The sequence below is a fragment of the Tachyglossus aculeatus genome, chromosome X4, assembly GCF_015852505.1.
Source record: "Tachyglossus aculeatus isolate mTacAcu1 chromosome X4, mTacAcu1.pri, whole genome shotgun sequence".
Lineage (NCBI taxonomy): Eukaryota > Metazoa > Chordata > Mammalia > Monotremata > Tachyglossidae > Tachyglossus > Tachyglossus aculeatus.
In genome coordinates, this window is record NC_052098.1 from 50,819,442 (window position 1) to 50,891,530 (window position 72,089).

The 72,089-nt window shown below is 45.1% G+C and overlaps 1 protein-coding gene across 1 annotated transcript; it reads left to right on the plus strand.

The window, feature by feature from the left end:
* Positions 1-1,936: 1,936 nt before the first annotated feature.
* FKTN (fukutin) lies at positions 1,937-46,193 on the plus strand. The gene is made up of 10 exons (XM_038770032.1): positions 1,937-1,977; positions 7,075-7,262; positions 13,840-13,899; positions 18,372-18,575; positions 20,900-21,177; positions 23,549-23,681; positions 27,409-27,538; positions 32,015-32,148; positions 33,405-33,532; positions 44,233-46,193. Exons 2-10 carry the CDS (start codon positions 7,158-7,160, stop codon positions 44,444-44,446), a joined length of 1,386 nt encoding a protein of 461 aa, XP_038625960.1. The 5' UTR covers positions 1,937-1,977; positions 7,075-7,157; the 3' UTR covers positions 44,447-46,193.
* The last annotated feature ends 25,896 nt before the right edge of the window (positions 46,194-72,089 follow it).

The window sequence follows — 72,089 nt, forward strand, 5'->3', positions numbered from 1 at the left end:
ACTGAGCCCATTTCTTCCAACACTGGGTTACACTGAATCTGATGGGTTGGCATTACTGGAGGAACATTTCCTAATTCTGCTTGGGTTCTCTCCAGGGCATGAAGTAAAAACCCATTCTGGCAGAACTTAGTGTACATCTTATTCAGCAGTGTTTACTGAATAAACACCCACCATGCACAGCAAGGTAAACTGTCTCTGCCAAGTTGAGTGGCTCTTCATCCTTCAAATCTTTCCATTGGCCTGGCCTCAGAAAAGAGGCACTTCTGGGAAGTGAGTTTCTTTTATCCCTGGTCTCCTGGATTATTTGACCAAAAAACTGTGGGTTTGCGTGCATGCACATTGCTGACATTTTTCTATTTTCCCCATTATCTCATCTTCGTATTCACAACTGTGATTTTCATATTTCAACCTTTCTCATATCCAACCACCTCACTCTCAGTGAAAAACCTATCCACTGTTTTGTGCAGTGGTTATGAAACAATCTGGTATTTATTGAACACTTACTATATTTAGAGCACTGTACTAGGCGCTTGTGAGAGTATGGTACAGTTGAGATGGTAGTCATGTTCCCTGCCCACAAGGAGCATTTTGCTCAATAACAACACATAACCCCAATGAGATCATAACAGTGCCTGCAGCTGAAGAGGAGCAAAGAAATGCTGGAGGCTGTAAGTGTGTTGTGGGCCAGAAGCAGGGTGGCCAAGTGGATAAAGCCCGGGGCCTGCGAATCAGAAGGACCTGGGTTCTAATCCCAGCCCCACCAAGTGTCTGCTGAGTGACCTTGGACAAGTCACTTCAATTCTCTGTGTCTTGGTTCCCCCATCTGTAAAATGGGAATGAAGAGTGTGAGCTCCATGTGGAACAGGGCTTGTGCCCAACCTGATAAGATCGTATCTACTGCTGTGCTTAGTACAGTGCCTACTAAAGGGGCATTAAGGTAGTAATAATAATGATGGTATTTGTCAAGTGCTTACTAGGTGCCAAGCACTGTTCTAAACACTGAGGTAAATACAAGGTAATCAGGTTGTCCTACGTGGGACTCTTGTTTTTACCCCCGTTTTACAGGTGAGGTTACTGAGGCACAGAGAAGTGAAACGACTTGCCCAAGGTCACACAGCGACGAGGCGGAGCCGGGATTAGAACCCATGTCCTCTGACTCCCAAGCCCGGGCTCTGTGGGGATTAAGAGTGTGAGCTCCATTTTACAGGTGAGGCCACTGAGGCACAGAGAGGTGAAGCAACTTGCCTAAATTCTCACAGTTTACAAGTGGTGGAGCTGGAATTAGAACCTACGTCCTCTGACTCCCAAGCCCGGGCTTTTGGGGGATTGAGTGAGCCCCACGTGGTACAACCTGATGACTTTGTATCTACCCCAGTGCTTAGAACAGTGCTTGGCACATAGTAAGAGCTGAACAAATACCACGGGGTAGGGAGCAATGTGGGTAGGGATTGTCTCTGTTGCTGAATTGTACTTTGAAGTGCTCAATAATACTAATGATGGTATTTGTTAAGCGCTTACTATGTGCAAAGCACTGTTCTAAACGTTGGGGAGGATACAAGGTGATCAGGTTGTCCAACGGGGGGCTCACAGTCTTCATCCCCATTTTACAGATGAGGTAACTGAGGTCCAGAGAAGTGAAGTGACTTGCCCAAAGTCACACAGCTGACAAGTGGCGGAGGCGGGATTTAAACCCACGACCTCTGACTCCAAAGCCCGGGCTCTTTCCACTGAGCCACGCTGCTTCTTATATACAGCGCTCTGCACGCAGTAAGCGCTCAATAAATACGATCGAACGAACGACCGCTTTGCCGCCGCTCAGGGACGGTGCCGCCTGGTGGGAACGCGCATGCGTGCCCGGACATTGGGGGGGGGGGGGGGGGAAGGGAGTGACCCGACCCGTTTGCTTTACGGTCGCGTCTGCTTTTGCAGCCTTCGCCGCGACTGCCGTCAAGCGAGCCGCTTCCCGCCGCGCTGCAGGTAAGGGGTCGCTCTGCTTCGCCTCGTCTCCAGCTCCCCTTAAGCGACCAAGCCCTGCTATTTACTGAGCGCTTCTTAGGCGCTCGGGAGAGTCCGATACATTCATCTAATTTATTGTGAGCCCCACGTAGGACAGCCTGGTTACCCGGTATCTACTCCAGTGCTTGGCACATAGCAAGTGCTTCACAAATAACATTATTATGATTCTTGAGTGCTGACTGTGCGGAGCACTGTATTGTGCGCTTGGGAGAATACAGAGTTGGCAGATATGTTTCCTTTCATGCATTCATTCAATTGTATGTACTGAGCGCTTACTGTGTGCAGAGCACTGGACTAAGCGCTTGGGAAGTACAAGGCAACATATGGAGACGGTCGCTACCCACCGACGGGCACACAGTCTAGAAGGGGGAGACAGAAAACAAAACAAAACATGGAGACAGGTGTAAAAATCGTCAGAATAAATAGAATTATAGCTTTATGCACATCATTAATAAAATAGAGTAGTAAATATGTACAAGTAAGATAGAGTAATAACTCTGTACATATATATATATAAGTGCTGTGGGGAGGGGAAGGAGGGAGGGCAGAGGGGGCGATGGGGAGTAGGAGAGGAGGGCTCGTTCCCTGCCCCCAACGAGCTTGCATTAATAATAATAAATAATAATGATGGTATTTGTTAAGTGCTTACTATGTGCTAAGCACTGTTTTAAGCGCTGGGATGAATACAAGGTGATCAGGTTGTCCCATGTGGGGCTCACAGGCTTCATCCCCATTTGACAGGTGAGGGAACTGAGGCACAGAGAAGTTAAGTGCCTTGCCCAAAGTCACACTGCTGCTAAGTGGCAGAGCCTCCAGCTTCTTGCAATAATACTAGATGATAATACTACTGTTAACAGTAGTAGTAATAATACTAATAATGCTGGTGCTTGTTAAATGCTTACTATGCACCGGGCACTGTACTAAGCACTGGGGGTATACAAGCAAATCGAATTGGACCCAGATCCTGTCCCACGTGTCCCACAGTCTCACAGTCTCAATTCCCATTTTACAGATGAGGGACTTGAGGCACAGAGAAGTGAAGTAACAATAATAATTATGGAATTTAAGTGCTTACTATGTGCCAGGCACTGTATTAAGCGCTGGGGTGGATATAAGCAAATCGGGTTAAACACAGTCTCTGTCATTCATTCAATCGTATTTATTGAGCGCTTACTGTGTGAAGGGCACTGTACTAAGCACTTGGAAAGTACAATTTGGCAACAGAAATAATCCCTGCCCACAACCGGCTCACAGTCTAGAAGCCATTGGCTCAGTTTCAATCCCCATTTTACAGATGAGGTAACTGAGGCACAGTGAAAGGAAGTGACTTGCCCAAGGTCACCCATAAGACAAGGGGCAGGGTCGGGATTAGAACCCATGATCTCTGACTCCCAGGCCCGGGCTCTAGTCACTATGCCATTCCTTCTCTCCCCTGGGCAAGACGAGAGCCAGAGGAGCTACCTGAGAGAGAGGGTGGCATTTGGATTCGGAAGCCACCCATATGGCTTGGGCTTTCAGCCTGTCGAACTTGCCTGATCGGGGTCCCAGTCCCCGGAAATAAAAGGGGTGCTGATGGCCCTGGGTCCGAGGCAAAAGCTCGTTAAAATCGCCCTCTGCCCAAGTCGGATGCAGTGAGCAGGAGCCCAGCATCCAGAGCTGTGTGGATAATGAACTATAAAGTCCTGCTGTGGAAGGAAATCAGAGTAAAATACATATTACGATATTCACAAAGACTTTGGCTCTGGTGACCAACATATAACCATGTTTTGGGGGGTGTTTTGGTTACATCTGAATGTGAAGTGTCTGGGTTTCAGATCACTAAGGCCCACAATCTTTTATTGTGAGTGTGAACATACTCATACTCTACTCATACTCATCCTCTGTCATACTCACACTCTATCATACTCTGTCCTAATCCTCCTCGACCTCTCAGCTGCCTTCAACACTGTGGACCACCCCCTTCTCCTCAACACGCTATCTGACCTTGGCTTCACAGACTCCATCCTCTCCTGGTTCTCCTCTTATCTCTCCGGTCGTTCATTCTCAATCTCTTTTGCAGGCTCCTCCTCCCCCTCCCATCCCCTTACTGTGGGGGTTCCCCAAGGTTCAGTGCTTGGTCCCCTTCTGTTCTCGATCTACACTCACTCCCTTGGTGACCTCATTCGCTCCCACGGCTTCAACTATCATCTCTACGCTGATGACACCCAGATCTACATCTCTGCCCCTGCTCTCTCCAGGCTCGCATCTCCTCCTGCCTTCAGGACATCTCCATCTGGATGTCTGCCCGCCACCTAAAACTCAACATGTCCAAGACTGAACTCCTTGTCTTCCCTCCCAAACCCTGCCCTCTCCCTGACTTTCCCATCTCTGTTGACGGCACTGCCGTCCTTCCCGTCTCACAAGCCCGCAACCTTGGTGTCATCCTCGACTCCACTCTCTCATTCACCCCTCCCATCCAAGCCGTCACCAAAACCTGCCGGTCTCAGCTCCGCAACATTGCCAAGATCCGCCCTTTCCTCTCCATCCAAACCTCTACCCTGCTCGTTCAAGCTCTCATCCTATCCCGTCTGGACTACTGCACCAGCCTTCTCTCTGATCTCCCATCCTCGTGTCTCGCCCCACTTCAATCCATACTTCATGCGGCTGCCCGGATTGTCTTTGTCCAGAAATGCTCTGGGCATGTTACTCCCCTCCTTAAAAATCTCCAGTGGCTACCAATCAATCTGCGCATCAAGCAGAAACTCCTCACCCTCGGCTTCAAGGCTCTCCATCACCTCGCCCCCTCCTACCTCACCTCCCTTCTCTCCTTCTACAGCCCACCCCGCACCCTCTGCTCCTCTGCCGCTAATCTCCTCACCGTGCCTCGTTCTCGCCTGTCCCGCCATCGACCCCCGGCCCACGTCATCCCCCAGGCCTGGAATGCCCTCCACCTGCCCATCCGCCAAGCTAGCTCTCTTCCTCCCTTCAAGACCCTACTGAGAGCTCACATCCTCCAGGAGGCCTTCCCAGACTGAGCCCCTTCCTTCCTCTCCCCCTCGTCCCCCTCTCCACCCCCCTCATCTTACCTCCTTCCCTTCCCCACAGCACCTGTATATATGTATATATGTTTGTACATATTTATTACTCTATTTTACTTGTACATATCTATTTATTTTATTTTGTTAGTATGTTTGGTTTTGTTCTCTGTCTCCCCCTTTTACACTGTGAGCCCACTGTTGGGTAGGGACTGTCTCTATATGTTGCCAACTTGTACTTCCCAAGCGCTTAGTACAGTGCTCTGCACACAGTAAGCGCTCAATAAATACGATTGATTGATTGATTGTTTGAACACCAAAGTTCAAGATAGATTAGTGAAGTGGAAACATGAAGCCCCCATTAGTCTCACCACCAAATATCATTGAGTCATATCCATTGAGCACTTACTGTGTGCAGAGCGCTGTACTAAGCACTTGGGAGAGTACAATCCAGCACATAATATAGTCTCTGGCACATAGTAAGTGCTTAACACATGCCATTATTATTACAATGCAATAGTTGGTAGACATGATTTCTGCCCTAAGCTCCTCTCTAGACTGGAAGCTTGTTACGGGCAGGGAACGTATCTGCTAATTCTGTGGATTGTACTGTCCCAAGAACTTAGTATAGTGCTCTGCACATAGTAAGCACTCAATAAACATTATCGATCGATTAAAGGAACTTACAAGTTAGGGGGGAGACAGGTATTAAAATAAATTATGGATAGGGGAAGCAGCAGAGTATAAAGATATGTATGTGCATAAGGGCTGGGGTGAATAATTTAGAATATATAATTTAAAGATCTATACAGAAGTGCTGTGGAGTTGAGGGTGGGGTGAATACCAAATGCCCAAAGGTCACAGATTCGTGTCGTCCCCCCAAAATCACTTTGAAACTCACCTTGCCCCCACAGCACTTAGGTACATATATGTACACTCCATTGGTTTCCTTAACTGTAATTTATTTTAATGTCTGTCCATTCCATAAAATGGAAAATCCTCGAGGGCAGGGATTGTGTCTACCAACTGTATTGTACTCTCTCAAGTTCTTAATATGGTGTTCTGTACAAAGTAAGTGCACAATCCATCGAAGGGATTTGGACGCTTACTGTGTGCAGAGCACTGTACTAAGTGCTTGGGAGAATACAACGCAACAGAGTCAGTAAGACGTGATCGAAATACCATTGATTAGGCTTCCCTGAACTGCTAAACCTTTGGCATTTCATCCAGATTCTTGGCTACTCTGCTCATCAGAAGGGTTTGTCATCCCATTTTTTCTATTTGTTTTTTTTTCCTATTCCTTGCAGTCTCTTACAATTCTCCTTATGCTGTAAATACATTCCACTCCTCCAAAGGACTAAAATCCTACAAATATCCACTTGCCCAATCGTAGGTGTGGATTCCCCGAGTGACCATTGTCCACACTGACCTTCCTTACAGTATCACATGGAAAATGCCCAGGGAAACCTCTGATGTCCAAGGTTTGTGTGAGTTGGGGAGGGCAACTACCAGTAAGGAAGGTGGCAGTGAGACAGTGGGTGAGGGAGAAAAGGAATAGCCGTACCTCCTGGGGAAGGTATCACCTTGTCCTCCTCAGCTCTTCAAGTTTTAGAAGCCAAGATGATGATGATTATGGTATTTGTTAAGCACTTAACTATGTACCAAGCACTGGAGTAGATACAAGATAGGCAAACATAATCCCTTTCCTACATGAGGTTCACAGTCTAAGAAGGAGGGAGAATGGATTTAATCTCCATTTTACAGATGGGGGGAAAAAAACTGAGGCAGGGAGATAAGTGACTTGCCCACACGGCAGGTTGAGGGCAGGGAATGTGTCTGTTGTATTCTCCCAAATGCTTAGTCCAGGGCTCTGCACACAGTAAGCGCTCAATAAATACGATCGACGGATTGATTGAGTGGTAGAGCTGAAGTTAGATCACAGGTGGTCCGACTCCCAGGCCTGTGCTGTATCCACTAGGCCATGCTGTTAAAGATGAAAGCCCTCAAGTTGGTTTTCTGTTTCGAAATTTTGCTTTATTCACAGAAAGCAGGAACTACCAATCACCCCAAAAAGATGAAAAGGGTTGAGCTACTTTCAAATGACAATCGAGTGAGCCCCGAAGACTAATGAATAGAATCAACAAGAACGTGGTTTTGGCTCTTCTAACTCTAACAAGTTCAGTGTTTCTGCTGTTTCAGTTATACTACTACAAGCACTATTTATCATCAAAGGTAATTTTTTCCCTCTTGCCCTCTTAATATCAAAATTCAACTCAGTAGTATGTTTTTATCATCTCAGAGTATAAAAGCTATGTGTCGTAAATGTTTCAGGTACACAAAATAAACTTCCAGTGCAGTAGTTGTCATAGTAATAATAATTGTGGTTTGTGTTAAGTGCTTACTATGTGCCGAGCACTGTGTTGAGTGCTGGGGTAGATCAAGATAATCAGGTCGGACACAGCCCCCGTTCCACATGTGGCTCCCAATCTAAGTGGGAGGGAGGCCGGATTTTGAGTTCCCGTTTTACAGGTGAGCAAACTGAGGTACAGAGAAGTGAGGTGGCTTGCCCAAAGGTCACACAGCAGCCAAGTGGCAGAGCCAGGATTAGAACCCCATCCTCTGATTCCCAGGCCTGGGATCTCTGCACTGGGCCGTTCTGCTTCTTAGCATATGTGTTTTTTATAGCGGTATGTGTTTGGGCTTGTGGGTGAAAGCAGAAGGGAAGAAAGTAGAAAAATCAAGGGAAGACCTGAGTGGGTAGGGGACGAAAACAGACTGAAATAAGAAAAAAAAAGATCACATTTGCTGCCATTAAGAAGGTAATAGTTTTAACTTTTAAATGTTAACCCTTAAATTTCATGGGGGGCAATGATTTCTGTCCATTATTAGCAACGCACATATGTATTGTGCCCCTTTTGGGAACCCTATCAAAAGCGGCTTGTAGGAGCAGTAATTTTGGTTATAATAATAATAATGGCATTTATAAAGCGCTTACTACGTGCAAAGCACTGTTCTAAGCACTGGGAAGGTTACATGGTGATCAGGTTGTCCCACGGGGGCTCACAGTCTTAAATCCCTATTTTACAGATGAGGTAACTGAGGCACAGATAAGTGAAGTGACTTGCCCAAAGTCACACAGCTGACAATTGGCAGAGCCGGGATTTGAACCCCTGACCTCTGACTCCAAAGTCCGTGCTCTTTCCACTGAGCCTCCCTGTCCTATACTCTTTTCCGGTCAGTAATAGCTGGGAAACATCGCTGAAGTTAATTTGGTGAAGCAAAACTGTTTTGAATATTAGAAAAGAAATGGTTAGTAGAATTTAGTAAGCCAAACAGTTCACGACTCCAGACTCTTAATTCTATTGGCAAATTAGCATCCCGAAGCAAAGAATGGTTGTGCGTCGTATTGGCCGAGTCACCCAGCAGTCGTCTCCTCCCAGCCTCTTAGTGCAATGCTCAGGAGGCTCTCTGTAAATATGACCAATTGATGATTGACAAAGGAATTACATGAGAGAGGGACATAAATGCCGAAGTCCAACATGAAGACATGTTATAGCAGTGGCAGTAGTTGGAAGCCAACAAAAATATGGACACTACAGTTGTTTGGGGTGATTTTTTATTTTTTTGAACAAAGCATCTCGTCCTCAAGGCCATCGGTCAACCAGTGGGATTTAGTGAGCGCTTACTACATGCAGAACATTGTAGTAAGCACTTCAGTTCAACAGAATTAGCAGACACGGTCCCTGCCCATAACGAGCTTACACATGGAGCAGGAGACTGAGCCCCTTGTTGGATAGGGACCGTCTCTATGTGTTGCCGACTTGTACTTCCCAAGTGCTTAGTACAGTGCTCTGCACACAGTAAGCGCTCAATAAATACAATTGAATGAATGAATGAATGAGACAGCTGTGAAGCTGCCTTGGGGCTGACACTACCGTTACCCTCACCTGTTTCATGTGCTATGGTACTTTTGAGAAGATGATGAGGGAAGAGGAAGAAGGAAAAAAAAAACAGGTGGAGGTCAGAGGCTTGGTTTCTAATACCAGGGTCCTAATGCCCACAGCAGCAACTTATAGCCAGGGGAGGGACTGAGGTTGCCCCCCTCCTGTGACTTTCAGATTTCGTACCCCCTAGAGGCATGGAAAGGATTTGGGGTTCAGCCAGCTCGTCCCGCCGTAAGAGGGTCGGCTGCTCAGATTTGGAGGAATGCCAAACACTCCACCCCCTCGGGAAGATATGAAATCTCTCCAAATTAGCAGTTCTATATACACAGATCATTCAAGCAATCTCTTGGGGTATAAACGGGTAACCAGTATTTGTGTAATTAAAGGTGTCAACAGCAGTAGTAATAATAAAAATAATAATTATGGTATTTGTTAAGCACTTACTCTGTGCCAAGTACGGTACTAAGCACCAGGGTGGATACAAGCAGATTGGTTTGGACACAGTCCCTGTCTAACATGGGGCTCACAGTTTCGCTCCCCATTTTACAGATGAAGTAACTGAGGCACAGAGAAGTGAAGTGACTTGCCCATGGTCACACAGAAGATAAGTGGCAGAGCTGGGATTAGAACCCATGACCTTCTGACTCCCAGGCCCAAACCCAGGCTTGGGAGTCAAAGGACCGGTGTTCTAAACCCAGCTCTGCCAATTGCTTGCTATGTGACTTTGAGCAAGTCACTTCACTTCTTTGTCAGTTAAGTGGGGATTTGGTAGCCGTTCTCCCTCCTACTCAGACTGTGAGCCCCATCTGGGACAAGGAGTATCTTGCATCTATCCCAATGCTTGGCAGATAGTAAGTGCTTGGGAAATACCACAATTATCATCATTTTTTTTGTTATTACCGGATCCAGGAAACACCTCCAATTCCTATGCTGTGCTTGGGCCCCACTTAAACCCAGGAGTCACTGTCCCCCAGAACCCCCCGCTATTTCCTCCCGTAGCACACCATCCACAGGTCCTTCCCTGCTTGCCCCTCAGCCCTCCTTCCCTATCAGAAACTTAGCGGGGACTCTGGCTCCACACGAGAAGCACCATGGCCTAGTGGATAGAGCCCTGGCCTGGGAGTCAGAAGGACCTGGGTTCTTACCCCGGCTGTGCCACTTGTTTGCTGTGGGACGTTGGGCAAGTTACTTCACCTCTCTGGACCTCGGTTCCCTCATCTGTAAAGTGGGAATTAAGATTGTGAGCCCCACTTGGGACATGGACTGTGTCCAACTTGATTAGCTCATATCTACGCCAGCGCTCAGTACAGTACCTGGTACATATTAAGCACTTAACAAATACCATTAAAAAAAGCGACTCTGGGGTCCGTCCCTCCCCCCCCTTCCTAGACCCCACCTCCTCATCTCCTCCCCCATAACTGTCTGTGGCGTAGCTGACTTCACCAGGTACGTGATTTATGGTCTGTTTCAAATATCTTCCCCTCTGGGAGGGGCCCTGAAGGAGGAGCTTCTCCATTCTCAAAACCTCTTTTTGTCCCATGAGGAGCTGGCCTGCCTGACTGTCTCCAGGTTACCTCGCTGAAAACTCATTCTCTTACAGTCCCAGGCCCAACAGAAGCTCTCGGGCAGACGGAAACGGTTATTTCCTTGCCAAGTGCAAGCTCTTCATAACACAGTGAAACCTCTGTCTTCTCAGGGGGAAAAGGAGCATGATGAAATTTCAGATAATCTGCAATGGGATAAGGAAAGGGACTTTGTAATAGGAAAGGTGTTCACTAGAAGACCAAAAGAAATTTCAAATACAGAGGTTCAACTGAGCTATTTCCTTTTTTTCTTTCCCCTTTGGCTTAAGCGGCATTAGAAAAGGAGATGCTGTTTGATCTAGACTGTAAGCTCATTGTGGGCAGGGAATGTGTCTGTTATAGTATTGTGTCGTAGTCTCCCACGCGCTCAGTACAGTGCTCTGCACAGAGTAAGTGCTCAATAAATATGATTGATCGATTTTCTGAAAATGAAAGGTCAGGGAGTAAGACAAGTTTTGACAAATCAAAGAACTGCTTTGTGAGTGTTGTCCTGAGGGAATGGAATTGAGGAAGGAAATGAGGACCTCATTTTTCCTTACCTATATGTAACCTTGCAAAGTGTTCCAAAGAAATTTACCTGCTCCTAAAACAGTTCCATAGCCCCACTCCAACTGGAACCAAATTCAACTTAATTATGCAGGCTTTTTACCTAGTAGAAGTAATAGTAATAATTACGGTGTTTGTTAAGCGCTTACTGTGTGCCAGGCTCTATACTAAGTGCTGGGGTGGATACAAGCAAATCGGGTTGGACACAGTCCCTGTCCCATGAGGGGCTCACAGTCTCAATCCCCATTTTCCAGATGAGGTAACTGAGGCCCAGAGAAGTGAAGTGACTTGCCCAAAGTCACACAGCAGACAAGTGGTGGAACAGGGATTAGAACCCGGGACCTTTTGACTCCCAGGCTCTATCCACTACGCCATGCTCAGTAGTGGTAGCAGCAGCGGTTGTGGTGGTAGGACAGGAATCGTGTCTACCAACTTAATCGTTTTATACATTCCCAAGTACACAGTACAATGCTCTTCACAGAGTCAGCACTCGCTAAAAACCACTGATTGATTGGTATGAGTAATAGTGTTTTTTAAGCACCTGCTATGTGCAAAACTTGATATTAAGAGCTGGGAAAGATATATATATATATATGGGTGAGAATGAGACATGGTCTTTGACTCCCAAGGGACTCGCAATCTAAAAGCATGGGGGAAGGATTGACTAAGGAAAGATGAAACAATAAAAAACATGACAAGGACAATGGGAAGCAGCATGGCCTAGTGGAAGGAGCCCGGGCCTGGGAGTTGGAGGACCCGAGTTCTAATCCTGACTCCTCCACTTGCCTGCTGTTTGATCTAGGGCAAGTCACTTCACTTCTCTGGGCCTCAGTTACCTTATCTGGAAAATACGGATTCAGTGCCTGTTTTCCCTCCAGCTTAGACTGTGAGCCTTGTGGGACAAGGACTGTGTCTGACCTGATTGGTTTGTATCTACCCCAATGCCAGATCTGCCACTTGTCTGCTTTGTGACCTTGGGCAAGTCACTTAACTTCTCTGTGCCTCAGTTCCCTCATCTGTAAAATGGGGATTAAGACTGTGAGCCCTATGTGGGACAGGGACTATGCCCAACCCAATTATCTTGTACCTACCCCAGCACTTAGAACAGTGCCTGGCACGTAGTAAGCACTTAACAAATACCATTCAAAATGGCCTAGAAGAAGAGCGTGAGACTGGGAGTCAGGAGATCTAGGTTCTAGTTCTGGTACTGCCAATAGCCTGCTGTGTGACTTTGGGAAAGTCATTTCACTTCTTTAGGCCTCAGTTTTCACATCTATAAACTGTAGCACTTGGGACATGCTAAGTGCTTCATAAATACTATTCTCATTACTTTTAATGAAAATAATACTACTGAAATGAGAGCAATGGGGTACTGTGGCTAGAGGAGCAGAGTTTCAGGCCCCTCATGGTTCAGAGTCCTAGTGTGTTAAAACATTTCAAAAGATTTATAGCTGTAGTTTTTCTTTATATGACTCCTTAAAGCACTTAGAACATCCCCCCATCCCCTCCCCATCCCCCCTGCCTTACCTTCTTCCCCTCCCCACAACACCTGTATATATGTATATATGTTTGTACGTATTTATTACTTTATTTTATTTGTACATATTTATTCTATTTATTTTATTTGGTTAATATGTTTTGTTTTGTTGTCTGTCTCCCCCTTCTAGACTGTGAGCCCGCTGTTGGGTAGGGACCGTCTCTATATGTTGCCAACTTGTACTTCCCAAGCACTTAGTACAGTGCTCTGCACACAGTAAATGCTCAATAAATACGATTGAATGAATGTTAAAGCAATTTGGGATAACTACTTAGATTCACTTGTGGGAGATTTTTTTTTATGGTGTTTGTTAAGCACTTACTATGTGTCAAACACTGTTCTGAGTTCTGGGGTAGATGCAAGTGAATTAGGTTGGACACAGTCCCTGTCCCGCATGGGGCTCCTAGTTGGAGGGAGAACAGGAGAACCGAGGCACCGAGAAGTTGTGACTTGTCCAAGGTGACACGACAAGTATTTGGCAGAGCTGGGATTAGAAGCCAGGTCACCAGACTCCCAGGCCTGGGCTCTTCCTAGGTAGGTGGTTATGTACTGAGCAGATCGGACAGGTGGCAATGCCACATGAAGCTGAGGTGAGGCCTCCCCGTGCTGTGCTGCCCTACTCACTGAGCCAGACAGTTTAGCCCAGCCCTATTATCTCCACTGTGACAATGGCAGAGGCCAAGTCCAGCTGATTTCTTTGGTTCTGAGCAGGCCTCTTTGGTAATAATAATGATGGTATTTGTTAAGCGCTTACTAGGTGCCAAGCACTGTTCTAAGCACTGGGGGAGATACAAGGTTATCAGATTGGCCCAGGTGGGGTTCACAGTCTTAATCCCCATTTTCCAGATGAGGTAACTGAAGCACAGAGAAGTCAAGTGACTTGCCAACGGTAAGATACTCTGTTCAGTGGTACTCTCCCAAGTGCTTAGTACAGTGCTCTGAATATAGTAAGAGCTCAAATACCATTGATTCAGTGATGCAGGGCCTCTGAGTGGCTCTAGACCTTCTTTGTAAGAGTTAAGGGATTCATCCCCTTCACCACTGCTCTCCCCACCCTGCACTTTGAATAAAGAGCAAATGGGATCTGACGGGTTTGTGTGGAATGTTGGTTTGGGTTTATTTGGGTTTACAGATTTCCTTAAAGATCATTCAATTTCTTTCTGTCTTTTTTTTTCTTTTCATATTTTGGTTCTTGTTAGAATGGAGCTGGTTTCTCAAAAATCAGAGGCAGTCACGTGGGACAAGATAGCGCACAATGGGTATGTACGATTTACAGTTCATTACTTTTAATGCTAAGGGCAGAGTTGAAAAGTGGTTAAAAGGAAATGCCAAAAAAGAAACTGGAAATTTGTCAGAACTTTGGGAGACTTGCAGTGGTTGAAAGAAAACAGGAGGCTTAGTGAATATATTTCATCAGTTCTCAAATTTAGAGCTTACAGGGGACTTTTCTGATTTTTTTTTTTCCAGGTTAATTTAGTCTTGGTGAAAGGGGTGAGGTTGACAGCTCTTAAGATTGCATTTATTCTACTAGTGTAGTGTGTAGTGTAGCATTAGTTTGCCTCACTGGAGAGAAGAGGAATTTCCATCTTCATGGCCCTATGCAATCTTCCGCTGTCAGGGAGGTAGAAGGCTGTCCAATTGGGAATGGGCTCAAGTCACCAAGCAGCCATCAGATGGTAATAATCCGAGGTCACTGCTGGTTCCAGGTGGATTTGAACTGTTGATGAAAGGCCGCCCATCCGATTCCCTGCCCCCTGAGCCACCCAACCCAATGGTAGAGATGCACACTTTCAGTTACGTCTTTTTTTTTTTTTTTTTTGTCTGCTCATGGGTACGTCTAGAAGAGAAACGTGAAGTGCTAGAAATTTCCCATGGGGCTGTGGAGTTACGTCCGGATTTAGGGATAGAAAAGCTTAACTATTACTTGTTAGACGGCTATAAAGACTCCATCAGAGGGCATTTTCTGCCGAATTTCTCCTCCTCTCTCTCTGACCCAGTTTGTTCATTGTTGGAACGTGGAGTTGAGATAGGCGACATGACATTTAACTGAGAAATACACTGATCTAACATTCATTCATTCATTCAGTCATATTTATTGAGCACTTACTGTGTGCAGAGCACTGTACTAAGTGCTTGGGAAGTACAAGTTGGCAACATATAGAGATGGTCCCTACCCAACAGTGGGCTCACAGTCTAGAAGGGGAAGACAGGGAACAAAACCAAACATATTAACAAAATAAAATAAATAGAATAAATATGTACAAATTAAATAAATAGAGTAATAAATGCGTACAAACATATATACATATATACAGGTGCTGTGGGGAGGGGAAGGAGGTAAGGCGGGGGGGGAGGGGGAGGAGGGGGATTAGTACTTTGGACTCCAGAGGGCCGTATACCAGCTTCCCAAGTGTATGGAGGGCCATTCATTCACTCATATTTATTGGGCGCTTACTGTGTGCAGAGCACTGTACTAAGTGCTTGGGAGAGTACAATATAACAACAGACAGACACATTCCCTGCCCACAACGAGCTTACGGTCTAGAGGGCCGCACACCAACTCCTCTCTTCCCACTCATCCTCCTGCCCCAAATGCTCCATTCAAGGTCTTGAGGAATTCTTATGTGACCCTGGCTTGGACAGATGCTTGCTCATCCTCGCTATTATCAGCAGTGTTCACGGTGCACTTTATTTTGTGCAGAGTGCTGTATCAGGGGCTATGGGAAATGACACAAGCAAAATAAGACCGGGCCCCTGCCCTGAATCAATCGATCAGAGGCATTCAGTGAGCGCTTCCTGTGTGCAGAGCACTGGATTAAGCGCTTGGGAGAGGACAATACCACAAGAGTCAATAGGCACATCCCCTGCCCCCGAACAGGAGCTTAAAACAGTAGAAAACAAAATGATCTCTGTCTCTCTGAAGAACGACAGTAAGCTCCTCCATTAGATTGTGAGCTCATCAAGGGCCAGTATATGTCTTTGACTTTTATCGTTCTCTCCTAAACAACTAGTACAGTGCTCTGCACACAGTAAATACTGCACTCACTAAATTATTATTGATTGAAATGAACGTGCGTTTGGAAAGGTCACATCCTCCTAATCAAAGGCATTGACAGCTCACTGAGTTGAAAAAGGAAAAAGCAGACCAAATTATGGATATAGTTCTCAGAGGATATGGTTTGCAGTTGACTTGCAGTTAAATCAGTCAGTCAAGAAATGATTTGTTTATTGAGTGCTTACCGTATGCAGAGTGCTGTACTAAAGATGAACAAAACTGGCCCTGTGATACTTTTGAGAGTTTGATTATTCAACCTGCGGATTTAAAATCGTTCAGAGATGGGCATCTTCTCACCATCAAAGAGTACCAATATAGCACCATGTCGCCACCATCATCACCCGTGGTACTTATCAAGCGCTTACTGTGGGCAGAGGACAGTCCAACAGAGTCGGTAGACACGCTCCCTGCCCACGACGAGCTTACGATCTAGAGCTTACGGTCCTGGTTCTTCTGTGGCAGTTGACCTCCTCACTGACCATCGTAAAAAGGAAGACATGTTTTCCCTATTCTCAAAGCACGCCCAGCCACGGATATTTGGCTGTTTACTCTGCTAGTCAGTTAAGTACAGCAATGTAGGAGCTTGTCAGTTTAAATTATTCGAAACAATGACAGCGTGATAGTTCTGAACCAGGAGCTTCTGACCTCCCAGTAAGTAAGTCTCTTAGCTTCATTCGCTTGCCCGGTGTTATTTTCTTTGCTCACTCGGCTTTTATTCGGTGGCTTTTTGAACTCTCCTCTTTTGATTGGCAGTTATCTCTGTGCTAGCCTTATTTAAGTGCAAGTTTCAGAGCTCTCACCTTTTAAGTTATTCTAAGACCTTTAACCCCATTTAGGCGTGCACTGACATTTAATGGCTGGCTCCAACTTGCAACAAAGCCTCGTTTCAATAGAAATCTCTAACTTCTACAGAACCTGTCTACTGGCTCTGTCATACTCATTCATTCAATCGCATTTATTGGGCACTTACTATGTGCAAAGCACTGTGCTAAGCGCTTGGGAGAGTACACTATAAACAACAGACTCATCCCTGCCCACAAGCTCAAGAGCTTAGCACAGTGTTCTGCACAGAGTGCTCAATAAATACAATTAATTGATAGATGAGGAGAATGTTCTTGTGAGACGATTAGACATGTGTTCCCTCCCCCCACCCCGCCGCCAGGGCCTAGAGCCCCTGGATAACACATTAATTAGATATTTTAATATGGTTAGGGTTTCTAACGAATAGTATCAAACTGCTTTATACCAATCTGTATACCCATTCTGAGCTCCTGTTTTCCCTATAAATCAGAAAATAGACAATGAACGAAGGTTCAAAAGCTACAGAGCTGTTGGGAGGAATATTGTATTGTTTCATTTTTGTGCACCCTAGGTTTTCTAATGCTACAGAGTTCTTTCTTGGTTTGAATATTGTCTAATTCTAGGAAGCAAACTAGACTGCTGATCCTTGTAAAACAACCTCGGGAGCCTTTTCACTCTTTCAGTCTTTTAAAAACAGAATGTAAGAAAATCTGTGTGTCATAATCAGGTCTCCTCTTTTTCTTCCATGACTTAATGAAAATAGCACAGGACTGGGAGTCAGGAGGCCTGGGTTCTAATCCCAGCTATATGTCCTTGGGCAAGTCATTTAACCTCTCTGTGCTCTAGTTTCCTCATCTGTAAAATGGGAATGCAGTAGAGCGTAGGACAGTGACTGGCTGATCTGATAGTCTTGTCTCTACCTCACACCGTAAGCGCCTAATAAATATGATTATTATTCTTTGTCACGTGCTTACCACTTCATTCAGGGATATTTATCGAGTGCTTACTGTGTGCAGAGCACTGTACTAAGCGCTTGGAAAGTACAATTCGGCAACAGATAGAGACAATCCCTACCCAACAACAGGCTCACAGTCTAGAAGACTTTTAACCAGAAGTTAATGTTTTTTATAACTATAGATGAAGGAAATGCATATCTGTTCTTTTCTGAGAGATCTCTATCACTGTATTGTTCTTTCACGTTCTTTGTACCTTTAGAATAATTGGAGATGCTATATAAAATTTATTGTACTGAATGTTCCACAGACATCGCTTCTTCAGATATCATTGGAGATAGTGATTAGTCTCATTATCTAGTGTATTCACTTGGTAAACTAGGCAGCCATATTTTAAGTCCACTTGAACTGTTAGGTTTTTTCTTAATGCCAGTCAAGGGGTGACGTTTTTGGTGACAAGCTTTGATTTTTCTTTCCCCAGTAGGAGGCTTTGTTGCTCAAACTGAAGTACACCCAGAACTCTTCATCAGAGGCAGTTTGAAAAGAAAAATTAAAATTAAACATAAAATATTTAAGCGTTGGCCTGTTGAAGCATAGTGAAGAATGCATCTCAGAGTCTTGCAGAGATAAGCGTTAAAGAGTTTTGTGTTGAAATTTCTTGTGCCTCATGGAGCATTAAATCTTTTTATAAAAAGTGGCATGCGTACATGATTTACCAATTTTCTAGCTCTACACACCCAGGAAAACTCACTTTGAACTGTGAGATCCTGTCTTTTCTTATCAGCCTATTGAGGACATTTTAAGATCCAAAGCTTCCAGAGTTAAAAAAAAAAATCATTCAAAGTCACTATGAAACATTACTTAAATTTCCCCTCCCCTCTTCCCCCCCCCAACCCCCCAATTTTTCTCTTTCCCTAAACAGCGTGCAGTCAAGAAGTTTCTTATGGTAGCATCCAGTCAAAACGTACCCGTGACACTTATCGATCCTTTAGTTCTGGACCTGATTCGTAGAGACTTTGAACAGCTCGAAGACTCTTCTGATGGCAAGACCTCCGAGTGCAAGTATTTCTGTGCTATCCGAGATGTCACCACATTTGCAGTCCTGGACAAACAGTGGGAAAACGAAGTAAGATTGCTGGCTTTCTTGAATAAAGGCCTCTATATTTGTGTGTCCACATTTTCAGTTCAGGAGGGAATATGGTTTAAAATGGTTCAATATTACGACCTGGGTAGATTGTGAAATTCCTGGATTTAGGCCTTCAGGATCAGGAGGTGAGCAAAGGAAATGGTGACAGGCAGGCAGCCTGCTCCTTCGATGTCCTGTATCTCCTAGAGCCAATTGAAAATGGTGAGCTCTGCCATTCTGTGGTTGCAAGCAGCTCAGATCTGCTGAGTAAAACAGTGTTCGAAGGCAGCGGTCTGTCACTGCCTCCCGTTAAGGAAAGAAATAGCTAGGAGGAGAATAGGGGGGAAGAGAGGGGTAGTTTCTAAGAGGCAGGATAAGTTGGAAATATAGAGTTGTCTGTGAGCTGCATGCTAATGTCATTCCATTGGTGGTATTTATACCATCAAGGTCCAAGCTAGCCGTGAGAGATTTTTGTGGAGGAGCTGAACTGAGAAGGGGGCCCAGACAAAGGCCTTAACCAGCATCATGGTGGGGATGCTATGTGGCATGGCTTCAACCCTGCCATGCAAAGTGTCCAGCGCTTAGACTAGCATTGGACACATAGCGCTTAACAAATACCATTTAAAAAAAACAACAACAAACCACCAATTTGGGCTCTAAAGGTGGGGAAACACCCAGAATTCTCCTGGTGCCTAAGTTTACTCCCTGAAACAAGTCAGACATTTTGGGGGGAAAATCGAAACGTTTTTAGGCTTGCTGCAAACACTGCCTATCCTGTTGCAACACTCTAAAACAATCCCCTAGTGGTGCGAAAAAAATCAGTGCTCCTCTAATATAGGCTCCATGCTGCTACAAGGATCATCTTCTTGTAGTGTTGCCTGGCGCATATCACTGCATGCCTCCAAAACCTCCACTGGCTTCCTCAGTCCCCCCCGCTCCACATCAAGCAGAAACTCCTTCCAGTCGGCTTCACAGCTTACCCAACTCATCCCTCTCCACATACCTGATCCCTTCACCCGTTACTCTCCCACTTGCTCTCTCTTTTCCTCCCAAAGTGACTTTCTAACTGTATCTTGTTCTTGACTCGACCACTGCCATCCCCTTATTCAGGCTGCTCTATCAGCCTGAGACTCCTTCCCCAAATCTGACCGACCCCAACCCTCCCCACATTCAAAAACCCTCCTGAAATCCCACCTACTCCAAGTGTTCCCAGTTAATTCCCAGCACCCCAAGGTTGTATAAACCCATTAGCCGTCAAGGTTTTATAATAATACTAATTGTGGTGTTAAGCGCTTACTATGTGCCAGTCACTGTACTAAGCACTGGGGTAGTTACAAAATAATTGGGTTGGACACAGTGCCTGTCCCACATAAGGCTCACAGTCTTAATCCCCAGTTTGGAGATGGGGAACTGAGGCACAGAGAAGTGAAGTGACTTGCCCAAGGTGTCACACAGCAAAGTTGGAAAGCCGGGATTAGAACCCAGGTCCTCTGGCTTGTAGGCCCATGCTCTTTCCATTAGGCCATGCTGCTTCTCAGACCCACCCTTCACACTTATGTATGTGTCCGTTTGTCAGTTACTGATTTCGATGACGCCATTGGTCGCTAATTTTGTGTGACTCTTCCTCCCCACTGCGCATTAGAATATAAACTCCTTGTGGATAGGGAGCATGTCACTTCTTTGTTTTGTCCTTCTCGAGTGTTGAGTGCAGTGCACTGCATCCAGTGGGTCCTCAATAAATGCTCTTGCTTCTACTCCAAAAGCAGGAGTTAATTGTGCTGTTTACGAAGTGCTTACCTTAATATGGACCAGAGTTCTGGGCTGCACCCTGGGGCAGATGCAGATAATGGGATTGGGCCCAGTTCCACAGAGGATTTGTGCTATAAGAGAGAGAGTGACTATCTTACCCCCGTTTTTCAGATGCAGAAACTGAGGCACAGAGAGGTTGTGACTGGCCTAAAGTCACTTAGCAGACCCATGCTAGGCCTGGAACCCAAGTTTCTTTCCTCCTAGGCCCGTGCTCTTTCCACTAGGTAGGAAGGCTCCCAGAGAATCCATTCAGACATCACCCGGAGAATGGTACTCACTGTGATTAACGGGTGAACCGATCTCTACCAGTTTGTTTCTTCCGTATTAACAAGGAATGCCTGAGGAAAATTAATTCCCTGAGTCTTTCTGGAGAAGTCCTGGCCCAAGAGCACTAGCAATTGCTGCTCGGCGGTCGTTTGTACAGACCATCAGAGTAGAGTCCCCATAAATTTGGATCAACGGCCGTCCTTGGCTCTGAACGGTTTCAAAGCGATTGACTGCTTCTCTGTCAATAGGTGGGTTGGTTTCAAGCTGCTGAGAAAATGGGATTCCAGTGGGTCGAGATTGAGAGCAAAGACCCTCGCCTGGAAGGGATGGATTACCTCTCAGGGACCGAAATCCCCCTGCACTACGTCTTCAGGTTGGCAGCCCACGCCATACACCTCGTGGTTTTGTACGAGAGGAGTGGCAACTACCTCTGGCACGGCCGGTTGCGACTAAAACAGCACGTGGACCGCAAATTTGTGCCTTTTCGAAAACTGCATTTTGGCCGTCACCCTGGGGCTTTGGACAAGTGAGTGTAAAGACGAGCAGAGCAAACACAAAAGTCATTGCCAGTGTTTAAACATGGTAAACATACAATTTGTTTGTGCCAGTGTTGAAATCTGCCCTAAAGTGTGAAATTATTTTCCAAGATTATGGAAACACAAACCGGGAATAGTCACTCTGAAAAGAGGAAGAGAAAAATAGCGTGTGAGGTTTTTTTTTACTGATTTGCAGGGAACACTGGATGGTGTTCATATGGTAAAATCAGGAATAGAAAAGGATCTGGTGAGAGCTCACCACTACTGTTGCTGTGAGAAGCAAGAGGCGAATAGAGCCTTTGGCCAAGGGAAGGAGGCACTTCTAGGCTTAGTTCAAGATAGAGCACGGGCCTGGGAGTCAGAGGATGTGCGTTCTGGATCCCAGCTCTGCCACTTATCTGCTGTATGACCTTGGGCAAGTCACTTCACTTCTCTGGGCCTCAGTTACCTCATCTGAAAATAAGGATTGAGGCCGTGAGCTCCATGTGGAACAGGGACTGCATCTATCCTTAATATCTTGTATTTGCCCCAGCGCTTAGAACCATGCTGGACACATAGTAAGCGCTTAACAAATACCATCATCATTATTATTATTATTATTCATTAAGAGGTAGCAACTACATTTCCTCAATCCCTTTTTCACTTATGATTAATTACTCAGCAATTGGTCTTCAATTTATGTTTCATCTGTGTGCCTTTCTTCCCTTTCTCATCCTGCCTTCTGCCTATTTACTGGCCCATTTTCCACCTCTGCAGAAGTTGAGAGAGTAAAGAAAGTGGGATTTCAATCCAGCCATTTTATTACTCATTAAATACTCCAAGGAAAGGAAGAAGGGTGAATTAACTTGGATTTTTCCCTTACGTGCGATCTTTGCCTCTCTTGATGGCTAGGTTTCCCACCTCAACCTTGGAATGGCAAAAAAAAGGTCACTGGATTTTGAAGGCCACACCGTAATCACCATTTCCAAAAAGATGGAGTGTTTCACTGCTAATCCATTGTTGCCAGACTCCTAGCCCGAGTCCTTCTGGACGGGCCTCTTGAAGACTGTCAATTACCATGTGCTCCCTAAAAAGGGAGGTTGGTTTAAGAGCAAAATGCACCACAGTAGAAATAATCTTTGCAACACAGTTGATGCAGGAGAATAGGAAACCACTTAGCCACCTCTAATAATCATAATTATGTATTTGTTAAACGTTTACTATGTGCCGGTCACTGCGCTAAGCGCCAGGGTAGATAGAAGCAGATCAGGTAGGACACAGTCCCTGCCCCACTTCGGGCTCCCAGTCTTAATCCCCATTTTACAGATGAGGTAACTGAGGCACAGAGCAGTGACTTGCCCAAGGTCACACAGCAGAAAAATGGCAGAGCCAGGATTAGAACTCAGTTCCTTCTGACTCCCAGGTCCATGCTTTTTCACTAGGCCACACTGTTTCTCTTGTCTGCTGTGTGGACTTGGGCAAATCACTTAACTTCTCTGTGCCTCAGTTCCTTCATCTGTAAAATGGGGATTAAGACTGGGAGCCCCACCTGGGGCATGGAGTGTGTCCAACCTGATCAGTTTGTACCTACCCCAGGGTTTAGACCATCTGCCACAGATGAGGTGGCTGAGGCATAGAGAGGTGAAGTGACTCGCCCGAGGTCCCACAGCAGACAGACAGGTGGCGGAGCCGAGATTGGAGCCCATGACCTTCTGACCCCCAGCCCCATGCTGTAGCCACTACGCCATGCTGCTTCTCTAAGAGAAGCAGAGCCCAGGGAGCCACCGAGGCAGAGTCAAACCAAGCTGGGCCCTGCACCTTTGACCCGTAACAATGGCAATAAAAACCTCTAACTTGTAGCAAGAAAGAGGCAAGGAAAGGAAGAGTTCTGCAACCGCTCCCCTTCTAACTCATCGTTTCCTCGCCTTCCCCTTTGGGAAGGCACAACCCCTGGGGACCGTAAGCTCTTTGTGGACAGGGAATGTGTCTCTTTAGTGTTGTATTGTACTCTCTCAAGCGCTTAGTACAGTGCTCTGCACACAGTAAACGCTCAGTAAATACAACTGAAGGTAAGTGAGATTTAATGCAGACAATTTCCCTTCCCCCTGCCAACTTCAGGGCACAGAGTGACTCAAGTGTATTCCTCATCGATGGCTTCCAATGTTTCATTGCTGTGAGGGTTGAGATGTTGCCAGATTATTGATTAGATGGTAGGATTTTAAGCTCTTTTCTGCAGTTGCTAGTTTGCTGTTGAGCTGATGGTGAAAACATACGTAAAAGCTGGTGATGGATGTTTTGGCGAGGCTGTATTTTGATTCTCAAGGGAATTCTCTTGTTCCAGGCCTGAATCGTATTGAAATAATGTTTTTTGTTTCACTGCAGGCCAGAACTACTCCACGTTTCTATTGATGGAATACAAGTTCAGATTCCAAAAGATCCGGACCGCTTTCTAGAGGAAATATCACACTCTAGATTTCTCGAGTGTAGATTCAAAGATGCTCGTGCTTTCTTTCAGGTTAGTGGCAGCCAGGTGGTATACTTTTTGTTAAGAGAGATCCATTTTTGGTTTGGAGAAACTTAAATGCGTTACATTCTTTCTTTGGTCTGTAATGATGCTGACTAGCCCAGGGGCCCTTTAATAATAATAATAATAATAGTATTTGCTAAGCGCTTATTGGGTGCCAAGCCTTGTTCTACGCATTGGAGTTGATACAACTGAATCAGGTTGGACACAGTCCTTGTCCTACATGGGGATCCCAGTCTTAATCCCCATTTCCCAGATGAGGGAACTGAGGCCCAGAGAAGCGAAGTGACTTGCCCAAGGTCACACAGCAGGCACGTGGCAGAGCCGGGATTAGAACCCAGGTCCTTCTGACTCCAAGACCCGTGCTCGATCAACTAAGCCATGCCGGCAAAAGTTCTGGTGAGTCCGGGCAGCTGGAATTGTGGTGGGAATGGCAGCAGCTGCATCCAGAGTGAGCCGACCCGGTGAGCTTGGGAGAGGAAGAAAGAGATCCAGCCGTGAGGCGATTCTGCTCGACACCCGATAGCTGGAGCTAATCCGTTCCCTGCTCGGGCAGGTCCACCTTTGCGTTAAGAACCAACAGTAAACTTCAAGAGTTCATGTCGCGATCTGTATTTGGGGTACCCTTCCCACATCTGTGTGTCGTCTTCATCATCGTCATCATTATTATATTGTTATATGCTCCCAAGCCCTTAGTACGGTGCTCTGCATGCAGTAAGCGTCAGTCAATACGATTGACCAAAACAGAATGGAATGCAATCAGTCGGTCCATCAGTGGTGTTTGTTGGTCTCCAGTTTGAGACCAAGCCCAAGGTCTACTAAAAGCTTGGGTAGATACAACCTAGTCAGGTTGGACACAGTCCACATCCCACATGGGGCTCACAGTCTTCATCCCCATTTTACAGATGGGTATCCGAGGCATAGGGAAGTGAAGTGACTTGCCCAAGATCACACAGCAGACAAGTGGCAGAGCTGGAATTAGAACCCAGATCCTTTGACTCCCAGGCCCGGGTTCTATTCATGAAGCTATACCTTGTGTGTGATTGAAAACCCTCCACATCTACCACAGGTGTCACTTCCAATTCACTGGAGCAGTTACGTGCTATTCTTAGCATCAAATACCAAGACAGGATCACAATAAGGGAGCCCTGGAAGGAAAGCGGTCTGACTGCCTGAAAGCAGCGTTCATCCGTAAGACAGGTCGATCAATTGGTGGTATTTAGTGAGCACTTACTGTGAGCAGAGCACTGTACTAAGTGCTTGGGAGAGTACAGTAATAGAGTTGGGAGTCTCCCTGCTCACAATAAGCTTACAGTCTAGAGGAGACAGACATGAACAGAAATAAATCAGTTACGAGTGAGAACAGAAGCAGTGTAGGGCCGAGGGAGGGGTGAATAAAGGGTACAAATTGAAGTGCAAGGGCGACACGGAAGGGAGTGGGAGAAGCGGAAATGAGGACTGAGTCAGGAAAGGTCTCTTGGAGGAGGAGGTGCTTTTAATAAGGTTTTGAAGGTGGGGAGAGTAATCGATGAGAGTGATTGGGTGGAGGTGGGTAAAGTTCTATCCAGCTGACTGTCCTCTCCAAGGACATTGAAAATGTTAAGGTGAGTGTGTCTAGTAACGAGTAAATGTTGCAGTTGGCCCTAGCTCATATATCTCTATACATATTAGGATTTAGATGGCAGTATCCTAAAATATTGAGAATTCATGGACCTGGTGGTATGTTTTTGAATTCCAGTATTTTCACAATCTTCATTTTATTCAAATTTTAATGGAAAGCACTCAGGCAGCATTTGAGGAGAATAAATGAATGAAAGATGAGGAGAGACTGTATCTTTGCCTAGTGGAGGCTTTTTTATTTTTTTTTATGCAACATCAATATGCAAGGCTGTAATGCTTTCTGGTGTAGGTTTCTGCTCAAAACAAAATCAGTTAGAGCTTTGCATTCATTCTTCATCGCGACTTGCTCGGATCCTTAAATTGCAGTAAGAGAGTCTTGTGATGCACCATTTGCCACTCTCTTACCTTCTCCGTGTTGGTGTTTCTGCAACCGGACATCCGGCAAAATCGACTACAATTTATCTGGCCGTTCCTCTCGTTCTGTTGAAGCATTTGGTGTCTGCCCCACGGCTTGCTTCAACCGCCAGCCGTGATGGCAGTTACCTGAGGCCGGGTTGGCAAACGAAAGCTTTTATACATCGCTGGACACTTGGTGGCACCCAGCAGTTGAAAAACACAATTTAAAAAACCGCCTCATTGGGCCTAAATGGATAGAAGAAACAGCATCGAGGGTCATCGTAGGCATGGACATGCAGAGAAGTAGCAGTAGCACTCTTTGTCATCAGTTGATGTCATTTACTCTGACTCAGTCCAGGGTGCCTTTGGCGGTGACCTAAATGGGTTGTAGGAGACAGAAGCTCATGGCTTAGAAGAGTATCACTGGTATAAATTGGCTTTCCCCTGCAAGATCAAATCCTAGCAAAACCCGTGATTGTGGCAGTGGTCCCAGGAGAAGGAAGGAAGGAGAGGAAAGAAGGAATGTCCTGGAATAGGGGTGTCATTGGTAAAGGGGTTTAACTTAATGTTTGCCTGGAGGTGGGGGTGGGTAACAGAAGAACATCAAAAGCTCTTCTGAGTGAGTGAGGGATGAGTGAGGTAAAGGAAGCTGGCATTCTCTGGGAGACAGAATGTCTTGGGAATCGATCACCTCGCCTCCTCCTCTCTCCCTTTTTCCAAACCCACTCCCCTGCTCCACTCAGTATCAGCTCTGCCCATGCTCAGTTCTTTACAATACATTCAATTGTTCATTCAGTAGTATTTATTGAGCACTTACCGTGTGCAGAGCACTGCACTAAGCACTTGGGAGAGTACGATAAAACGATAGACATATTCCCTGCCAGCAACAAGCTTACAGTCTAGAGGGTGAGCTCACAATGTGACTGCCCATGAACTGTGACACTTGGGTTTTAGAAACAGACCTAGTTCTGCCATGGGACATGGTTTTTTTCCAGTTTGGCTAGAACGTGATTTGGGAATTAGAGAATGCTCTCCTGCCAAATGCAAGTCCGTTTGAGCTGGACATGCCACATTATCAAAGAAACTGCCTGCGCGTGTGGGTTTGGAAAGGGTGAGTACTTTAGTGAGGGCTTTCTCGAATGCGAGGCTTCCCGAGAGTGTGGCCTAGTGGGAAGAGCACAGCCTGGGGGTCAGAAGGTCATGGGTTCCAATTCCGGCTCTGCCGCTTGTCTGCCATGTGACCTTGGGCAAGTCAATTAACTTCTCTGTGCCTCAGTTTCCTCTTGTAAAATGGGGGTGGAGACCATGAGCCCCACGTGGGTCAGGGACTGTGTCCAACCTGATTTGTTTGTATCCACCCCAGCACTTAGCACGGTGCCTAGCACACAGTGAGCACTTAACAAATAGCATTATTATTATTCTACTCTCAGCTCTTCCAAATACTTGCTATGTGGCCTTGGGCAAATCAGTTCCTGCTTAGCCTGTGAGTCCCACGTGGGACAGGGACTGTGTTCAACCCAATTCACTTGTATCTACCCCAGTGCTTAGAACGGTGTTTGTCACATGGTAAGTGGTGGACGGATACCATAAAAAACAGTCCCCTTGTATTATTGGGCAAGTTAGAAAAGTGGGTAGGTCTGGGGTATTTTTCCAAATCGCCTAAGAATTAACATCCAGCAAATACTATTTGTTAAATCTGTAGCAGTACCCTGATGACGTCTCTCTGGAAGCAGTAGAATTTCGGAAAAAAGCCAAGGCATTATTACACCTGGCAGCTCTGACGTTACAAAATTTGGGAGTCCGATTCTGGCTGAGCAGTGGAACCTGTCTCGGTAATGTCTTCGTGCAATTCCTATCGCTCTTTTCCAAGGCCTCAGGCTGTCATTTCTTGGCTGCGTGGAGTGCAGTATTTCTTCCTGTGATTCCAGACCTAGCCCCCCTGCGAGTAATTTTAGAAAGCCTCACAGATGATAAAGTTTTAATCAGACCCGAGGGACGAATCGGCATTAGCCCCCACAGCTCGGCAGAGCAAAGAGCAAGAATCTGTAGGTTGCTTTCAAGCAGTCTGTCTCCAGCCGAATTTTTGCCGAAGCCGTTATTCAGATCTGTTGCGGGGATTAGTGAGCCACAAGTGGAATTTGTAAAAACATGATGTGTAATCTGTATATAGTTCATTAATGCCAACAGAGACCGTGCAGGCAATTGACGAGGTAAAATGAAGTCAGTGCTTCCCTGAAGGCAGTCCTTGCTTAATTTTCATTTCTCTCCCTTCTCCACCACTCCAGACTGCACCCACCAAAAGTGTGACAGATAGGGAGAAGAGATCAAGCAATCAGTGGTATTTATTGAGCACTTACTGTGTGCAGGGCACTGTACTAAGCACTTGGGAGAAGACAGTGCAACAAAATTAGCAGCCATGCTCCCTGCCCACAGAGAAGCAGCGAAGCCTGGTGGCTAAAGCAAGGGCCAGGGAGTCAGAAGGGCCTGGGTTCTAATCCTGGCTCCATCACTTGTCTCCTGTGTGACCTCGGGCAAGTCACTTCCCTTCTCTGGGCCTCAGTTCCCTTGTCTGTGAAATAGGGATTAAGACTGTGAGTCTCATGTGGGACAGAGACTGTTTCCAACCTGATTAGCTTGTAGCTACCCCAGCGCTTAGAATAGTGCATGACACATAGTAAACGCTTAACAATTACCATCATTATTAATGAGTTGACAGAGAGAGGAACGTAAGGGTTGTCCCCCCCCACCCACCCCCACCCCTCCCAGGAACCTGTCAGGCTGTCTATGGAGAGCATTGCTTTAAAGTGGAGTAGTAGCAGGGTGCAGCAAATGCCCTTTAGAATACAGGTGTCAGGAAAGCGATCCCTGTGATAATGTGCCTGCATTATAAAGACATGGCTGCAGAGGAGCTAAATTCACTCTGTGTCTGGGCAAGCAGCATGGTGTAGTGGATAGAGCACAGGCCTGGGAGTCAGAAGATCATTGGTTCTTATCCTGGCTCTGCCACTTGTCTGCCGTGTGACTTTCGGCAAGTCACTTCTCTAAGCCTCAGTTACCTCATCTGGAAAATGGGGATTGAGACTGTTAGCCCCACATGGGAGAGAGACCAACCCAACTTGTGTCCACCCCAGTGCATAGTACAGTGCCTAGCACATAGTTAAGCATGTAACAAATACCATTAACAAACATGGAACGTGTCTGCTAATTCCGTTGTACTCTCCCAAGTGCTTAGTACGGGGCTCTACACTTAGGAAGCCATCAATAAATACCACTATCTGATGCTTAAGATTCCATTTACTCTTGGTAGATCCCCTGCCCCGCATGGGTTGGATGCCCTGGGCTCCCCAATGATGACAAATTTCTGACCAAAGGCAAACTAAACTTGATTTAGGCTCCTTTAGGCAGAAGTTGAGCTTGCAAGCTTGTCACATAAATTCAACTTTCAAAGGTCATCCTGCCTTCTGATGCTCCTGTTGAATTTGAGTCAGTCAATCAATAGTATTTATTGAGCACTTACTCTGTGCAGAGCACTGTACGGAGCACTTGGGAGAGTGCAGTACAACAGAGGTGATAGACACAGTTCCTGCTTTCAAACAGCATATAGTCTCACGGAGAAAGACAATATAAATTACAGGTAAGGGACGCTAAGGGCTTGGTGGGTAGGATTAAAGTGATGAGAGAGGCAGTACGGAGAGAAAATAGGGTGGGGGGGATGAAAGCTTAGTCTGGGAAGGCTTACTGGAGGAGATGTGATTTCAGTAGGGCTTTGGATAGGGGGAAGAGTGGTGATCTGTCAGATTTGGGAAGCAGCGTGGCGTAGTAGAAAGAGCACAAGCCTGAGAGTCAGAGTCAGATTCTGGAGTTGTTATGGAGATAGAAACTTCAAGATTTAAAGTTGACTGAATGTGCTGGTTGAAGGAGAGAGATGAGTCAAGTATAATGCCAAGGTTGCAGGCTTGTGAGCCAGGATGGATGGGGATGTTGTCTACAGGGATGGAAAAGTCAGGAGAAGGGAAAATGAGCAGATGAGTTTGAGGTGATGGTGGCATGTCCTAAAGACAAGACCCCTTGCATATGTGACCCAGATGGCACTTGATGTTTTAGGCAGTCATGAATTTGACCTGTAGCGTGACCGGATCCATGGGGGCAAATCACATTCTATGGCACTTGTAATATTTTTCACAGTTTTGAGAGGTAGTAGCAGCATGCCATTTTCTCTCCAGGAATTCCAAGTGCTTTGAAAAAAAAAAATCTAATTTTCAGGTCAAGAAACTGAGGCATAAAGAGGCAACCCTCCAAAGTATTCATGGGCTTAAAAATGGAATTGAATCATTTCCCTTCTGTTCTGGACTTTCCCTTGGGCTCAGTTTCATCATCAATCGTATTTATTGAGCGCTTACTATGTGCAGAGCACTGTACTAAGCGCTTGGGAAGTACAAATTGGCAACATATAGAGACAGTCCCTACCCAACAGTGGGCTCACAGTCTAAAAAGTTGGAACCCGAGATCGACTTGTGAAATGTTTTGAACTCAACTTAGAATTTAACCACCTCACTGTCTGGGGCTTTTCCTTCTAGTGCCATTGGTCACCTCGGGTGGGGGAGGGAGGGAGAAAGAGAGTGAGAGAATTTAATGTGCTAAAGCTGACTGGACCCCGGACCTGAATAGAGGTAATGGCTATTGGGTCAGAACTGTCCCTCTAGACTGTGAGCTCGTTGTGGGCAGGGAGTGTGTTTATTGTTGTATTGTATTCTCCCAAGCCCTTAGTACAGTGCTTTGCACATAGTAAGCGCTCAATAAATAGGATGGATTGAATGAACGAGCGAAGGAACAAACTGGAGTAAGCAACGTGTTCAGCGCGGACCAGTAGGTGGCGAACCACACCTTCTCGCCTGCCTCCGCCACAGCTTTGTTCTTGCCTCTCAAACCGAGCCGCTACTGCGGCCTGGGCCACTGTCCCGGGTTTCTTTCCCTTTTTGTCTCCCCCATCTCTGCCCCTCGTTATTTACTCTTGCCTCTACTCGGGCAGGGCAGCCGGCGCTTAGAACAGTGCTTTGCACATAGTAAGCGCTTAACAAATACCATCATTATATTATAAATTGACCTGTTGCTATCCGAGCCTGTAAAGCAGTATTTAAATGTCAGAGATCAGTTCTGAAGCCAAAGAACAGTTTATGTACAATTCAAAATGCTCAGGTTTATTCATTCAATTGTATTTATTGAGCGCTTGCTGTGTGCAAAGCGCTTGGGAGGGTACACTATAACAGACACATTCCCTGCCCACAACGAGCTTACAGCACAGTTTGCTCCCAAGTGTTTGTTTTCTTTTTTCTTCTTCTTCTTCCCTGTTAATGTTTCTGTGTCCCATTCTTTTAAAGAGTTTAAGGCACCGGAAACTTTACAGGCATTATTCTGGTTCTCTCCTTGAATGGGCGACTCCCTGCATTGCAATCAAGTGAGACTTCCTGCAGTTAAATCTTGAAATTAGGGCTCCGTTTTATCTTGCCTTGGCTAAGGAACACCAGCCCACGTAGGCAAGAGGAAAATAACAGAACTCTTCTAAAGTTGAAACTTCCATTGTTATGGGACCCCATCCCCCCTCCCCCCCAACCTGGATGGCATTCTGTTCTGTAAACTAGTTAGGAGAGACGGTTGTTTGGAAAAGGAGTGAAACAACTATATCATTTTTCAAAGGAAGCCAGAGCGGCCTCCCATCACCAATAGCTAGGTATTTGACATTCGGTTCAACCATCTGGCTTTCTGTAATTAGTGATCCTGTTAGCATCTGACTTAGGCTTATGCTGTATTTAAAAATTAAAGTAAAACATATGCTTTCAGGAGGAGCTGAAAGCTCAAGTTCTGAAGAAGCCAGCCCTCCTCTCATGCTGCTCTAATACTGGCATCTGTAGGTTTCATGGGTGTCCTGGGTCACTCTTCACATTCTTCTCAGTGTGTAATGCACTTACATGTTGAACGCACAATTAGAGACGTGGTGTGGCTTAGTGGATAGAACACGGGCCTGGGAATTAGGAGGACCTGGGTTCTGATCCTGGCTCTGCCACTTGTCTGCTGTGTGAAGTCACTTAACTTCTCTGGGCCTCAGTTACCTCACCTGTAAAATGGGGATTAAGGCTGTGAGCCCCAAGTGGGACAGGGACTTTGTCCAACCTGATGAGCTTGTATCTACCCTAGTGCTTAGAACAGTGCTTGGCACATAGTAAGTGTTTAACAAATACCATATTTAAAAAAAAGTTTTAAAAAAGTAATGTCTTGATTTTTTTCCACCCCCTTTTTCTCCTTTTTCTTAGGTTGGTATCGACAGTGCAATATAATTCCTTACAGCAGAGATGTAGATTTGGGGATTTTCATACAAGACTACAAGTCAGACATTATTACAGCATTTCAGAATGCAGGACTTCCTCTTAAACACAAGTTTGGGAAGGTGAGCTTTGCCTTTATTTTATGAGGTCGTGGGGGGGGGGGGGCGCTCAAAAGCTGGGCAGCAGCATTTAAATCGAAGAGGTAGTATGCTTTGGGGTTGCATGGCTGTTTCCTTAGGACTTCTGCTTCTATTGGAGGAGAGGAAAAGTACATAATAGGTGCTTGATAAATGTCAGCCAGAAAAAGCAGGGATCTAAAGACCTGGGTTGGGTAAAGAAGATGAAGCATCAGAGGACTGTCTCTTCCATCCTAATGATGCACACTAGCCTTTTTTTTTTAAATTTGCTTTTATTTGCGCATCCCACCGTGCCTTCATTCCCTCTGTCCTCCCCACAGGTCTTTTCAACCTCCAACAACTGCCCTATGAACCTCGACCTTGTCCCCCCACCCTTGGGGAACTCCCCCCTCACCTTTCCAAGCTGACCCTGATGCTATAAGGGAACCTCTTTTTTTTTAATCTTTCCCACTGCACCCACCTCTGCCCCTTTCTGCCATTCAGTTCCCTTGCAGTCATCTCTCCTCCCACTCTTCCCCTCCCCCACCAAACATCCAGAGCCACAGGAGCAGGACCGGGGCTGAGGGGGAACGGAGAAATACGGTGGAGTGGTTCAATTGGTGGTTTTTATTGAGTACCGTGTGCAAAGCACTGTACGGAGCACTTGGGAGAGTAACCGTTGGTAGACATACACCTAGCCTCAAGTGGTTTACAGTCTAGCAGGGGATCAGTGTGTATGGCAGCAGTGCAGTGGTATCATTAAATTAGGCTAAAGCACTTCCTCTCCTCCCCAAGAGGTGGAAGCATAGGATCATTTAAAGTAAACCTTCCACTTTAAGGCTCCAAAGTTAGTTTTCCGACCATGGTTGTGGCTTGGAGAGAGTGTCTTTGGGAATCCTCCTGGCGGACACATCAAACTGTCATTTTCATCTTCAAAATGACTGGGAGTGGGTCAACATCTTTTATTTTTTTATAACTGTAAACTGCTGACAGGTAGAGGTTGTGTCAAGAGTAACTTGGTACAGTGCCTAGTGGAGGGTCTTGTAAAAAAAAAACTTAGGCACCTAAGGACGGGTGATGAAAGTGTTCTTTAAAGGTGACTTCCCTTTGCTAAGTGGGATGGTTTCCCTTTGATGGGCCCTCCCCTCGAGCCTTCTAGAGATTGAGGCCTGTTCCCTCTAGTGAGCATGACTAGATTTCCAAGCTGTTTTTTTTTTTTCCTGATTTTGCCAGTGGATGAAGTACTTCTTTCTTTCCAATAGGTAGAAGACAGCTTGGAACTCTCCTTTCAGGGAGCAGATGATGTGAAACTTGATATTTTTTTCTTCTATGAAGAGATTGACCACATGTGGAATGGAGGCACCCAGGCTAAATCGGGAAAGAAATTCAGGTAGGAATTCAATCCTGTTTTGAACAATGAAATGTACAAATGTAAAATGAAACCTGTAGGAGCATTCATGCTGAATCTTTCCCTACCGCTTGGGGTTATGGAAAGAATCCCAAGGAGTTTGACACAGCTTGTCGCTTGGAACAAGGGTTTGTGTGTGAGTGTATGTGTGTGTACGCGTGCGCAAGGGGGTCTGTAGAAATTGGGGGAAGTGGAAGACTTCCTGGAGCTCTGGTACCTATTTTAAGCTATTATTAGGGTGTAATGTTGGTAACACCTAAGTGGGAAAAAATTGTGTAGCAGATCTCCTCTTTTCTATAGCTATAACCTGTGTATGTGTGTGTCTGTCCTGTCTCCAAGAGAGGAAAAGGACTAGGGTATCGGAATTAGGAAACGTTAAGCATAGTGATTTCACACCATGTATTCTTCCTTGGAGACAAGGCCCCAAGAATGTGTTTGTCTTGGTATTAAACAGAAGGTTATCGTCTTCGGCTAATCTAGGCACAGCTGCATTTTCACATTTTCCGACTGTTACATTTGAATCTGTGTGAAATAAGGAATTGCTTTCTGTAATGCTCACTCATTCCTGCTTTATCTCCGGGACTTTGATAACCAACTAACCCTCACCCCTAGAACAGAGTGTTACAAAAGCCAGTTTTGGCATGCTCTGGCTACCGAGTTTATTTATTGGAAAGAAACCTGTTGTTCTTCTTATTAAACACTGACCTACTAACTGTGATTTTGAAATATAGACAACAGAATAATACAGGTGATGCGTCTCTTAACAGTCAAGGTACTAATAGCCGGTGATGATATGATAGGAGCAAGGGCAGAATTATACATCCCAGTCAGGAGCCATGGCTCAGCCAAAGAGTGCTGTGCACACAGTAAGTGCTCAATAAATACAATTGAATGAATGAATGAATGAATCACCAGGCTGTCGTTAGAACTTCAATCTACAGCCTATTATGGTAAGGCCAAAAGAGCTAGTAATGGGTCAAGAGGGTGTAAAACCGTATAATAATAATTGTGGTATTTGTTAAGCACTTACTATGCGCCAAGCACTGTTCTAAGCACCGGGGTAGATACAGGGTAGTGGGGTCGGACACAATCCCTGTCCCATGTGGGGCTCACAGTCTTACTCCCCATTTTACAGATGAGGGAACTGAGGCACAGAGAAGTGAAGTGACTTGCCCAAGGTCACACTTCTCCCCATAGCGCCATTCAATCCCCTCCCCGGTCGGTTGTTATGATCAGGGAATGTGTCTGTTACATTGTTCTATTGTACTCTCCCCAGCGTTTAGTACATTGCTCTGCACACAGTAAGCACTCAGTAAATAGGATTGACTGACTGACAGCAGGCATGTAGGGGAGTCAGGATTAGAATCCCTGTCCCCTGATTCCCGGGCCCATGCTCTTTCCACTAGGCCACGCCTCTTCCCTTTATATTGTAGCTGATTTTTCTTTGGCAACACATTTAAAGCCAACTCCCATCCCCCATCCCCCCGCCCCCCCCCCCCCCACCTCCGACCACCACCACACCTGTCCTTAAATCTTTAAAACTCTTGGGACAGTGTCAAAAATTTCGACCACTGGGCACCTAGACCTTGTTGGACCTAAAATGTTTCCAGAAGCAGCGCGGCCTAGTGGAAAGAGCATGGGCTTGGGAGCCAGAAGACCTGGGTTCTAATCCTTGCTCTGCCAATTAATTGCTTGCTGTGTGACCTTAGGCAAGTCACAACTTCTCTGTGCCTCAGTTTCCTCAACTGTAAAATGGAGATTAAATCCTACTTAGATTGTGAGCCCCATGTGGGACAGGGATTGGGTCCAATTGGATAAACTTGTACCTACCCCAGTGTTTAGAACAGCGCTTGACTCATAGTAAATGCTTAAACAGATGCCATAAAAAAGTGTTGTGTTTTTTTTAAGTAGCTTATGTTTTAAAGGGAATGTGAGGGCAGGGGGGGACAAAAAAAAGGTGTCGGGGGTGGAAGGCAGAGAGATAGATACATGCGGAAGAGTAAATCGAGCTTTTGCTCTGCTGGTGCTAGCTAGCAAGTCACTCACCCAGAGCTGGTCAAGGTCCCTAGGTCATTTCCGGGATCCCTGCTGACCTTACCAACTTGGAGAAGCAGTGTGGTCTCGTGGATAGAGCACAAACCTGGCTAACAGGAGCATCTGGGTTCTAATCCAGGTTCTAATCCTGGTTCTGTCACTCGTCTGCCATGTGAACTTGGTATTAGATTCTGAATTTTGCTTTCTAGACAAGCCTGGGGAAGGCGCAGTCTCTGGATTGTAAACTCGATATGGGCAGGGAATGTGTCTACCACCTCTGTTATTTTATCCTCTCCCAAGCGCTTAGTACAGTGCTCTGCATAAAGTAAGTGCTCGATAAATATGACTGATTGACTGAAAATATCTGGCTCATACAGAAAGTTCTGCCCACAGCAGGAAAGTTATATTCCCAGTCAGTATTGTTTTCCAAGGCACCTGGATTCAGAAATTCAGTTCTGTGTTTCTGAACAACAGTGTGAAAATTAGGAAATTGAAGATGAGGGTGTCTCTCTGGAATTCCACGTTCTAAAAGGGAGGGTCCTGAAGACGGGGAACAGCTGAGCTTCATGTCACGTTACCAAAGGATATATTCCTGGATGACCTAATATGATAAGGGCCGGAGCTGCCCGGCTTCAGGAAAATAAGTGAGACCTCCAAATGCTTACAGATAACAAAACTCAAGCCCCGTGAGGCTATTAAGAGAGACACAGAACAGGAGGTTAAAAAAAAAAAAAAGAAAAACCTGTTGTGGTTTTTTGCTTGAAAACCAAAGAACAGAGGCAAAAAACGCAAAAAACCACAGGCGTGAAACTGGGTTGGTGAGAAGGCTCTGGGACCAAAACCAGCTTCCCTGGCATCCCGTTTGCTTGCCAAAGGGCAGTGGGGGAGAAAGAGATACTAACTCAGGAACACTGGCACAGGATCGTGCCATCGAAAGTGTTACCTCTGAATATTTGTGAGCCAGGTGATAGGACAATGTTGAATTCCCCAATGAAGCCCTCTTTTTCCCAGCTCCCTCTGCCTGTTGTGGCGCCTATGCACCTTTTGGGCATGTGGTACTCGCCCCAACTTCAGCCCCCCTCCCACCACACTTACATCCATATCTGTAATTTATTTATATTAATGTTGGTCTCTCCTTCTAGACGGTAAACTCGTTGCAGGCAGGGATCGGGTCAGTCCGTTGTATTTACTGAGCGCTTACCGTGTGCAGAGCACTGCCAAGCGCTTGAGAGAGTACAACAGAACAATAAACGGACACGTTCCCTGCCCACAACAAGCTAACAGTCTAGCCGAGGACCCCGGAGGTCGCCGTGGTGGATTTGTTCAGCCGTCTGATGGAAGGAGAGGCCCAGGGGCTCAACCAACCCTGCTGTATTGTCCTCTCCCAAGCACTTAGTATGGTGCTCTGCACACAGTAAGTACTCCAGAAATCCCACTGATTGAGAATTCCCAACTGTGAATTCTCTCCCAGCGCTCAGAACGGTGCTGTGCACCCAGTAAGCACTTAATAAATACTCTACTTCACACCCCTCTGATTAAGTGACTTTGCAGCTTTGATGGAAGGACTGGATTGCAGTTCCCAGGAACCCGAATTACCCTTTCTGAGTATTGAGGAGTAGAGCATCTAAGGTATCTGCTAGCATCACATCTGCTCCAAGAGGCCATCCCCGATAAAGTCCTCTTTTCCCTGGCTCCCTCTCCCTTCTGTGTCATCTGTGCACTTGACTCTGTGACCTGGGAACATGTGCTGTTCGCCCCACCCTCAACCCCACAGCACTTAAGTACATATCTTTATATTATTCATTATTCATTTCTATAAATGTCCGTCTCCCCCGCCCCCCCCCCCAGACTGTAGACTCACTGTGGGCAGGGAATATATCTGCCAACTCTGTTGTGTTGTACTCTCCCAAGTGCTTAGTAGAGTGCTGTGCACTTAGCAGGGGCTCCAACATTAGAATTGTATTTATTTCAGCACTCAGTTCTGGACCGATGATCATTTTTTCTGAGAACTTCTGCCTGTAATCACTTCCAAAGTGTCGGCTACGTTACCTGAGGTTTTTCCAATTCATCGTCTTTGTATCCCAGTTTCTTGGTAATCTCATTTTTTGTTGCTTCATTTGACTGTTTTAGGTTCTTTTGCATCATTCATCTCCACCCTACTCAAAAACACTTAATTGAAAATAAGATTTACTGCTTTTCTTTTCTTTCAAGTTGATACTGTCCCCTCTATAGCATCTTTCATCCAGGATTTGGTTTCTTGAGAATAGTCTTTTTTTTCCTGCTCTCCCACTTGTGAAGCAGGCAGATTTGAAAATTTTTTCTTAAAATGAATATTTTTAAAATACTGACATCTTTCAATCAATCAGTGATATTTATTGAGTGCTTACTGTTTGCAGAGCACTGTACTAAGCGCTCGGGAGAGTATGATTCAAGAGTTGGTAGAAATGTCCCCTGCCCGCAACGAGCTTACATTAAAACAATCTTACAGTTTGAACTCTGGTTATTCGATAATATTCTTCAACATAGTGTTTTAAATTATTATTTTCATACGCATTTTCAAACTTTCAAACTTTATAGGTGCAGAATAAGGGAAGAAATTTTAATACACGCAATATAACTGGTACGCAGAAATGACCATTTTTAAGCGGTCTAAACCTAGAATGCCATAATTTGGCCCAGTTCTTGAAAGATCTAGTTGCCAAGATAAAGCCGTTCCCCTCTTCTATGCAGCGACATAGAATGGACAAGCCAGGGTCAAAGTGCACCTCCTATATTCATTATTAAACATGGAAGCCTAAAGTCAAATTCTGGGTCTCTTACCCTGGTGTTATTTGCAGATGATCCTTAAAGACATGTGTATGGCTTGCAGATAGGTAGAAATCTTAGGAAATCCTTCTGCAGAAAAGGATAGCCAAAGAAGTATAAGCATAGGTAGAAACTGACACCAGGAAGATGAAATGTAAATTCTGCCTCTGGAGGTTTGATGGTGGTACTGTAGAAATACTGATGGTTTTGTGCTGAGTGGTGAGGAAAAAGCTGATATTTAAAGAATTTATCATCTCCCAGTGTGATAAAATATGCAGTGGGCCCTCGGTTGATAAACCCTTAAGAACCCTTATTTACTCAAAGACAGAATGTACATTTCTAGCTGTGTTTCCTTCTCGGTTTTGGCATTTGTTTGTGGACAGGAGGAGAATTGTTAAAATTAGAAACAGTGGTGGAGGTTGCCGTTGGCATGCCCACAGTCAGTTAATAGTATTTACAGAGCACCATTGTGCAAAACGTTGCACTAAGCACTTGGGAGACTCCACTAGAGTTAGAAGATACCATCCCTGCCCTAGAGGAGTCAATCAGTGGTATTTATTGAGCACTAACTGTGTGCAGTGCTCTGAACTGAGCGCTTGGGAGAGTACAATAGAACTATGTAACAGACTCATTCCCTGCCCACAGTGAGCCTACACTGTAATTGGAGAGGCCTTTGTTAAAATAAATTACAGATAGGAGGAAGAACAGAAGGGGAAGGTGGCTATGTGCTGAGATAACAGTGTAGGTGAAACAATGCCAATGGTGGTGGGAGGAGCTGATCTGGGGAAGAAGAAAAATTTATCAGGGAAGAGGTGGCATTTCAGAAAGGTTTAGGAGGGAAAATCTGAAGCAGGGGGGAATTGAAGTGGGGAGAGAGTACCAGGCAAAAAAAATGGGTACAAGCAAGGGGTCAGAGGCAAGAGAGAGAAAAACAGAGAATAGGTTACCTTGAGAAAAATGAAGATGATGAGCTGGAGTGTATGTGGTCTGATTATCTTGCTTGGCATCTAGGGCTAGATAAATCCCATCATCCTCATTTTGTAATGAAGGGACAATGTTAGGTGAGATTGTGGGCAGACTAGTAGGACACTATGAAATGGAGGGTTGAACTTTGGGGGAAATTGAAGTTCTGGCCTTCCATGTGAATGCTTAAGTTATTAGGTACCTGGTTGAAGAAAAAAAAAGAAGTCACTTGTACTGTTGAGTTCCATGACCCTCCAAGGGCCAGAGTGGAACTCACCCCACCTCATTCCTGCAGGGAGGGACCCCAGTGCAAGGAGCAAAGCCGACGTAAGCTCATCGTGGGCAGGGAATGTGTCTGCTGTTTATTGTTCTATTTTACTCTCCCAAGTGCTTAGTACAGTGCCTTGCATACAGTTAGCACTCAATAAATACGACTGAATGAATGTACATAATAGCAGCTCCTGAGGATCTCTTCCCTTCCGCTCCCTGCCACAGACTCTTTTCCAACATCTGCTCGTAATTTCTAAATTTGGTGTTTAGTAATTCTGCCCCCCCCCCCCTTTTTTTTTAACAACAGCATTTTCTATCTGCCTGACCTCCCCCACGTAGACTGTGAGCCCCTTGCAGACCTAGGCTGGGAGTGAAGTGGTCAAATAGACGCACCTTTTTCCATACACAGCATCCTGTATCTGGGATGCTAAAAGTAGCCAATTACTTGGTTGTGGTAAATTGCTTTTGCCCTCCTAGCCACAGACTCAGTTGAGAGAGAAAGAAAAGGCTGCAACTAAAATGATTTTTTAGTGTGCTTAAGCTGTAAATTTAAGCAGGGAGCCAGCGAGGCCTAGTGGGAAGAGCACGGACCTGGGAGACGGAAGATCTTACTGCTGTATTGTACTTTCCCAAGTGCTTAGTACAGTGCTTTGTACAAAGTAAGTGCTCAGTAATTATGGCTGAATGAATGAATCTGGGTTCTAATGTTGGCCCTGCCACTTGTCTGCTGTGAGATCAGGGGCAAGTCACTTTTCTGACCCTCAGTTTCCTTATCTGTAAAATGGGGAGAAAATACCTGTTCTCCCTGCTTCTCTGACTGGGAGCCCCATGCGGGATGGGGACTATGTCCTTATCTTGTATCTACCTCAGTGCTTAGTATAGTGCTTGGCATACATAAGTGCTTAGAAACTAGCACAATTATCAAGATTAGCTCTGCAGCCTTCCAGAAAAAAGTGCTTGTAATAAGAGAACAAATGTCTCTTCTCCATTTTTTTAGTTCTTCCACCAATTTTAGCTGATCCATAGTGTGGCTTCTCACCCCCAGTTAGATTTGAAGGCCGAGTGGAAGGGCTGTTTTCCCCTCTTTTGCTTGAGAGGTATCTGCAAAAAGTAACTGGATATAAACATTCAGCTTCGACCTTCTCTCCTTAAAGCGGAGACAACAGGGCTTCTTCACCTTAGTGGTATTTACAACCCTGATTTATTGGTAACCTTGGTGAGGCTCATGGCATGTGCAACCCGCCCTGCCACTGCCAATCCACCCCGTATTACAAATGATGATGGTTGCCTCGTGTAATGATTTATTGACCTGATTGCCTTTCCGAGCCAGGCTGCGATTTTTCCATTTCCCGAACAGAGTTGAACTTGATGCAGTATTTGGGGGAACTGCAAACAATAGAGCCCCGTTTCGCCAAAAGTGTCTATCTGAGCTAGATTTTGTTTTGCCGAGTCTTTGAAATGGTTAGCTTTGAATGTCAAATGTCTGCATGGGGGAGACTTTTTTTTAACAAGAAAACAACAAAAAACAGGAAAAAAAAACATCTCCCAGAGACCACCCGTTTCATCCACTCTCTCCAGGGTGGAATTGGCATTTTCCCTTCCTTGAGCACTTTGCTGCCCCAGAGAACAAGGAGTTATCGGGCAGATTGTAGAATACTGTACTATCTCGCTTCATCTCCTGAACAACAGACTGCCAACTTGACAGGAGAAACAGGTGGAGATACTGTTGAACATTCAGGAAGATGGATGAGAGACAGCAAAAGCAGCAATCCATTAATATGAGTGTGCAGAGCAGAATTGGGAAAGGCAGAAGGGCAGTAAAATGTCTGAATCCCTAGCAGCTGCAGTGCAATATGGCCTTCAGTTCACAAAAAGTCCAGTGGAAATTGTCCATTAGCTGCCTCCTACCCCAAACTGGGAGAAAGGTGCTCAGAGATTTCTGACTCTCTGATCCAGGTATTCTAACTTTTCCTTACTCCTCCAGGAGTGGGGTACAAGAGATTTGTACAGGAATGGTGTAATTTGGTGGAAAGAGCCTGGGCCTGGGTGTCAGAGGACCTGGATTCTAATCCCAGCTCTGCCAAATGCTTGCTTGTACAACCTTGGGCAAGTCACTTCACTTCTCTGGGCCTCAGTTCCATCATCTGCAAAATGGGGATTCAATACCTGTTCTCCCTCCTACTTAGACTGGGAGCCCAATGTGGGACCGGATGATCTTGTATCTACCCCAGCACTTAGTATAGTGCTTGGCACATAGCACTTGACACATTCCCCAGGGAGGAGTAAATAACAGTCCAGGTCCCAGCCTTTCTTTGGCCCAGAGAGGCTCAGCCATTACAACGTAAGCAGTGCCGTGGCCCAGGATTCTGTCTCCAGCAGATGCACGGAGGGATGTCTGGCAGGTCCGGGGATGGTTGCCTTCTGACATTCATCCTCGTGGACAGAGATGTCGCAGTCATTCAATCAGTGGTAGTTATCGAGTGCTTCCTATGTACAGAGCACAGTACTAAGTGCAGGGAGAAGTGCAGTGCAGGATGGTTGGTAGACATGATCCCTGCCCATAAGGAGCTTACAGGCTAGAAGGGGAGATGAGCATTGAAACAGCCTTAACTTTTACCCTCCAGTAGATCCATCATCTTTTTCAACTCTTCTCAAACCCTAATTCCTCTCTTTAATTATACTATTGTTCACCACTTGTTCTTGAATCTGTCCAGAATTTTCAAGAACAAATGGCAATTTAAGCACTGTTGATGGCATTTGTCTCCACAGTTTACCTTAGTAGTAAATTCCATATACTTACCATCCACTGTTATTATTATTATGGTATTTGGTAAGTGCTGACTATGTGCCAAGTACTGTTCCAAGCATTGGGGTAGATACAAGTTCACCAGGTCACAACAGTCCCCGACCCACATTGGGCTGAATTAGGAGGGAGAATGGGCATTGACTCCCTAATTTTAGAGATGAGGTACTGGAGACACAGAGAAATTAAACGACGTGCCCTAGGTCAAACAGCAGGCAATTGGCAGAGGTGGAATTAGAACCCAGGTCCTCTGACTCCCAGGCCCATGCTCTCTCTACTAGACCACGCTGCTGGAGAGAAATGTCGTTTCCTTTGTCTTGTTTTAATTTTACCACCTATCATCTTCAGAGTAACCCCTGGCTCTGGTATTGTGGGAATCAATTTCAGATAGGAATGGCAACAGGATTGAATTTTTAAAAGTGTGTTTTCCCTGAAATATTTTCTTTATGCTTACAGTCTAGAAGACTATAGAGGAGTCTGAAGCAGTGTTGTCTAGTGGAAAAAGCACAGGCCTGGGAATCAGGGGGCCTGGGTTCTAAACCCAGCTCTGCTACACTTGTTCGCTGTGTGACCTTGGGCAAGTCACACTTCTCTGTGCTTCAGTTTCCTCAGCTGTAGGAAATGTCAAGGGGCAAGGCTCTTTAAAAACTTTAGATTTACAGTACTGCCTTTTTTTAAGTAATTTGCCACCCACACCACCTTCAAAAAAAAAATCCTTCTTTACTTGAACTTCAGTTAAGACTGCCTGAGCAACTGGTTACTACAAAGCAGTGATCCCATAGAAGGATTTCAAGTTGAACTGTCGCCCTTGCAGAAAAGAGAGTGACTTATCTGGACCCCCACAAATAACAAAAGGATTCCTGAGGTACTGAGTATAAATGTACAACCTTTGGGCTGCCACGTATGCTGTGGGGAAAGTAAAGACAATTTCCCTAAGAATTTCCTACTGTTACTCAGTTTCACCCAATTCATTCATTCATTCAATTGTATTAATTGAGCACTTACTGTGTGCAGAGCACTGTACTAAGCGCTTGGGAAGTACAAGTTGGCAACATATACAGTCCCTACCCAACAGCGGGCTCACGGTCTAGAAAGGGGAGACAGACAACAAAACAAAACATATTAACAAAATAAAATAAATAGAACAGTAAATATGTATGAGTAAAATAGAGTAATAAATCTACAAATATATATACAGGTTCTGTGGGGAGGGGAAGGAGGTAGGGCAGGGGATGGGGAGGGGGAGAGGAAGGAGGGGGCTCAGTCTGGGAAGGCCTCCTGGAGGAGGTGAGCTCTCAGTAGGGCTTTGAAGGGAGGAAGAGAGCTAGCTTGGTGGATGTGCGGAAGGAGGGCATTCCAGGCCGGGGGAGGACGTGGGCTGGGTGTCGACGGTGAGACAGGCGAGAACGAGGCACAGTGAGGAGGTTAGCGGCAGAGGAGCGGAGGGTGTGGGCTGGGCTATAGAAGGAAAGAAGGGAGGTGAGGTAGGAGGGGGCGAGGTGATGGAGAGCCTTGAAGCCGAGAGTGAGGAGTTTTTGCCTGATGCGTAGGTTGATTGGTAGCCACTGGAGATTTTTGAATAGCCCCCCAATGGCTATTCAGTTTGGGTGAGAGACTGAAAGCTCGTTGTGGGCAGGGAATGTGTCTGTTTATTGTTCTCTCGTACTCTCTCAAGCCTTTAGTACAGTGCTCTGCACACGGTAAGCGCTCAATAAATACAACTGACTGACAATGACCGCCTGTCGAAGAGGCTTCATTTCCTGTTGTGATCTCAAGCTCTCCCCCTTAATTCTGTGTTCTGTCCCAGGTACCTTTTCCCCAAGTTCACCCTGTGTTGGACTGAATTTATAGAACTGAAGGTCCGCGTGCCCTGTGACACCATCCAATACATCAAAGCGAACTACGGCGAGAACTGGATGATCCCCCTGAAGACGTGGGACTGGAAGAGCTCTCCTTCCAACGTGCAACCCAACGGGGCCTGGCCGGTGGCTCAGTGGGACGAGGTCATCCAAGTGTACTGAGCCACCCGACTGAACTCACATCTCCCTTCTTTTCCCAAGCAGGGGGGATCGTTTCCGTTTTTAGCAGCAAAGGCGCACCGTTTTCCCAATCCGTTGGTGAAAAGCAAAAGGGAAATTGCAGCCTCAACTGCACTGGTCCGTTTGTTCCGATCAGGGCTCGGCCTTGCCGCTGCTTGAAGCCCGAAGGGCCCCAAGGCTAAAACGGCTGGGGGTTCGAGCTGGGGTTAGTACTCAGGGGAAGGGAGTTTGAATCCAGAGCTGAGACTGAGGGGTATTTATTTCAAAGTTCAGGAGATGATCTGCCAGAAGACCTAAGGGGCTGATACAGTGCTCTGCACACAGTAAGCGCTCAATAAATACAATTGAATGATTGAATGAATGGCCTCAGCCTAGCAAAAGAAAAAAATCCTGAATCGAATGGTTCCGTAACCTAAGTAGTACTGATGAAATTGATGCTAGTTTATATTGAAGGTACTCGATAGGGGCTGTTCTCCCCGTGGGTGGGTCATTATGGAAAAGACTTTTACTAACCTTCTAACCGCTGTATAAAAAGGTGAGACACTGGCCAAGAGGTCAGATGGAAACGTGCTAACCACAAGGTCCCAGCCCATGATTTATTTCGCTATACTGTCCTTCCCAAGTGAGGTAAAAATAGGAGGTGTACTCAGTTCTCCTTTAACACATGTTTCCATTACGTGGTTGGGTTAGGACCCTATTGAGGAACGAAAGCACATTGTTCCCACAACATACATTGAGCTGACTGGCTACGGGGGGATTCGCACATAGGCATAGGTAGGTATGGTGTCGTGATCTTGTGCTTGCATGTAATATCGAGCAAGGCAGGAATACCGTACCATCAGTTTTCTATACAGCACAAGGTCCTTGGAGAACACGGCTTCTTTATGATAAAACTGCTGACCGTGTTCACGTGGCTCCAGCTTTTAAGTTTTTACACCTTCCCCTCTCCTTCCTACATTCACGTTAGCCACAGATCTCCATTCATCCCCCACAAGTAACAACTAGACTTTTCAGACTTAGAGAGAAGCCATAGGAGTCCTTTCATGGTGCAAGATGGATTGAGCGATAGTACATTTTGCACTGGACTAGCCCATGGACTAGCCCATGGGTGAGAAACATAAGTCTCCTGGGAGAAATTGTCCCAATGTTCAGTTCTGAAATTTGCCTGTAGAAATTCTAATTCAGATTGCTTTCCTTTCACAAGGTGATCATTCCCAGCTAAAATAACACTGGACTTTTAAAAGTAGGTCATATCCAGTGCTACAGAAATTTTTACGGTGATGGGAAGAAGTTGAGACAGTAATTTGCTTTGGCGAAGGAAATATGACCTCGTGCCCTCTTTTAGGGCATTCAAGATTGCCTAATCTTCTGCTAAATAACTTGAGCATAGTTGAGGTCAGGGCATTGCCTGATAATGCAATGTGGAGCTTCATTTTTATCTTGACAGCCCCAGAATGAAAAGACAGTACTGACAGCATCTGGATAAAGCAGTTGCTATGTTCTCCTAGCTGGAAAAAAAAAAAATTAAGGTAAACACCCCTTCTTTCTTGAAGTAAAGCAGTGGCTCAAATATGAGATGTCAGTGTGTACTTAGTTAAATATTCTGTGTTATTGATGAAATTGATGTTAGTTTGCATTGAATGTACTTGTTAGGCTGGTGTTTACACAGAATTTGTAAGCTATGAGTCAGTGCTTGACTGAATAAATTTTTTTCTAATCTATTGATGCAGACCTGTTTCATGGTCTCTGTGAGGCTTTCAGGACCCTGTGAATATTGAAAAACAAATGCCCAGACTTCACAAAACTCCTTTTAGAAGGTTTTAAAGATGGCTCATCCTGTGATAGCACATGTGGCTGGCTCCTCAGTAGCAGAGGGAGGGCCAATCTATTGGCAGAGGTTGAGCTCGTTGATGGCAGGGAGTGTATCTCCCAACTCCGTTGTTTTGTACTCTTCCAAGTGCTTTTTACAGTGCCCTGCATGCAGTAAGTGCTTAATAAATACCTTGCCCCCCCCCCCCCCCCCCCCCGCACCTCACTCCTCTCCAACTGCAACCCAGCCTGCACACTTTGCTCTTCTAATGCTAACCTCACTATACTTCCATCTCGTTTAGCCCGCAGCCGACCTCTCACCCGTGTCCTGCCTCTGGCCCGGAACGCCCTCCCTCCTCGTATCCAACAGGCAATTGCTCTCCCACCTTCAAAGCCTTATTGAAGGCACATCTCCTCCAAGAGGCCATCCCTAAGCCCTCCTTTCCTCTTCTCCCACTCCCTTCTGCTTCACCTTGATTTACTCCCTTTATTAACCCCCCTGGCCCGCCCAGCCCCACAGCACTTGTGCACATATGTCATTTATTTATTTGTTATTCATGTCCATCTCCCCCCTGTAGACTGTAAGCTCATTGTTAGCAGGGAGTGTCTGTTTATTGTTATAGCGTGCTCTCCCAAGCGTTTAGTACAGTGCTTTGCGCTCAGTAAATGCGATTGATTGATTGATTATTATTATGGTACAATAATAATAATAATGATGATGGCATTTATTGCTGTCCATCATCTCGCCCCTCCTACCTCACCTCCCTTCTCTCCTTCTCCAGCCCAGCCCGCACCCTCCGTTCCTCTGCCGCTAATCTCCTCACCGTGCCTCGTTCTCGCCTGTCCCGCCGTCGACCCCTGGCCCACGTCATCCCCCTGGCCTGGAATGCCCTCCCTCCGCACATCCGCCAAGCTAGCTCTCTTCCTCCCTTCAAGGCCCTACTGAGAGCTCACCTCCTCCAGGAGGCCTTCCCAGACTGAGCCCCCTCCTTCCTCTCCCCCTCGCCCCCGCTCTCCATCCCCCTGTCTTACCTCCTTCCCTTCCCCACAGCACCTGTATGTATGTTTGTACATATTTATTACTCTATTTATTTTACTTGTACATATCTATTCTATTTATTTTATTTTGTTAATATGTTTGGTTTTGTTCTCTGTCTCCCCCTTCTAGACTGTGAGCCCACTGTTGGGTAGGGACCAGCTCTATATGTTGCCGACTTGGACTTCCCAAGCGCTTAGTACAGTGCTCTGCACACAGTAAGCGCTCAATAAATATGATTGAACGAACAAACTCTTCTGGGCAAATGGCCCAGAAAGAAACCTTCCCGGGTGGGGGGGGGGGGAGAGAGAGGGAGAGAGAGTGCATCATGCTCTACAGCTTCCTTTTCTTGTTAGGATAAGGCAAATTTAAATGAGTCAGAAGGGGCGAATTCTGAATTGAGACTAAAGAGGATTATTTAAATTTATTTACTGGGATTCTAGCAGAAGCTAATTAGATCTAAGTGTTTACAAAGCAAGTTAAAATGGAGTCAACTTTACTTAAATAACAGTACATAAACAGAGTTTAGGGGAAACTCAGTTTCTTTTTCTGGCAAAAATGTCTTCTAGATTCATTCTTAAGTCTGTTTTTGAAGATACGAGGCAATTTTTTTCTGGTAAAATTAATCAATTTGATATTTACATTTGCTCAGAAGACAGGAGTTCTTCAATTTGAAATTTTGGACAAGTTTAAGTTGAGAAAGGGTTTAAAATTGAAAGCCTTTGTTTTGGCAGAAATTTCACCCCACCCCTTGTCCAGTCTTGATCAAATTAAACATTTAGGAATCCTGTACCTGTATCTCCCTTTAGCTAATATTCCACTCTAACACAATCTACTGTATCAATGCAGCAAGGTGGAGGTTGATTACTCATAGTGCATGGGATCAGGCATTCTCCAGAGACACAGTCATGTACAGATAGACGAGAAAGATGGATATGTGGAAAAATAAGTGCTTAAATAGTCTGTGTAAATTAGTTTTTACAGAAGCGCTGGGGACAGTTATGAGAGACTATTACAGAGGTCAGGCAAAAGTTCTGGGGTGGCAAGAAGTGACCTGGAAAGAAGAAAACTGAACTGGGGAAAGCCACTCGGAGGAGGTGGGATTTCAGAAGGGCTTAGACAATGGGGAGAGCTGTAGCCTGGTGGATTTGAGGCAGGAGGGAGTTCCAGGCCAAAGGGCAGGTGTGGGCATATCGATTTATGCATTTGATTATTTAAGCACTTATTCACTTTTCCATCTTTCCATTCTTGTGTTGTAACTACTTTTAGCTCTCTTTTTTCCTCCTAGCTGCAAATCATCTGCCTCCAAGCTCCTGCTGTTTCAGCTTGAAATCTGCATGGCTCTATAGCAAGTGGGGAGAAATAAGACAGGCCAGGAGAAGGGAACTCTCTCCAAGGCTTCCAGCCTCCTTCACTTGCTTCCCCCTCCCCCTGCCACAAGCTTCCTGGTCATCATCTCTCGGGGCTGCCTCTTCTGCCATGCTTACCAGAAGCAGCATGGCTTAGTAGAAAGAGCACAGGCTTGGAGTCAGAAGTCATGGGTTCTAATCCCAGCTCCACCACTTGTCTGCTGTGTGACCTTGGGTAAGCTGCTTAACTTCTCTGTGCCTCAATTACCTCATCTGTAAAATGGGGATTAAGACTGTGAGCCCCATGTGGGGCTCCCTGATTACCTTGTATCTACCCCAGTGCTTAGAACAATGCTTGGCACATAGTAAGTCTTTGAGCCCCTTCTAGACTGTGAGCCCGCTGTTGGGTAGGGACCGTCTCTATATGTTGCCAACTTGTATTTCCCAAGTGCTTAGTACAGTACGTGCTCAATAAATACGATTGAATGAATGAATGAATAAATAAGATTGAATGAATGAATGAATGAAGTGCTTAACAAATACCATAATTATTATTACTGTGTGCACGGCACTGTACCAAGCCCTTGGGAGAGTACAATACAAAAGGCACATTCCCTGCCCAAAACATACCATGACTGCAGCCCCTGCCTCAGCTTCCTTCCAACCCCTTTACCCTCAGACTCCAGGGCACTTCTGCCACCCCTGCCATTTAATGGGACTTTACAACTAGTATTTATGTATGTGTGTGAAGGTTTGAAAATGATGCCCCAGGATAATACACTCCTCTGTGTGCCAAGTGTTGCTGTAGGGATTGACTTATAAATAACAGTCTCTACTGTATATCTTATAAACACTACGCAGTAGTTTGTGGCTGCATTGCCAATTGCATCACCTGGCACTGTTTTTGAGTTGGCCTCTGCCTTGCGGTCTGATCAGAGAAGCAGCATGGCCGAGTGGAAAGGACACAGGCCTCGGAGTCAGGGGACTTGGGTTATAATCCTGGCTCTGCCACTTGCCTGCCGGGTGGCCTGGGGCACTTTGCAACTTCCTGTACATCAGTTTCCTCCTCTGTAAAATGGGGATTCGATATCTGTTCTCTCTCTGACTTACACTGAGCCTTATATGTGGGATAGGGACTGTGTCTGACCTGATTATCTTTTATCTACCCCAGTGTTTAGTACAGAGCTTGGCCCACCCTAAGTGCTTAACAGTCAATGGTATTTATTGAGCACTTACTGTGTGCAGAGCACTGTACTAAGTGCTTGGGAGAGTACAATATTATTCCCTGCCCGCAAGTTTACAGTCTACAAATACACTTAAATACCACACTGTATCTAGACAGATGTGCACTGTCAGAAGAATATTCCTTAATTCTGATGACATGTTCTAACCAAAACATGGAGTGAAGACATGCATGCTGTGAGATGATTAGGACAAGCACTACTTCACCACACTCCTCCCACATGAACACTGAGCCAACCTTTCCCCTCTATCTCTCCCCTCCTCCCCCCCAGCTCCTGGACTAATCGGGGTGACTCCTAACCTACCTCTCAGATCTCCCAGGTCAAGAGAGTCCAGGCCATGGGCTGGGGCAAACGATCAGAGGACTGTTTAACATCAGCTACAAAGTTTCGTCTTTGACAAAGCTGCAGTGGCAGCTGGGTGAAAAAGCTCCCCTGTTTACTTTCTAGCCTGCCAGGGGTCAGAGTTTCATCTGTTGGTAACATTGATCCTGAAAAGAAGTTCTGAGCAAACACTGGCAGGGTCACCACAGCTGAATGGAATCAAGTGGGCTTTCCCTCAACTCCACCTCTCCGGAAACAGCATCTCAGTCAAGGAAGAGGGGTTAGGGTTTCGTATAGGTACTGACTGTGCATTTTAATAATAATAATAATAATGATGTTGGTATTTGTTAAGCGCTTACTATGTGCCAAGCACTGTTCTTAGCACTGGGGTAGATACAAGGTAATCAAGCTGTCCCATGAGGGACTCACAGTCTTCATCCCCATTTTACAAATAAGGAAACTGAGGCCCAGAGAAGTTAAGTGACTTGCCCAAGGTCACAAGGCTGACAAGAGGCGGAGCCGGGATTAGAACCCACAACCTCTGGCTCCCCAGCTCGTGCTCTTTCCACTGAGCCATGTTGCTTCTCTAAGAGCTTGGGTGTCAACAATCATTAAACATTTTCGGGTTCAAAATGTTAGTGGCTGCAAGCAATTCATTCATTCAATCGTATTTATTGAGCGCTTATAGAGCACTGTACTAAGCGCTTGGGAAGTACAAGTCGGCAACTTATAGAGATGATCCCTACCCAACAACAGGCTCACAGTTGTAAACCTAATGTCTATAGGGTGGCAGAATGAGAACTCTGTCCTTGGGTGAGGAGGCCTCGCTCTGGGGCCTTTGACCCCATAATCTCTTCATTCAGCCCCCACAGCACTTAGGTACCTAGCTGTAATTTATGGATTTATATATAATGTCTGTCTCCCTACCTAGCCCGTAAGCTCGTTGTGAGCAGGGAACGTGTCTCCCAACTCTGTTAGATTGTACTCTCCCAATGCTTACTACAGTGCTCTGCACAAAATGAGCACTCAATATGATGGGTTTATTGATAGTCCTAAATGAGAGGAGGAGAGATAATCACCTCCTTTGATTCCCTGGAATTGGTACCCCTGGACCTTCACTATATGATGCCTGAGACTCTGGGAAACATTCCGGAAGAGAAAAGGAGAAAAGAAAATAAGTGGGGTGTCCATTTCCCTTAAACGTCCCCAGTGCAAATGAATATTGGCATATCGGGGGTTACGAAGCTCCTCGCTAAACTGTATGTTCCTTGTGAGCAGAGATTGTCTCCCACGTCTGTTGTAGTGTACTCTCCTAAGCGGTTAGTACAGTGCTTTGCACACAGTAGGTACTCAAATCCCATTGATTGGTAGGTGCATCCCAGCCAAATTTCTAGAAGCACCATTGTCATGGGTCGGTAAGACCTGGGTTCCTGAATCCCCTTTCACCCGCTGATATGGTCTAGGAGCTGTACAGACCGGAGCTGAGATGTGTTTTTAAAAAATATTAGAATCTATCTTTTTATTGGGTCCCACTCACACGGACCAAAGAACAGTATCATAAAGAGGGAGAAGCAGAAAAATCAGGGCCTAACCAGAGGGCTCCCTAAGATTGTCTCAGATGCTAATAGAATTCATTACATGATGGTCCAACAGCCAGGCTCACCTAGTTTAATACGCTGGCACTTCGAAAGTCATGCATGAATACCTCAGGCGAGAAGCAGACTCACTCAGGGCTCCTAAAGCTCATCTGGCAGCAGCAGGACGCGTGGACCCTCAGGTCAAAGAGGGGAGGGTCAACTCACAGAAATGACAACCAACCAGATGGCCCTCCTTCCTAGCGGTGCCATCACGGAGCGGACGTCCCACACTCTGGCTAGGGAAGAACGTTAGACCAGCTAACAGGTCTCATCCCACTACAGCAGCTCATGCTGCTGCCAACAGATGAGTACCAACCCCCGCCTTGGCTAAGCTATTTTTATGCGGCTCAGAAATATGACTTATGCCACATTAGAATAGCTTAATGCACACCGAGACTGATGTTTGCCTTGCGCCTGCAGCAGCTCAACCTGGACAAAGTACTTTAGGGCTGAGTCCTTTCCCTCACCCCCACACCTCCACTACACCAAACTATGTTGCTGGAAACGCTGGCCTCCCACCCTCCCGAAATGGGGCATGCCCCCAGCCATATATCACTCTGCTGCAAGGATCATTTTTCTTAAAAAAAAAAAAATTTCAATCTATGTCTCCCCACTCCTCAAGAACCTCCAGCTGTTGCCCATCCACCTCCGAATCAAATGGAAACTCCTTTAAACCACTCAATCAGCTCGCCCCATCCTACCTCACTGATCTCCTACCACAGCCCAGCCTGCACACTACCCTCCTCGAGTGCCAGCTTACTCACTGTGCCCTCAACTCGTATACCTCGGCACCCAACCCCTTTCCCACGTCCTCCCCAGCCTGGAACCCCCTCCCTCTCCATAGATGCCAGACTACCACTCTTTCCACCGTCAGAGCTTTATTAAGGTCACATCTCCTCCAAGAGACCTTCCCCGATTAAGCCCTCTTCTCCCCAACTCCCTCTCCCTTTGGCATCATCTACCTAATACTTATGATAGACTCTAGACTGTAAGCTTGTTATGGGCAGGGAATGTACCTGCTAGTTCTGTTATATTGTACTCTCCCAAGCACTTAGTACAGTGCTCTACTCATAATAATAATAATAATAATAATGGCATTTGTTAATCGCTTACTATATGCAAAGCACTGTTCTAAGCGCTGGGGAGGATACAAGGTAATCAGGTTGTCCCACGTGGGGCTCCCAGTCTTAATCCCCATTTTACAGATGAGGTAACTGAGGCACAGAGAAGTTAAGCGACTTGCCCAAAGTCATACAGCTGACAAGTGGCGGAGCTGGGATTTGTACCCATGCCTCTGACTCCCAAGCCCGTGCACTTTCCACTAAGCCACGCTGCTTCTAGTAAGCACTCAATAAATACCACTGATTGGTACTTAAGTGCCTAACATATGGGAAAAAGCCTCCATTTGACTTCCCTTCAGGCCCCAATCCATGTGTTCTGCCCAGGCTAGATGGGAGGCAAACACGGGTCTTGATTTAGAGGGGGATGGGGAGTGGTAAATGAGGTTGAATGATAAACCCTTTGGCTGCATTTTACTTTACAGAAGTTCTTAATGAATTAGCTTTCTGTAACAGAAATCTTTCTTATCAGGCTCAGGCAGATTGTCTGAAATCCTTATCTCCGTGGACAAGTTAGCTGGAGTGATCGCCTTTTCACATTGAATAGAGAATCAAGAGCCCAACAAAAAATTCTCCACCAGCCCACCCCCCTCCCCCGCAACCTCTCCTCCCATCCTGCTCCTCAATCATTGCCTTTGGTTTACTGACAATGAATCAAATGGCTGATTTCCAAACTTATAAATAACCCAAGGACTATAGTCCCGAACTGCCCTCCACTTTGGAGCAGTTGTTCGGCCATGCAAACATTCTCTTTTCAATAGAAGGCATAGGAAAGAGAACAGCCTGTCAAGTTGGTTATTGAAAAAGCCCCACTTTACTCACTTATGTATACATATCTCCAACGTTTGCTTTGAGGCTAAATGTATTGTCCTGTCCCAACCGATTGCTCCTGCAGAGTGTATATGTGTGTTTGTATGTATGAGAGAAAGAGTGAAGGAGAAATATGAGTGTTTTTCAGGAGTTTAGTTTGAGGACAGGCTGTCACTTGTTTGAAGAGTTGAGGGGTTTGAGATTTATTGTGAGAAAAATAGCTGCTGTTCAAGTGAAGCTTTTCTTTCCTTTCTCTGATGTTCCCCCCTCCCCCTGAGAACTATTTATTTTGGATAATGGATGAAAGATAAACAAATCAAAAAAAACCTCCCAGGACACAAAATGTGGCAGAAGAGGGAGAGTGGTGAGAGTACTTTAGGCTTTTTTGTTGTTGTTAGATTGAGAAACATGGAAGTGTCAGAGGGGACTTCGAAGCAGATGTTTTGATCAATCTTGCCCTTTTTTTTTTTTGGATAGGATGGTGAAGGCGGTGCCCAAATTGTATCAAAGGTGATTAGTTTCAAAGATGTTCTTCAGCCCAGAAGCTCACTTTGACATCTGTATGATTTGTAAACAATGATGGTGTAGCTTCACTAGTGTAAAGTTGTGAAAGAAGGATGCCAACAAACTCTGGTTTTCATCAAAGTTGAGGAATTTGATTGTACCCTCAAGGGGACTCTGAAGCAAAGTTCACCATAGAGATATGTTCATACAGACTTCTGGTCATTTTGTGTGGGATTGGGGGCGGGGGGGGGGGGGGGGGGGGCAGGGTGGCGGTCCACAAGGGATGGAGAAAGGGGAGAAATTTTGTTGGCTGCTACCAGTTGAATCAATGTTTTCCCCTCATTCTCATTGTAAGCATACTATCTGACCCCCCCACCATTAGATTGTAAACTCCCTAAGAAGAGGCCCCATGTCTTCTCCTTTGAATGTATTCTCCCACATCCACAATAAATGCTGGTGATGATTGCAGTCCCGACTAAACTGCATGTCCAGCCCACAAAATGTGGGGCTTGGGAGCTAATCCAGTTCTGGGGACAGCTATGGTGGTCTGAACTCCAGCTCAACTCCAGCTCCTGTTGGGGTTTGGGTGGCCATGGCCCCCTCCCATCTTTTTCTTTCTTCCCTTCCAAGCAGCTGAGATGTGGCATTGTCCTGAATTGAGTAAATAGACACAAACCCTAGTCTTTAGGAACCTTAACAGGGAATCCCCCTTTTACATTTTTCTGGGGATGTGTAAATACTGTACTCCTTTGTGGGTTTGGGTGAGGGGGGTGTTAAGTGTTCAAAGCTTATTCCTCTAAAAAATGGCTGACCCTGCCTCTGGCTTTGCAACCAGCTCTTCAGAAGTTTGTTTTAATGTATTCCAAGCCCAGCTGATAAGATATTTTTAATTTTAATTAATTTTTTTAAAGTGGAATTAGAACTCAGATCCCCTGAGTCTGATGCTTTGCTCAGCTCACCGGACTGGCTTTCAAATAAACTATGTGTTTCTAAGGCATTGAATTGTACTCTCCCAAGTGCTTAGTACAGTACTCTGCCTACAATAAATGCTCAATAAATACCCCTGAATGATTAAACTGAAGCCAGAGGACCTGCTTTCCCAAGACCTTCCTAGGTCATTTAATGTTTCTTCTTGGAGAAGTTTTGCATTTTACTCATTTTCTGCTCAGAGGGTAAAATGATGATGTGGCCCTGAGAGTGTGCATATTTATCAGAGGGCCTGAATGGACACAAAACTAAGAGGGTAGGTTAGGTCTTTATTCTTCTTTCTGCTCTGACACTAAGTAGCCCGATTTCTACTTTGGCATTCACTGAAAATCTTTTTTTTTTTCCTGATCACTGGTTGAAACAAATAAAAAAACCTCTCCTTCAAATAAGTAGTTGTGCTTAGAAGCATAAGAGGTCATGACTGAGTTATGTGTGTTCTGGTTGACCTCTGCCACGCCCGGCTATAACTGGGCATTGCTTTTTGCAGACTCACACATCTCCAGTCACAAAAATAGGAAGCATTCCATATGGAGTGGACCTGCTCTTTTCTGAATCTGCACACTTCTCCCCATAGTACAGAGCAGGTCCCAATTTTAGAGATTGTATTTCCGCCGTCTCAAAACGAATTCAGACAGAACTATTCAATAATAAATATGCAGGAAACAGCCTAACATCAAATACATCCTCTCTCCTCCCTTTTGCTCCTCACACCCTTTCCCTCCTCCCCACCTTGAAATTCCCAGTACCTGCAGGTGCAATCTCTCCCCTGGGTGAGTGAGAGCAATGAATAGTAAGATTTTTAGCTAGAGCACACTGAGGCTGTTTAGCGGGACCATTGGCTAATCCCCCTTAATCGGATTATGTAAATTCCTACTTCAACACCCTTTCCTCTCTGTAAATCCTCATTCCCCCGATTCTCCAATCTTGGGGAGCTGGGGGGGAGTGGAAGAGGAAAGGAGAATAGAATAGAAGTCAGAGTAGCCACTTTAAAAGAGACATTCAAACTGAAGAAAGGCAGAGGAGGGTATGGGGTTTTGGGAGAATTTTCAGGGGGGTGGGGAGGTGGATGTATATTGGCCAGTGAGGGCATAGGATGGTGCTATTCCTTAGGCCTCTATTCCTTAAACTCCTTGTGGGTAGGGAATATGTCTACCAACTCCGTTTGTATTTACTGAGTGCTTACTGTGTGTAGAGCACTGTACTAAGTGCTTGGGAGAATACAACAGAGTTGGTAGACACGTTCCCTGCCCATAGTGAGTTTATAGATTAGAGGGAGTACTCTTGTAAAACACTTAGTACAGGGCTCTGCACACAGTAAGCGCTCAATAAATACAACTGATTGACTATTGCCTATTACGAACACTTTTCTGGACAGTAGTAGGAAATCAAGTAGGATGAGACTGCTTTCCAATACATGTGGTCTTTATCATTTTTGAAGCAGCATGGCCTGGTGGAAAGAGCATGGGCCTGGGAGTCAGAGGACCTGGGTTCTCATCCCGGCTCCACCACTTGCCTGCTGTGTGACCTTGGGCAAGTGGCTTCACTTCTCTGTGCCAAGTCATTGTGGTTTGGCATTCCTCTGTCCAGCTCCCATGGCCTACGCCCATATCCTAAGCCTTAACTCCTATGCAAGGCTCCAAGTTCAGGTTTCAACGTTAAGTTGTCCATTGTTCCTCTCCTTTGTTTAGCCTGCATCCACTCAGGCAACAGAAACCCAGTAGAGAGCCAAAAGAGCAACATGTGACGTCAAAGCAGTGGTCCACAAGAATTGCAGTCACTTAATTTATCTGTGCCTCAGTTTCCTCATCTGTAAAATGGGGATTAAATCCTACTCCTTCCTACCTAGACTGTGAGCCCCATGTTGGCTAGGGAATTATGTCCAACCTGGAGAACCTTGTATCTAGACTGTAAATTCATCCTCTAGACTATAAACTCGTAATAATAATGATGGCATTTGTTAAGTGCTTACTATGTGCGAAGCACTGTTTTCTTTATGGACAGGGAACATGTCTGCTAACTCTGTGGTATTGTACTCTCTCAAGTGCTTAATACAGTGCTCTGCACATAGCAAGTGCTCAATAGTCAATTGCATTTATTGAACGCTTATGGTGTGCAAAGCACTGTACTAAGCACTTGGGAGAGTACGATACCACAATAAATGGACATGTTCCCTGCCCACAATGAGCTTACAGTCTAGAGCCATTGATTGATTGATTTACCCCAGTGTTTAGAACACTGCTTGGCAGAGTAAGCACTTAACAGGTACCATAATTATGATCTCTTGGAAGAGTTGTTTCCTCTGTCAACCAGGAAGGATAATGTACCATACACAGTCCTGGGGTCCAAGGACCCCCTCCCTCCCTGCCCCTTTAAACTACCTCGGCACTTTTGCCTTAATAGCTCATAGCCCAGCTACTATTCATTCAATCATATTTATTGAGCGCTTACTGTGTGCAGAGCACTGTACTAAGCTACTACACACTAACAGCAGTTGTGCCAGCACCATTTACCTGCAATACTTTTCAATCCAACAATCGTACTGACTGCTCATTGTGTGCAGAGCACTGTACTAATCGCTTGGGAAAATACAATATAACGGATACATTCCCTTCCCGCAACGAGCTTACAGTCTAGAGGGGGAGACAGACATTAATATAAATAAATTACAGAGTTGGTAGACACAGTCCCTACCCACAATGAGCTTTTTCAAGTGGCAAGGGAAGATCACAAATAATGAAGTCCTGGAACACAGCCAGAGGACCAGCAGAGCAAAGCTCATCACGTGCTACATTTCCCAGGTTGGACATGAGGAAAATGGAAGACGGTAGCGTCCCCGAGTAGTGGTTCTACAGTGAGATGAAATGGGACAGCTAAACAGGATGGGCAAAAGCAACTATCTTCAAAGAAAGACTTTGAAAAGATTGTAACACCAAGAAAAACAAAAACAGCACCAGGCCCTGTGAAGAAGAAACACAAAGGTGCAGGCTATGAGGAACTGCTAGGAATTTAAGGTAGTTGACAACACCAAAAGCCAGACAATTAATGATTTTTTAAAAAACTTGTTCCCGCTTCATTCTCTCCTCCTTTCAAACATCCTAGGTCTCCTGCCATATACTGAAACTACTTCTATGACAAAAGCCTTTCTCCTTTCTCTTCACATGTGAACTCACCATCTACGATCTACTCACTGTCTACTATTGTGATCTTGCACAAGTCACTTGACTTCTCTGTGCTTCATCAGTAAAATAGGGATTAGATATGTGAGCCCCATGTCGGGCAGGGACTGTGTCTAACCCAATTTGCTTGTATCCACCCCAGCGCTTAGTATGGTGCCTGGCCCATAGTAAGTGCTTAACATATACCATTATTATTATCATTATCTGGATGAAAATTCCAAGCCAATATAGATGTTTCAGCATTCCAGTTAAAACTAAAGCTTTGTCCTTAAGGACTGAACAAAGAAATGTGCCCAGAATATGATATAAAGTAATATCTAGGAGTTAGATTCATTCAATCATATTTATTGAGCTCTTACCATGTGCAGAGCACTGTACTCGCACTTAGGAGAGTACAAAACAGACACATTCCCTGCCCATAGTGAGCCAGATTGGACTACTCCACAGGTTATTCAGGCTTCGGCCCAGGTCCGTGAGGAGGAAATCTCCTCACAGACACTGCCCTGGGGAGTGGTGGTTGTTGGCTACTAATCTTCACTTCTACCCAGTCTGTCCCTCGAAGGACAAAGCACAGCAAATCACCAATCTCTGGCTGAAAACTCCAACCCCAGAAGTTTTGTCCCACCAAGAACTCTGCCTGGTGGCTTGGTATGCAACTGAATAACCCAACCCTGGTGTTAATACAGTGGTTTTAAAATATATTTGCATAATCGAAATTCTTTATGCTTCTCGATACATAGACAACTTCAAGATCCCTCAAGTGTTAGTAATTATCCCAAATCCATTTATTTCACTTTTTAAAATGGTACCAGTTTGTATGATTTACTCATGTGAGAAAGTGTAGTGTTCAATGACAGTGAAAATGCACACATTTTCAAATATCCCAAGTTATAGCTCTACTCAGCTTTATCCTATTAGTCTATGATACTGCCCAAGTAGGCACAGATTTTGTAGTTTTGTTTTGCACTGGCACAAAATGTTATTCATCATAATGGAAGTTTCTGCAAGGAGGTCAAGAGTCTTGACAAATTTCCATCGGTTAGCTGTGCCAGCCCAACCTATTAAATGCTATTTCACTACTCAGCTTTTTTTTTAATTTGATGATCTTTAAGTGATTATTATGTGCCGGGCACTATACTAAGCACTGGGGTTGATGCAAGTTAATCAGATTAGACACTCTCCATTTCACAGATGAGGTTCTGAGGCTCTGCACACAGTAAGCACTCAAATACAATTGACTGATTGATGAGGTAACTGAGGCACAGAGGAGCTAAGTGACTTGCCCAAGGTCACTTTGCAGACCAATAGCAGAGCTGGGATTAGAACCCAAGTCCTTCTGACACCCAGGCCCCTTATCTATATATGTAGATATATATATATAGTATATATATATACGTATATATATATACCTGTATATATGTTTGTACATATTTATTACTCTATTTATTTATTTTACTTGTACATATCTATTCTATTTATTTTATTTTGTTAATATGTTTGGTTTTGTTCTCTGTCTCCCCCTCCTAGACTGTGAGCCCACAGTTGGGTAGGGACTGTCTCTATGTGTTGCCAACTTGTACTTCCCAAGCGCTTAGTACAGTGCTGTGCACACAGTAAGCGCTCAATAAATACGATTGATTGATTGATTGATCTATTCACTAAACTCTGGGGTGGACATAAGGTAATCAGGTCGGACAACGTCCATGTCCCACATGGGGCTCAGCATGAATCCCCATTTTACAGATGAGGTAACTGAGGCCCAGAAAGGTTACTTCCCTCAAACAGAACCTTGCATGCTTCTTCGGCAATACATCCCAAGCCATCAGCGGCCACCCTTCCGTTCCGATTGAGTCAACCATATTGCACGTGGAGGAGACCTTACAGGGAAGTTTTAGACTCTTAATTCGTCAGCTTCTGCTGCCTCGAACCAACCTGCACCCAGTTCCAGGTCTACATGCCTAGCGGGTCCCTGCCCCAAGCCAACCTTTAGACTGTAAGCTCATTGTGGGCAGGGAATGTGTCCATTTATTGTTAAATTGTACTCTCCCAAGCACTTCATACAGTGCTTTGCACACAGTAAGCACTCATTAAATACAACTGAATGAGTGAATGAGAGAGGGGGTGCTCAAGAGTACCTGAGGAGTAAACTGAGGCAAAGATAAGTGAAATGAGTTGCCCAAGGTTACATGGCAGACAGGTGAGACTTTGAGCCCCATGAGGGACAGGGACTGTGTCCAACCCGATTTGCCTGTATCCACCCCAGCGCTTAGTACAGTGCCTGACACATAGTAAGCTCTTAACAAATACCACAATTATTATTATTATTATTAAGTGACGGAGCTGGGATTAGAACCCAGGCCCTCTGATTCCCAGGCCCGGGCTCTTTCCACTAAGCTATGCTGCTTCTCGATGTTAGCCAATCACTCTTGCTTAGAAGAATGCATGGGAAAAATCAATCAGTCCTTTGTGCCTCTGAGTAGATTTGGACACTTGAGACAGAGAAATACCTGATGCAACTTTGACAGCTAAAAGAGGTCATGTCTAATGTCTAAGAGGGTCTAGCCCTCTCCAGAAGAGGGAGTATCAAGGTATCATTGGTCCAGATTTGCTTGTATCCACCCCGGTGCTTAGTACAGTGCCTGGTGCATAGTAACCACTTAATAAATACTCAATTATTATTCCCTGCCTACCAATTCAGGTCAAAGGGGTCAATATACATAAATTGACCTTGAGCAAATACACAAGGATTTTTATGGGTGGCTGGTGCTCTAAATTCCATTAACTCAAGATGGGACTTCAAGCAGGCATGAACTCACTGCACATGCCCAGCAGTGTCCTTCCAGAACTGACACTGTCCTCTCCTGGTTCTCCTCCTTTCTCTCTGGCTGCTCATTCTCAATCTCCTTCGTGGCCTTCTCCTCTGCTTCCCACCTCCTAACTGTGGGCTAACTGTGGGAGTCCCTCAAGATTCAGTTCTGGGTCCCCTTCTACACCCATTTCCTTCAACTACCATCTCTATGCAGATGATTCTCAAATCTACATTTCTGGCCCTGATCTCTCACCTTCTCTGCCTCCAAGACATCTCCTGCCTTCAAGACATCTCTACTTGGTTGTCCTCTCATCACCTCAAACTAAATGTGTCCAAAACAGAGCTCCTTATCTTCCCACCCAAATCCTGTCCTCCCCCAGGCTTTTCTGTCACTGCAGACAGCACCAACATCCTTCCTGGCTCAAAAGCCCATTACCTTGGTATCATCCTTGACTCAACTCTCTCATTCAACCCACATATTCAATCACCAGATCCTGCCAGTTCATCCTTCACAACATTGTTAAAATCCACCCTTTCCTCTCCATCCAAACTGCTACCACATTGATCCAAACACACTTAGCCTATCCTGCTTTGATTACTGCATCAGCCTCCTCACTGACCTCCTTACCTCCTGGCTCTCCCCACTCCAGTCCACACATCACTCTGTTGCCCGGATCATTTTTCGATAAAAACATTCAGTCCATGATTCCCCACTCCTCAAGACCCTCCAGTGGTTTCCCATCCATCTCCACATCAAACAGAAGCTCCTTACCAATGGCTTTATAGCACTCAATCACCTTACCTCACTGCTTTCCTACTGCAACCCAGCCCACACACTTCAGTCCTCTAATGCCAACCTACCCAATGTACCTCGATCTCGCCGCCTACCTCTCACTCACATCCTGCCTCTGGCCTGGAACACTCTCCTTCTTCATATCTGACAGACGATCATTCTCCCCACCTTAAAAGCCTCCTTGAAGGCACATCTCCTCCAAGAGGCCTTCCCCAACCAGGCCTTTATTTTCCTCTTCCACCACATCCTAGGTGCTGCCCTTGCACTTGGATTTTCACCCTTTCTTCAGCCCTCCCTCAGCCCCACAACACCTGTGTGCATATCTGTAATTTATTTATATTAATGTCTGTCTCTCCCCCCTAGACCATAGTTTGTTGTGGTCAGGAGCGTGTCTACAAACTGTGTTCCACTGCACTCTTCCAAGCGCTTAGTACAATGTTCTGCACACAATAAAAACTAAATAAACACGACCTGGTCTGGGCTGGACACAGGATTGGACAGACCCATGGGCCCTAGAATTTGGTTTACGTCGGTCACAGGCCAGTACTACGACTGGGTCTGGGTCAGGTTGGGTAGGCAAAATTCCAGTTCCTGCAGAGCTCTGCTACTCTTCCACCAGGTGAAGGGTAGCACTGATGGCCTCCAGGGAGGATTCCTTCATCAGATATCAGGTCAGACACCATAGCATGCACTGGTGAGGAGGGATTGTCTCTATTCGTTGCTGAATTGTACTTTCCAAGCACTTAATACAGTGCCCTGCACACAGTAAGCACTCAATAAATATGACTGAATGAATGGATGAAAGTGAGTTTTCCTCACAGGGTACTGAAGCTACCACATCGAGTTACATTAAAATCTCCACAATATCTCCAGTTCTCTGCAGCTGCTCAGCTGCTTATTTCTGTGTCAGTCTCCTGCACTAGATCATAAACTCCTTGAGGGCAAGGATTGCCTCTATTCACTCTATCATACTCCCAAGTGCTTAGTACAGTGCTCTGCACACAGCAAGCTCTCAATAAAGACCAGTGATTGACTGACGGATTCCCTTTGTGCCAAGTTTTCTGCTACAAAGAGATGGATTTCTCCAGTTCTCCCTGGTTTTCTGTTGCCACTGTTTTCTTATGTTACGATGGCACGGCCTGACTTCATGGGGATCGGGCACGTAGTGGCAGAGGGAGCCGAAGGAAGGCTTAGGATGAACGAGGAAAGACGGCATCTCCCAGGAGATGAAAAGCAAGCTCTCTGGATCGCTGGGACTAGTAGTGACACGCGCCTGACAATGGAGCTGACATCCTATAAATGAGGCAGCCGGGATTGGTTGACTGCAGCGAGAGCAGCCGGTGTGTCCAGAGGCTGTGAGCAAAGGAAAGGCAATCAAGCAGGCAGCCCTCCCCCAGCCCCTGGCTCTGGTGGAAGTTCAACAGCTGAACCAAGCTTCCTAGCGCCTACCCCGGCTTCTGGGTTTGGGAAGTAAGTAGCAGTGACCTTACCTCAAATCAGAGGGAAAGGTGGGAGAAGAGGAGAAAGGGGCGTGTATGTTTTTGGGTGTATGCGTGCCTGTATCCCCAAACTGTTCTTTGCATCCGTACATGTTGATTTAGCAGGCATGGTTATTTGCACTCCGGGCTTCGCTGAGGGGGTTGGGAGGAGAAAGAGAGACGCTGCCGATAATTGAACTTTATCAACTTCTTTATTCAGCCTGCCCCACTTGTGCCTCCCTTTGATACACTTCTCAGTTTGGGCTTACATTTTAGAGATGATAAAGGGCGTAAAATCCTAGACAGGACTTCAAAAATTGTTCGGTACCTAGGATGTTTTATGGGGATTAATGGTTACAACAAAGGAGGTGGTAATAAAATCACCTTTGTACATCTTTTAAAAGGCAAATGAATAGGAGCTCTACTTTTTAGTGGCATACTTGATGAAAGCGAATGGTGAAGTTCTTAGTGACTGAATTTGATCAGGGGAGGCTGTACTCACTGCCTTTATTTTCCCAAGCATTTTGAAATTTGAATGTCCAAATCTGTTCCAGGCTGAAAAGATTTCCTTGGAAGTTTCAATATGTGCTATCTATATCCACGTATATTTTTGAAAACCCACTCTTTGGATCTTCAAACTCAATGATCGCTTTGAGTTAAAGAAATGAAATTAAGTGATAGGGTAGAAGAGCAGCTGGCATTTCTCTAAAGGAATCCATTAAAAGGAGATATCAAACTTTAACAAAGAGCGATTCTGCAGTGCCTGAAATACCTATTCACAAGCCGGACGGCAGCTGTCCTAAAAGCAGCCACGTGCCCTTTAAAACCGAGGTAAATAACCGAAACTGAAATCTGTGAAGGTACGCCCATGTTTTAAGATGGTCTACCACTGCACCTTCAAAATATCAGTATTACCTTGCTCCACAATTTCTTTGAAACCCCGACAGCTTTAATCTTCGACTGCTGCACAGATACGTGAGTTAAGAGCAATGCCAAAAAAAGAAAGGTTTACTCTTCTAGTACAGAGATGGGCTTGATGTGCTAATCCCATCAATTAGAAGGCAAAATGTGTTATTCTGGGCTGGAGGTTAAAGATGCTTTTTAGCTAAGGTGTGGAACAGTAGAGGGATGTTTCCCTTTCCCTTTTTATTTTCTTGAAAATGAGTCAGAGAAATGAATATAAATCTTCAAGTTCTAGCAACACTTTGCTTAAACTCTTCTTAATGTGACCTGGACACTAATAGAGAACAGTCAAAGAACAGAATGGGGAGAAACCTGTACTGTTCTCCCAGCAAAACTATTATGTGGCAACAGCACTCAATACCTTGTGTCAGGAGTAGAATGTCAATGAGACTTTGGAGTGTCCAGAATTTGGACATGGGTATATATAGAATTTACGCAGTTGTGTTAGACCTATATTTTGCCTCACCTTTTCTCTGATAGTGTTGCTCAGAGTACTTTGGGAGGAGTTAGTATATAAAATGGTATGGGCCTGGCCAACCATGTGTATTCATTCAATCGCACCTATTTGGCGCTTACTATGTGCACAACACTGTACTAAGCACTTGGGAAAGTACCATACAACAAACAGTGACAGTCCCTGCCCACAGCGAGTTTAGAGTCCAGAGGATGAGCTTACATTGTATGTTATTCTAGACCTCTCATCATCAGTTACCAATACTTGGAGCCCCCAGTGGCTCTAAAGTCAAGATTATCAAAATTCTGCCATTGATGTGAGGTGATCAATCACGTTTGATTTTGGAACTTTCCCCCAAACTTTTAAATCACCATTGTATAGCTTAAACTCATTAACATCATCATAAGCACCATTACGCCTCCCCCCACTGCCCTTTCGGAGCACGGACAATAATTAAAGAACGTCCAGTCAGACGAATGAGAATTTAGCTCGTTTTGGGGTTTTCAGGTTTCTGTTTGTCAGCACAAATTTAAGAGGCTATAAATTTAATTTTTACAAGTTGTCATTCTATCACGCTTCCCTTACCCAAATTCCCTGTCTTGGCCTCCTCTGCTAGCTTGACCAACTGAAGAGGTTTTTTTCTTCTTTTTTTAAAAGCATCAACTTAGCCCTCCCTACCTCCTCAAGTTCCTTTCCCCAAAAAACTAAACTCTGGGGCAAAAGGCTCCATTGTCTTTAGCTGCTTTTGATAATGGGCTTAAAAAAAAACACCTCCCCGACATGAAGCAGCTTGAAAAATGCTCTCTTCCTCAAAATTCCAGTTGGAAAATTAGCATGGTGTTTCACTGGGATTTAGTAATAGGAAGGAGGGTGTCATAGAATTCTAAATGATCATTTTAGGCAATCATTTTACCATTAATATTTCTAGTGGGAAAAAAAGAGTCAGGACATCCTGAAATGAAATGAATATTAGCAAAAGTGATGAAAGCAACATAGCTCTGAGTCTCAAATCATTATCTGAATACAAAAATCGTGATTTGAGGAATCATGGGGAAGGAGACCAAGTCAGACGTACATTTCTAGCAGAGAAGAGGATTTGTGAGGCAGCGTGGTCTAGTGGAAAGAGTATGGGTCTGGGAGTCAGGAGATCTGGGTTCTAGCCCCAGTGCTGCTCCTGGTCTGCTGTGTGACTTTGGGCAAGGCACCTTACCTCTCTGGGCTTCAGTTTCCTCATCTGTAAAATGGGGATAAGACACCTGTTCTCCCCAACTCAAGTTGTAAACCCAGTGTGGAATAGGGCCCATGTCCAAACTGATTGTCTTGTATCTACCCCAGCACTTAGCAAATACCATAATAACTAGGCAGCACATTACATAATACTACATCTCACTAGAAGTCTGAATGTTCACAAGTGTGCAAGGATCACATATGTTTTTTTTCTTTTTTATGGTATTTATGGTATAGCACATTGCTTCTTTTTCAACCTGCTATTAAAACCCTTATGTGAAAATTTTGTTCTCTCATCCACAGGACAAACAATTAAAAGAAAACACACTTAGGAAAAAATGAAAAAAATCTTCCCCTTCCCTGAAGAGCTGAAATTTGCTTTCATTTCAGGGAGAGGTCAGAACAGGGAAGACCAAAAAATTTGGGGGGAAAGGGGGGAAGAGTATCATTTGGTGTTATTCTTTAAGGCAGTATAACAAACCACAGTATACCAAATAGCTTTTGGAAAGATACTCTGGTACACTAAATAAGGTCTTAAAAAGGAGTTAGAAAACCTCCCTTTGATGTGCTTCCAGGGCACAGGCTACTCAAAATGGGATGAAGTTAGAGTTGCTCTTTTTATTGTACATACCTACAAATCTAATGTAATATGCACCTAGAATGTAGGTTACCAGAAACTCCTGCTCATGCAGAGCTGGGGTCCCCATATAATAATAATAATTATTATTATTATTATTGTGGTATTTGTTAAGAACTTACTATGTGCCAAGCATTGTTCTAAGCGCTGGGGTAGATACAAGGTAATCAGGATGTCCCACGTGGGGCTCACAGTCTTAATCCCCATTTTACAGATGAGGTAACTGAGGCACAGAGAAGTGAGGTGGCTTGCCCAAGGTCACACAGCAGACAAGTAGCAAAGCCGGGATTAGAACCCACATCCTCTGACCCCCAAGCCCATGTTCTTTCTGCTAAGCCACACTGCTTCTCAGATCTTTCCATATCTGGGTCTCTCCCCTAGCTAGCCCTCAATTGGCTCCCTCTCTTCCACCACCACTCCCACTGTCACCACAGCAGCTCCCACGGCCACATCCTACCTTGAATTCATGGGGCCCTTAGCCTAGTCTATCTTCAATTCCTCCCGGTTCTCCAAGACTCTGACCCATGACAGAGGGAACTGCAGTAACAAAATTCACGCTCACAGAGTGCTAGAAACCAGAACAGGGTTTGAAAGAGAAGCCCTTAAGTTTGAGTAGCTGGAACTCCCAAAGGGAAGTGGTCAACACCAGATTCTGAACAGGGTGAATGTCTTCTAAATCAGACGTGGCTTTTTTCCTGCATTTACAGAGATTGACTTTCTCTCTGAAGGAGAGCCTCTTTCAGTATGAGCCCAAGTATCTTCATTCATGAGTCTGAACCAAGATAACTTGGTTGAGAATCAGCTTGGCCTAGTGGGTACAGCACAGGTCTGGGAGTCAAAAGGACCTGGGTTCCAATCTGAGCTCTGCTGTGTGACCTTAGGCAAGTCATTTCACTTCTCTGTGCCCCAGTTACCTTGTCTGTAAAATGGGGATTAAAACTGGGAGCCCCGTGTGAGACAAGGACTGTGTCCAGCCTGATTGGCTTGTATCTACCCCAGCATTTAATACAGTGCCTGGCACATAGTAAGTGCTCAATACCATAACACAAACAAACAACAAAAAACCCCTGCATGATGAACAGACCAAGAAGCAAACCAAGCCTTCAACTACTGCTTTCCTACTTTTTTAGTGAAAACTAAAATGGAAATTCAGTCTTCCCAATAAACATCCTTAAAATGTTTCTCCTCTATCCTTTAAATCAAGCTTCTTTTTGAGAAGAGCAGGAGACCTGTTAATAATTTGATAGACCATGCTGTCTGTGTTCGATTCTCTTTGCTTTTCTTAAGAAGCATGAGAAATCATTTTGGTTTTATATCCTATGAAAGCTAAGGTGTTCCAGGAATAAGAAACACCCTGCTTCTTTCTATTGGATGAAGATGAAAAATAATTCTCCAGCAGATGCATAAATTGGCTCATAGAGGTATAATATCTTTAGACATCCACATAGAATAATCCACTTTCCTGCAATGCATCTGTGAAATAAAATAGGAAAAACCATTGTCTTTGGCGGGTGCATTACTCAGCACTAGGTTTAAAGGAGGGGAAAAAAGATCAACATTTTAGGGGTGCAAGGGCAAATCTGTATACTCCGTGGATAAATGTGCCTCTTCCACACTGACAATCTCTCACAACATTTGAAGACCTGATATTCAGAAGTTGAGTAAAGGCCAAATAAACGAAATGGAAATCAGTCTTTTGCCTTACATTGCCCCAGATAATTATTATTTTAATTGTATAATACAGTATAATAAAACCAATGACTAATGCGTAACAGAAAGGGGCTAGGAAAAATCAATTAAATGGCATATGCAAAGCAACTGAGAACATGGCACGGTACAAAACATTACCTGCCTGTTTTGATCTGTAAAGGATCCCGATTATAGCTTATAGTTTAACATAAAAACACTTCTTTCAAGCAATTTCCTTCATTCCTCTCCTTAAGATCAGCTCCCTCTTAGCCTGTCAGCCCAAGTGGTATTTTCAACTTAATTACCCAATTCTACATGCAATGTGGCAAAAGCATGTATCTTTGGCTGAAATTATCTGGTAATTGCCTCAGTTCTCCCCTTCCCTTTCCCGGTGGAGATCTGGCCCTGTAGACAGGAAGACAGACAGAGCAACGATGCTGAAGAAAATGACTTTTCTTGGATGACAACTGCAGCCCTCAGGCAAGGGAAAACTTAGAATCTGATGCAAGCACATTAGAAAAATGACATTACTTAGAGGGAAAAAATACACAAAAATCCCCATCTGTGAGCATAGATCAGATTAAGACCACATCCCTAGCCCCTGAACAGCCTTGGACTTTGGACTGTAAGACCAGAAGCGTTGCTTTGGGGCTCTCCTACTGGAGCAGTCTGAATAGCTTTAAGCAGAGAGACTGTAAGAGTCCCTGCTACTGAGAAAGATCTTCACCAGCTCTCTGCACTTAGTCTTTTGTATAAGAAAATCTGTATCTGCATTTCTTTTGCCCATTTTGGCTTCTTTTCTCTTCAGAGGCTGAAAAGTAAGAGCCGGAGCTCAGGGAGTTGGGGATAGCAGAGTTGTGCCCTCACTTTTTTTTTTTTTTTTTTTGGACTGAGTTGGCTCCATCCTCCATTCTGGACAACTCTTTGGGTGTTTTTTGTGTTTGTTTTTACTGTATTTGTTAAGCTCTATGTGCCAGGTGCTGTACCACTGGGGTAGATACAAGCTAATCAAGTTGAACACAGTCTCTGTCCCACATGGGGCTCACAGTCTTAATCTCCATTTCACAGATGAGGTAACCGAGGCCCAGAGAAATGAAGTGACTTGCCCAAAGTCATACAGCAGACAAATGGCGGAGCTGGTATTTGAACCTAGGTCCTTGTTTCCCAGGCCCTGGGGTTAACTCCAGCAACCTAAATGAGTGGATATTTCAATGGGGTTATCTCTTGTGGGGCAAGTCTTGAGGATACCTTCCCAGCTCTACCACCTGAGCACTTCTGAACATAACCATAATTTATTTATATTAATGCCTGTCTCCCCTTCTATCTGTAAGCTCGTTTTTCTCCCCCTCTATACTGCAAGCAGTGGGAGAATACTGGGAGAAACAGCGTGGTTTAGTAGCAAGCGCTCGGGCTTGGGATTCAGAGGTTGTGGGTTCTAATCCCGGCTCCACCACTTATCAGCTGTGTGACTTTGGGAAAGTTGCTTAACTTCTCTGTGCCTCAGTTATCTCATCTGGAAAATGGGGATTAAGACTGTGAGCCCCACGTGGGACAACCTGACTACCTTGTATCTACCCCAGCGCTTAGAACAGTGCTTGGCACATAGTAAGCGCTTAACAAATACCGGTTTGTTTGTTTTTGTTGCAAGCTCGTTGTGGGCAGAGAATACGCTTGTTATACTGTCCTCTCCCAAGCACTTAGTACAGTGCTCTGCACACAGTAAGCACTCAATAAATATGATTGACTGGCTGACTGGGCAGGGAACATGTCTATCCACTCTTTTATACTCTCCCAAGTGCTTAGTACAGTGCTCTGCACACAGTAAGTGCTCAATCAATACGATTAACTGATTACTTGCACCACCTCTAATGAATTCAACCAGGACTCAAAAGCAGCTACTTTGCATCTCTTGTTTCTGAGGATGCTTAATTAAGCCCCAATGCAAATTCTCATATTTACTCATGTTGATGTAATTTATGCCTGTTTACTTGTTTTCTTTTGTTTTGTTGTCCGTCTCCCCGCTTCTAAGCTGTGAGCCCGTTGTTGGGTAGGGATTGTCTCTATCTGTTGCTGAACTGTACTTTCCAAGCGCTTAGTACAGTGTTCTGCACACAGTAAGCACTCAATAAATATGATTGAATGAATGAATGACAGGGACTGAGTCCAACCCGATTAACTTGTATCTGCCCCAGCACTTAGAACAGTGCTTGACACGTAGTAAACACTTAAATAAAAGAACAATAATAATAATGGTATTTATTAAGCACTATGTGCCAAGCACTGTTTGAAGCACTGGGAAGTAACACAGCATATAAGAATGTCATGAGGCTGCCTCTGATTAGTGCTGTAGCCACTCTGCTTTTCTGCAGCATCTTTTACTAAAGAATTACAAAAGCAATATCAATATTCATTGCTGAAAAATGTCCTCCTAGATTTTATTTAACTAGACTCTCCAAACTAAGAATGTACAAAATGGGTAGACATTCAATCCACGGCACACGTGCACGAAAAATGAAAAGCAATTTCACACACAGCTGCCTAAGGTGGGCACAGATCCCCATGCCTTAGGCACCTTGTCTTAAATTATTACTCCATAATGTCATAAAATAGAAAAATCAATAAAAGGAATTAACTGAAGTAATGTTATTAATCCCTGGGCAGCATTAAGCTCTAGCTATTCTGTTGTAACATAATATGGCAACGCATAGTGACAGTTTCTAGTCTGCCACCTGATCCACCAGGGGTAGCACTTAAAGGTCCTTTAGAAGAAAGACAATTTTAATTGAATTGTACTCAAGGTGGAAGAGAACATTGAGGTTTTGTTCTTTCTAGAATTTATGCACTAGCTAAGTATTTGACTTCCATTAATAGCTGTCTTTTACCCAAATTAAAGATTCTTGGCTCAGTGTAATTTAAATAGGTGACATTGTGAATATGCACTTCCCCTCCCCCCAACACTCACTCTCTCTCTCTCTCTCTCTCTCTCCCTCTCTCTCCCTCTCTCTCCCATTTTTCTTGACTTCCTTACTGGGAATGCTGAATGCCGAGCACTATCTTTAACATTGATAACATTTTCCACAGAAATACCCTACATGAAGGAGGGGAGTTTGAATTCCCCAGCTGTCACATTTGATTTCAGTGATTTTCACATGCCTGGATTCTCAGTCAATGTATTTTGTGTTCAGGGAACCCTGAGAGAAGCCATTTAATTTAATACCTGGAACAGTGACTGATTCCTACACTGAAACACCACAGCTTAAGTCAATGTTTTTGAACTGGAAGTGGAATAAGTTGACCAGATGGGACAATCCTGAAATTTGAGCAACTGTCCTGCTGCCTAGTTTAGATTCCTTGGAATGTGTTTATAGCCTAAGAAATCCTAAAGCTTTCTGGGGTCGCTGGCCTTTAAGGGAAAAAAAAATGGGCATGTTCTTGTCAACTGATAGGAGTGTTAAGGTAGGGAGGGACTGACAAGGAAAGAGAAGTGGAGGGAGAAGGGGCGAAGTGGAGGAGAGGGTGGCTCAAACCTAGACCTTGTGGAATCTGGGAAGAGGAGCTGCCATGGCACTTCCTGGGCTTGGATT

Excerpts from the sequence above, each read along its gene's own strand:
- FKTN (XM_038770032.1), top strand. The coding sequence starts at position 7,158 with ATGAATAGAATCAACAAGAACGTGGTTTTGGCTCTTCTAACTCTAACA. Across the intron at positions 7,263-13,839 it reads AGCACTATTTATCATCAAAG|AATGGAGCTGGTTTCTCAAA; the intron begins GTAATTTTTTCC and ends GGTTCTTGTTAG. Across the intron at positions 32,149-33,404 it reads TTAAACACAAGTTTGGGAAG|GTAGAAGACAGCTTGGAACT; the intron begins GTGAGCTTTGCC and ends TCTTTCCAATAG.